The sequence below is a fragment of the Triticum dicoccoides genome, chromosome 4A (assembly GCF_002162155.2).
Source record: "Triticum dicoccoides isolate Atlit2015 ecotype Zavitan chromosome 4A, WEW_v2.0, whole genome shotgun sequence".
NCBI classification, from domain to species: Eukaryota; Viridiplantae; Streptophyta; class Magnoliopsida; order Poales; family Poaceae; genus Triticum; species Triticum dicoccoides.
The window spans coordinates 601,533,680-601,605,768 of NC_041386.1; positions in this window are offsets into that span (position 1 = coordinate 601,533,680).

Sequence of the window (72,089 nt, forward strand, 5' to 3'; positions counted from 1 at the left end):
AGGCATTTAATCTGATGCATTTTTCTACTGTTGTGATCTTGTTATACTGCCTTCTGGCCAATTCAGCAAATTCCCTGGTTGAAGCTACTCAAGCTATGTTTCTTTGGCTGTTATTCCCTGTCGGTGATCCATTCGACTTGAGCATATGTTTGTAATTATTGTAATGGATTTGTACCATTTGTGAACCATGTCAAATTGTTAAGATGGGCGATGGGTATTCCAATTATGCAACATCAACACATGTTGTGTGTTAGCTCAAGTTTTTTTTTTATATGTGATGTATTTGCTTATTGTTAAAATATCACAGCTAACATGTGACCAGATTCTCAATAACCCGATGATGAATGATCATTCATGACATCAAGTTTTAGGGTTTAGGACTTATGAAAATTGTTTGTAAATGATATATATTTCTATACACTCCTGATGAATATGAATAGGTAATTTGTGAGCTATTGGGGTGATCATTTTGTTTTTGCATGCCAACCTGTTAAAATTCTCATTTCTGCGAGCAGTTGATGGAAATTGTAAACAATTTCATATGTTGTGCCTGTGTGTGAGCTTTGATGCATTGGTGACTCTTAGTTAGGTAAGGCGAATCTTAACAGGAAGAATGTGCTTGCGTGTCAATGAGAGCAATAGTCAAGAAGGGAGATGACCCAGAAGTCTAATGATTTATGTAAGAGAGTGTTTGAATCATCTTCGCAAACTATTGTTAGCGACTTTTTCCCAACCATAACCCTTCATTTTTTGTGTACAAATCAATGGTTCAACTAAGGTTTTGGATTGGTCGTTCGATTAAGAGACGGTTCATGGACAAAGAAGTTTGAGTGGTGCCCATGCCTAGCGACAGCTACTGTAGCTACGTGCTAGTGGCCCTGTGCAATGCTAATCAAACTGTGGTGAGGTGACATGAAAACACCGCTTAAAATGCACCGGCCAGCGCAAAGCCGTTCTCGCCGAGCGGGGGTGGTGTGCCCAACGTGCAATGAGCATGGACCTGGCGTTGTTTCGCTTTACATCCAAAATGACGCGATTTAAATCATTGTTTGGCCTCTAACCGGCTTAATTAAGCTCAGCTATGCAACCTGCCATGAAGCTGTTGGTGTGCCAAAGACGACGCTGTATCATGTCAGATTGTCAGTACACATTTTCTTAGCAAATGAAACATCAAAATTCCACACAACCATCTTAATGTGGCATGCTAGAACACGAGATGAAGGACATGACATGCGGGTGCGTTGATGTGAGGGCTTAGTAAATTCTCGGACATGACAGGCGGGGGAAAGTGAACCACCATGCGCGGCGAAAGCTGTTACATCAGAGGGCCATTTCGCATAAAACTGCAATTGCTAGCACAAAATCAGTCATTAGGCATGAACGTGGCGCTCTGGCATGATTAATCGAGAATAATCTGTTTGTTCTATCGCATAATTAAACCATTGACACTAAACATGACGCTAAGCTGTTTCGTGCAGAACAGATAGAACCCCAGTTAGTCGTGATACTTTTCAGAGAAAAAAAACATTGTAGCACTTGCTAATCCCCACATTCAGTCGTGTCCGCAAAAAAAAAAGTAATCAGTGGAAGGTGAGCTAATGGTGAACAAACTGGCGTCTTCACTGGGCGAAAATGTTCCACGTCCACACTTGAGCAATCAGTGGGCTTCGTTGGCCAAAAATCCTCCACGGCATGCATGCAAGGGTACGTACTGGTCTTCAGACCGCGACGGACGCTGTGCGTACATGTCAGACGAGGGTCAGGAGCCTAGCTGCCTTTTTCATGCGTGTGGGGCCTGACGAGTTCAATACGGGCCAAAAACAAATCAAATACATGGCATATACAATGCCAGCACGCATCCTCATGGTCATGCAGGGGCCGAGATTCCAGCCTGCCTGCAGCGCGGCCACCATTGGCATTTTCCGGGTCATGTACCACTATGCATGGCATTGAATGGATGAAATCTGGCTACGAACAGATCCTCCCATGTAATTGGTAGATACGGGGCAGTGTGACCCCATATATACTGGAGCAACTCAAGCTGCCACAACACAATACAAGTCACGGAGGCAAGATAACAATTGAATTAGTTAATCAAGAGCGCTTAAGCAGTGTTTTTTTCGCGGGGAGCGCTTAAGCAGAGTTGATGTTGTGTGTCTCATACCTTGTTAGAATAATTTGATGCAATACATACTAGGAGCCTGGGAATATGAGGCACTGGGAACACGAAAACACCGTAAAAATTCCAGAACTGTAGATTCTTCCTTATCTATTGCAGAGTACGTTTTCACGGACTGGTCCTTCACTGTCTATACTGATATGTAATGCCCAAGATTAAGATGAGCAATGAGAGCAAGTCACCGATGTGTCCTCAAGCCTGGCACGATGTATCCAAAACCCGAAAATTTAGAGTAAGGTCGTTCGACACCAGAACAAGTCATTGCTCTGGTTGGTGAATCTGTCCGCCAACGGCGTGGTGCTACTCGTACGATGCGGCTCAGAGGAGGAACAAGTCAATACAAGGGAAGGCCTCTACCTCAACTATACAATACAATGAGGTGGGCCACAACTTCAATATACACGCAACACAAAATACAACTCAACACAGTATGCGGCAAGGCGTGCTCCTATGAGAATTGGTGACCAGGTTGCATGTGTTCAATCGAACAATATGGACCTTAAATCTACACATGTTGATCTGAAGCTTGTTTGAACTGCAAGATTGAGACGCGGTAGCATCAATCTTTATATTATGTTTTTGCACATAATGAACTATAGTTTTGATCAGTTGCTCTTTTCCTCGATTTCTATGTGATTCCCACCTTTCCATCAATTAGTAATGGAAATCATTCAAGGCCGAGGGAGTACATGTATAGTAATTTTACCATCAGGATGAAATAGATTCAAGGGTTTATTATCCTTTTGCCCTCAGTGGTGACCATGTGCTCAGTTTTGCCATCAGATGCGAATTATACTCAGTTTTTTCCCTAGTCTGAGCACAACAACTATGACGAGGCCAAACGGCTATATTTGAGTCCATTCCGTCCGCCGGCGTTAGTGGTTGTGGGTCCGGAGCTTACACGTGGGACCACGTGCACGTGGGTTCGGAGCTGACATGTAGGCCTGTGCAACTAAATCCCCAAATCATTCTAGCTCACACCCATCCGCCCGGCCGGCTGTCCTACGTCGCCGCCGCCGCCACCTGCGCCGCGGCCAGCACCTGCCCCGCCACCGGCTGCACGGCCTGCTCCGTCGCTACCGCCCTGCGCCTATGCTCCACGGCTACCTGTGACGCCCACCACCTTCCTGCGATGCCACGGGTGGGGCGCCCGCCACCTGCTCGATCCGCGGCGCGGCCTCCTTCCGTGCGCCCGGCCGGAGCGCTCAAAGGTGGGGGGCTGCTGGAGCTATTGGAACAAGGAGGAAGAACCCTAGGGCGAAATGGTGAGCCGCGGCGACCCCAGAGTATTTGGCGAGGCAGGCATCGGGCCGGAGATCCGCCGCGTCCACGACTGGGTTCCCGAGGGGTAAGTCTCGCCTCTTGTTTAGATTGAGCTTAGTTGTGCATTTGAACACTCGATTCGAGTAGGTTTGCCCAATTAGTTTGCTGATTGCGTCTCTGTTTTTCGCCGGTTAGGATGGAGTTGCGGTTTGCTTTCATGGTGCACATTAGAAGGGACCGGTACATGTTCGATGCAAAGGATAAGAAGAAATACCAAGGAGGTTTTGATTATCGGTTGCCAATGGCTAGTAATTGGAGTTTCAGACAATTTGGGGTGGTAATTTGTAGCCAATATCCTTGGGGTTTGCTTGATGAAGTGGTATACAAATACTATGATGGGGAAAAGAATTGGATGACAGTTAGTAATGATGAAGAGCTAGCTACCATGTTTGTTAGGCATAAAGAGAAAGATAATTTTCATGTGAGGCTGCAAGTTGATGTGCTTGAGTAGGCATTTGGACCTAGGATGGCGGGTGCAACATCTCGGGGAGAACCAAGTCGTCGTAATGGCATCTCTAGCCAGAACAGTTCAGTTGGTGCACGATGATGTGGTGGCTCGACAAGTGTGGGCAACAGCAATAGGGTCCCCCTTGAAGTGGAGCCTGATGGCTACAATTCTGGGGTTGATGAAGAGAAGCTATATTCTGATGTTATTCGGAATTTACGACGGGCACCTCGGACTGAAAACCAAGATGAGGCTCACAATGCAGTCCATGTGGATGATGACGCGATGGGTGAGGACGAAGACCTTGCAGCTGTTGACTGGGACCCTTTGAACCCTCATATGGAAGAAGGTACAATTTTTGCATCCATGAATGAGTGTAGAAATGCACTTGTGACATACTGCATCAAGGTAGAACGTACTTTCAAAGTTGACAAGAGCGATCAAGTACGTTACAAAGTGCACTGTCCGACTGAGGGTTGTCCATGGAGGCTGATCGCATCTAAAATGCGGAATAGCACTAATATTCAGCTCAAAGTGAACCCTTTTAAGCACACATGCCAGGAATCAACCCTTAGGAAGGATACAATCAGTAGAGCCAAGTCAAGATGGGTGGCAGAAGAAGTAAAGAAGTGGGTGAAAGAAAACCAGCAAGTGGATCCAAAGGAATTGCAGAAGAACATCAAAGATAAGTTCAAGACAGATTTACCATACATGAGGTTGTTCAATGGTAAACAACATGCTATGGATTCTATTTATGGTAACTGGCAGGAAAGTTTTCAATTGTTGTATTCATTCAAAGGTGAAGTGGAGAGGACAAGGCCAGGTAGTATTGTAGATATTGATCACCACACCGTGGAGTACACATTCAGGGGAGTGACAAAGACCAAGGAATTCTTTAGGAGGGTTTTTGTCTGCTTTGAGGCTTCTCGTCGGGGTTTTTTGGCAGGCTACAGGCCTTATTTGGCTATTGATGCCACTTTTCTCACAGGGAGGTTTAAAGGACAGTTAGTAGCAGCTTGTGCAGTTGATGCACACAGTTTTGTATTTCCAGTTGCCTATGGTGTGCTGGAGACAGAGTCTGAGGAGAGCTGGACTTGGTTTTTGCATAATCTCCACCGGGCTATTGCACATCCCAATGGGTTGGTCATTCATACAGATGCCTGCAAAGGTTTAGAAGTGGTCGTGGACAATGTGTTTCCTGGAGTAGAGCATAGGGAATGCATGCGTCACCTTGCTGCAAATTTCATGAAGAAATTCAAAGGAAAGGTGTATACGGACAATTTATGGCCAACATCTTTGACTTGCAGTGTGAAGAAGCACAACTACCACTTGAGGCAGTTATACATGAATCCCAAAGTGAAAGAATACTTGGAAACACACCACTCCAAGTTCTGGGCCAGAAGCCAATTCAGTGAAGTGAGCAAAGTTGACTATGTGCACAATAATCTAGCAGAGTCTTTCAACTCAACGATCCGGAAACTAAAGGGTCATTATGTGGTGGATTTGCTTGACAAGATAAGGATAGAATACATGCAGAAATTTCATTATCGTGCAGGAATAGCCGAGGCAAATTCATGGGCCATGATACGTCCATTTTGCATCATGCTTTTATATCGATATTTATTGCATTATGGACTGTTATTTCACTTTATGTCACAATACTTATGGCTATACTCTCTTAGTTTACAAGGTTTACATAAAGAGGGAGAATGCCGGCAGCTGGAATTCTGGGCTGGAAAAGGAGCAAATATTAGAGACCTATTCTGCGCAACTCCAAAAGTCCTGAAACTCCACGGAACGTCTTAAAATAAATAAAGAAAAATCCTACCAAATATGAAGGCCAGGGGGCCACACCCTGCTCACGAGGGTGGGCCCCCCCCTAGGGCGCGCCCCCTACCTCGTGGGCCCCCTGGTGGCTCTCTGACGTCCATCTTCTCCTATATGAAGTCTTTCGATGAGAAAAAAATAAGAAGGGACTTTTCAGGACAAGACTCCGCCGCCACGAGGCGGAACCTTGGCAGATCCAATCTAGAGCTCCGGCAGAGCTATCCTGACGGGGAAACATCCCTCCCGGAGGGGGAAATCATCACCATCACCATCACCAATGCTCCTCTCATCGGGAGAGGTCAATCTCCATCAACATCTTCACTAGCACCATCTCATCTCCAAACCCTAGTTCATCTCTTGTAACCAATTCTTGTCTCAAAGTTCGGGATTGGTGCTAGTAGGTTGCTAGTAGTGTTGATTACTCCCGATGAGAAAAAGAGCTTTTAGCAGTTGTATTTGCTTGTGATAAGTTTAGACCTTATATTGTTGATTCTAAAGTAACTATTCGCACTGATCATGCTGCTATTAAATACCTTATGGAAAAGAAAGATGCTAAACCTAGACTTATTAGATGGGTTCTCTTGCTACAAGAATTTGATTTGCATATTGTTGATAGAAAGGGAGCTGAGAACCCCGTTGCAGACAACTTGTCTAGGTTAGAGAATGTTCTTGATGACCCACTACCTATTAATGATAGCTTTCCTGGTGAACAATTAAATGTTATAAGTACTTCTCGTAGTACTCCATGGTATGCTGATTATGCTAATTATATTGTTGCTAAGTTTATACCACCTAGCTTCACATACCAGCAAAAGAAAAAGTTTTTCTATGACTTGAGACATTACTTTTGGGATGACCCACATCTTTATAAAGAAGGAGTAGATGGTGTTATTAGACGTTGTGTACCTGAGCATGAAAAGGAACAGATCCTACGCAAGTGTCATTCCGAGACTTATGGAGGACACCACGCTGGAGATAGAACTGCACATAAGGTATTGCAATCTGGTTTTTATTGGCCTACTCTCTTCAAGAATGCCCGTAAGTTTGTCTTGTCTTGTGATGAATGTCAAAGAATTGGTAATATTAGTTGACGTCAAGAAATGCCTATGAATTATTCTCTTGTTATTGAACCGTTTGATGTTTGGGGCTTTGATTATATGGGACCTTTTCCTGCCTCTAATGGATACACACATATTCTAGTTGCTGTTGATTCCATTACTAATTGGGTAGAAGCCATTCCAACTAGTAGTGCTGATCATAACACTTCTATTAAAATGCTTAAAGAAGTTATTTTTCCGAGGTTTTGGAGTCCCTAGATATTTAATGACTGATGGTGGTTCACACTTTATTCATGATGCTTTCCGTAAAATGCTTGCTATATATGATGTTAATCATAGAATTGCATCTCCTTATCACCCATAGTCTAGTGGTCAAGTAGAATTGAGTAATAGAGAACTGAAATTAATTTTGCAAAGGACTATTAATAGATCTAGAAAGAATTGGTCCAAGAAACTTGATGATGCATTATGGGCATATAGAACTGCATACAAAAATCCTATGGGTATGTCTCCGTATAAAATGGTTTATGGAAAAGCATGTCACTTACCTCTCGAACTAGAACATAAGGCATATTGGGCTATTAAAGAACTCAACTATGATTTTAAACTTGCCGGTGAGAAGAGGTTATTTGATATTAGCTCACTTGATGAATGGAGAACCCAGGCTTATGAAAATGCCAAGTTGTTTAAAGAAAAAGTTAAAAGATGGCATGACAAAAGGATACAAAAGCGTGAGTTTAATGTAGGTGATTATGTATTGCTATACTACTCTCGTTTAAGATTTTTTGCAGGAGAACTTCTCTCTAAATGGGAAGGCCCCTACGTTATCGAGGAGGTCTATCGTTCCGGTGCCATAAAAATCAACAATTTTGAGGGCACAAACCCGAAGGTGGTAAACGGTCAAAGAATCAAACATTATATCTCAGGTAATCCCATAAATGTTGAAACCAATATTATTGAAACCGTAACCCCGGAGGAATACATAAGGGACACTTTCCGGAATGTTTCAAACTCCGAAAAGGAATAGGTATGTGGTACGGTAAGTAAACCGACTCCAAAACAATTTTTAAGGCAATATTTCTCCGTTTTGGAATATTTAGAAAAATAGAAAAATAAGTAGTAGTCCGGGAAGGACACGAGGGCCCCACGAGGGTGGTGGGCGCGCCCTACCCCTCTAGGCGCGCCCCCCTACCTCGTGAGCACCTCGTGTGCCTTCCGGACTCCGTTTTCTTGCACGATACGTATTTTGGTCGTTAAAATTCATTATATATTCTCCCGAAGGTTTTGACTCCCGTATAACGCAAATTTCCTCTGTTTTTGTTTTCGAGCTGTTGCTGCTGTAGAATAGAGCAAGATGTCTTCTCAAGAGTCAATCAGGGAGAGACGGGTATCTAATCCGGCACCGGAACCAAGGGCAAACAGCGACGCTGACCACTTTGGGCCAGCGACGGAGGAAGAGATGGAAGCTGACTTGATGAGAGTAGATGCCATGGAGGATCAAGAAGTCACCTCTCGCCTCCGAGCTGGGTTCACGATGGGGGAACTACAGAGCTCAGCTATTCCAATCTCGGTTATCCCTTCTAATGTTAGAATTTTTTTCTTATGAAAATATGAAGAGGAGTGTCATTTGTTCTCCCGCAGCTATGCAACACCCCTGGGTGCAAGGAGCTTTAACTGTCACAGGAAAGCTTCGTAAGGAAATAAGGGACCTCAAACAGCAAGTCAATAAGCTCGAGGAGGAGAACCGCATCCTGAGGGGAATCATCGCCAAGAATATTACACCGACAACAAAGAAGGAGACATAATCACATGGGTATGGGCACTCCCCTTGGCAACTGCCAAGCTTGGGGGAGGTGCCCCGGTATCGTATCACAATCACAAATCCTATCTTTACCGTTTTTCTTAGTTCGATCCTATTAGTTGTATCTTGATCTAGTAGTATAAAGTTTATGGCATGATCTAGTTTTGAATTTTTCTTTATGATCTCTCTTTGTAATCGAGTCCGTGAGATATATATAATAAAGATTAGTGTTGAGTTAAGGGCTTGATTATTTTGCCATGATCTTGGGTGAATATAAGAAAGAAGAAAAGAACAAAAAGAAAGAAAAAGTTCATATTGATGTTATTCAAAGTAATGAATTCACATAGAAAGAGTATGATGATTAAAAGTTGTTGGGAGTTGGCAGACATAGCTTTGGTCATTGTTGCAATTAATAGGAAGTAATAAGGAAAGAGAGGTTTTCACATATAGATATATTATCATTGACATCTTTTATGATTGGGAGTACTCATTAAAATATGACATGCTAAAGAGTTGATGTTGGACAAGAAAGACAACGTAATGAGTTATGTCTTTCTTATATGTGAGATAAAGTATGTTGTCATGGATCCTCTAACTTGTTGAGCTTGTCTTTCCCCCTCATGCTAGCCAAATTCTCCGCACCAAGTAGAAATACTACTTGTGCTTCCAAAATCCATAAACCAGTTTTGCCATGAGAGTCCACCATATCTACCTATGGATTGAGTAAGATCCTTCAACTAGGTTGTCATCGGTGCAAAGCAATAAAAATTGCTCTAAATATGTATGATTGATTGGTGTGGGAGAAATAAGCTTTATAAGATCTTGTGATGTGGAAGTAATAAAAGCGACGGACTGCATAATAAAGGTTCATATCACAAGGGGCAATATAAAGTGACGTTCTTTCGCATTGAGATTTTATGCATCCAACCATAAAAGCGCATGGCAACCTCTGCTTCCCTCTGCGAAGGGCCTGTCCTTTATTATTATCCTCTACCTTATGCAAGAGTCACGGTGATCTTCACCTTTCCTTTTTCATTTTATCCTTTGGCAAGCTCGGAATGTTGGAAACAACATGATATATATATATCTAATTGGATGTAGGGGAGCATGAACCATTATTGTTGACATTACCCATGAGGTAAAAGGTTGTGGGGGCAAAACTATAAGCCCCTATCTTTCTCTGTGTCTGATTAAAACTCCGTAACAACAAGTATTGCGTGAGTGTTAGCAATTATGAAGGACTAGATGATAGTTGAGTATGTGGACTTGCTTTTTAGCTTTGACATAGACTCTTTCCGATGTTATGATAAATTGCAATTGCTTCAATCACTGAGATTATAGTTTGTCGGATCCCAATAAGGTTTATGATTTATACTTTTGCATTGTGAATAGATCATCACTTGAACATAAGTAATCATATGACAAAATCTATATAGGTTACTGTTAAGAGAATAATCATGATGCCTTCATGTCCGTATTTTATTTTTATCGACGCCTCTACCTCTAAACATGAGGACATATTTATTGTTATCGGCTTTTCGCTTGAGGACAAGCAAGGTCTAAGCTTGGGGGAGTTGATACGTCAATTTTGCATCATGCTTTTATATCGATATTTATTGCATTATGGACTGTTATTTCACTTTATGTCACAATACTTATGGCTATTCTCTCTTATTTTACAAGGTTTACATAAAGAGGGAGAATGCCGGCAGCTGGAATTCTGGGCTGGAAAAGGAGCAAATATTACAGACCTATTATGCGCAACTCCAAAAGTCCTGAAACTCCACGGAACGTCTTAAAATAAATAAAGAAAAATCCTCACCAAAGATGAAGGCCACGGGGCCCACACCCTGCTCACGAGGGTGGGGGGCGCCCCCCCCCCCCTAGGGCGCGCCCCCCTACCTCGTAGGCCCCCTGGTGGCTCTCTGACGTCCATCTTCTCCTATATGAAGTCTTTCGATGAGAAAAAAATAAGAAGGGACTTTTCAGGACAAGACTCCGCCGCCACGAGGCGGAACCTTGGCGGATCCAATCTAGAGCTTCGGCAGAGCTATCCTGCCGGGGAAACTTCCCTCCCGGAGGGGGAAATCATCACCATCATCATCACCAACGCTCCTCTCATCGGGAGAGGTCAATCTCCATCAACATCTTCACTAGCACCATCTCATCTCCAAACCCTAGTTCATCTCTTGTAACCAATTCTTGTCTCAAAGTTCGGGATTGGTGCTAGTAGGTTGCTAGTAGTGTTGATTACTCCTTGTAGTTAATGTTAGGTGGTTTATTTGGTGGAAGATCATATGTTCAGATCCTATATGCATATTATTACCCCTCTGATTATGAACATGAATATGCTTTGTGAGTAGTTACGTTTGTTCCTGAGGACAAGGGAGAAGTCTTGCTATTAGTAGTCATGTGAATTTGGTATTCGTTTGATATTTTGATAAGATGTATGTTGTCTAGCCTCTAGTGGTGTTATGTGAACGTCGACTACATAACACTTCACCATTATTTGGGCCCAGAGGAAGGCATTGGGGAGTAATAAGTAGATGATGGGTTGCTAGAGTGACAGAAGCTTAAACCCTAGTTTATGCGTTGCTTCGTAAGGGGCTGATTTGGATGCATATATTTCATGCTATGGTTAGGTTTACCTTAATACTTTTGTTGTAGTTTCAGATGCTTGCAATAGAGGTTAATCATAAGTGGGATGCTTGTTCAAGTAAGAACAGCACCCAAGCACCGGTCCACCCACATATCAAATTATCAAAGTATCAAACGCGAATCATATGAACGTGATGAAAACTAGCTTGATGATATTCCCATGTGTCCTCAGGAGCGCTTTTCCTATTATAAGAGTTTGTTCCGGCTTGTCCTTTGCTACAAAAAGGATTGGTCCACCTTGCTGCACTTTATTTACTTTATTTACTTGTTGCTCGTTACAATTTATCTTATCACAAAACTATCTGTTACCACTTATTTCAGTACTTGCAGAGAATACCTTGCTGAAAACCGCTTATCATTTCCTTCTGCTCCTCGTTGGGTTCGACACTCTTACTTATCTAAAGGACTAGATAGACCCCCTATACTTGTGGGTCATCAGGCCACATTATCATCCCTGTCGTGATGAATGAACTGAAGCAGAAGACAACAGGCTTGAAAATGAACATGACTCTTTGCTCGGGTACCATAGCAGAGATATCATATTTGGATAAAGAGAAGAGGGAATGAAGATATCCAGTGGATTTAGAAGCTAGAACTTGCAGTTGTAGGCAATGGCAGGTAACAGGGTTGCCATGCATTCATGCCTTGTTTTTCATCACTTCTCTCCCAGGTCCAGCAGGGAACATACAGCAGTATGTGCATGATTACTACTCTGTTGCAAGGTTCAAAGGCACATATGCTTATGCCTTGCCTTGTTTGGAGGGAAAACAACAATGGGACATGGGGGACCCTGGATTCAAGCTTTGCGCTCCAGTTCTGAAGAGAGCAGCAGGTAGACCAAGGAAGAGTCGAATCAGACCTCGCAGCGAAGGAGATGGACTTGGAGCGAGGAAGCGTGAGTGCACACGGTGTGGTGGGTCTGGTCATTTTGGTAAGTATTGTGATAACACAATAGATCCAGTGTTCGGAGAGAGTTTTGATGAAGGCTTCGATGAAAATGTTGGTCAGCAGCCGGTTGCCTCAACAGATGATGAAAATGATGGTCAACAGCCGATTGCATCAGATGAGGATTTTGACGAGGTTCCAAATGATGATGGTCAACAGCCGCATGATTTTGACGATGATCCAAAATATCCTCCAAATAATGATTCAAGTGAGGCTCCAAATGGTGATCCAAGTGAGGCTCCAAATGGTGATCATGGTGATCCAAGTGAGGCTCCAAATGATGATCCAAGTGAGGCTCCAAATGGTGACCAACCTTCTGTTGTTGTGACTTCTGCTAGGTATGTAAATCTTGCAAGGGTCAAATACTATTGTACATCTATCACTTGACATGATCTCATTACCGTTTATGTTTTGCACAGCTCTATGATAGGTTTGAAGAAGACGCGCAAGGTACCGACAACCAAGAGAAGAAGAGAAAAAGCAATGAGCACAAGGTGCATGAGGAGCAAAGTGATGGCAAGAAGCTCAAGGAACAGACAGAAGCCCCAACGCTATCTATGAATAATTATCAAACATTATGAACAAGGGATGATGTTGTATTATGAAACATTTATCACTTGACATGTTGTATTTCTGTTGGATGATGTTGGACCTATGTTAGAAGTATGTTTGACATGAGGTTTAAATATATGTTGGATGATGTTTGAATGAGCACATGGTTTTTCCTTTTTTGATTTTTTGAATTTTGTTTTGCTCATTTAAATTCTGGTCAAACCTAACTTTGACCAAGATTTAAACAAGTCTAAAACATCAAAATGAAAAACTAAGCTTGGATCCTTCTAAGTCAATCCAAAATGAAGTTGTGGTGAGGTTTTTGAAATTTTCATGAAAAATGTGCTAAAAAGAGGGGTCCAAAGGTAGGGAAAACGGCCTCATTTCTAAGCAAGGTTTTTTCGACCTTGTCTAAATCAGCCAAATAACTTTCCTACACATATATTCTATATGTACAGACTATGTGCGCTGGTTTTTCCATTTTTTGATTTTTTTTTTAAATTTGTTTTTCTCATTTGAATTCTGGTCAAACTTAACTTTGACCAAGATTTAAACAAGTGTAAAATATCAAAATGAAAAACTAAGCCTGGATCCTTCTTAGTCACTCCAAAATGAAGCTGTGGTGAGTTTTTTGAAATTTTCATGTTGCCCCAAAACACTTCTCTTCACTTTATACAAGAGAGTTTGAGATACTCGAGATATCATACAATACACACGAACTTATCATTTAAATGTATGTAAAGCTTGTTTATCAACTTAAATCGTTAGTATATGACATAAGAAGACTATGTGCGTAGGTTTTTTATTTTTCTGATTTTTATTTAATTTATTATGCACATTTGAAATCTGGTCAAACATAGCTTTGACTGCTCCAAACCCCTCCCAAACCCCGCTAACCCTAGCGCTGAACAAGGACCGTTCATCTAACCCTAGCGGCGATCAAGGGCCGTCGATATAACCCTTCTAGAAGGAATCTGCTGGGAGGAGGGGGGCGATCCGCGAGATGCAATCTGATTGGTTGGGAGATTTTTTTAAAACAAATACCGGGCGCGCTGGATGGACCGTTGAGCCGTCTCGTTGTCTGGGTCTGAGACCGCAGTAAATAGCCCGTCTCAGCCTTTCCAGGCCTTGCATGCATGGAGGTGGCGACGTGGGTTTGCATGCGCGGGAGGCGGCGACATGCATGCATGCGAGCGAGGCGCGCTAGGCGAGCTAGGCTAGCGAGGCGAGCTAGGTGGTTCAGGGTAGCGATTCACATGCACCACCCGGTCAAAGAGCTATGCAGTGATTCAGATGCACGCACTCACCCCATGCATCATTTTTGTGCAAAAATTTAAGTGTGCAAAACGTAACGGATATACACACGCGTCCGGATACACACACGCGTCCGGATTCACACACGCACCATTCTCATCCTTTCTTTCTTCCTCTCCCACCCACAGGCCTATAAGTGGGGTGCCTCTCTTCCTCTCCCACCCACAAGCTAGATCCGATCCTCTCCAACTTCAAACACCCAAGCGACCGAGCCCTCCCCAAGCGAGACCAAGTGAAGATGTAGTTCAACGGGCCGACCTTCAACCGTCCGCCTGTCGTGCCGGAGCTGCGCTACCCACCGGGCGTGCTCGTGGAGAGGGAGCTCCGTGTGTGGGCTATTTCAAGGTGGAGGGGTTCCGTCGAACTCACCCGCGCCTTCCTCAGAGCCGGATATGCCCACCTCCCACGGGGCTCGCCGAGGATGTTCACCCTCAACGAGGTTCGTGACCGCAATGGCATCCTCCTACTGCTCATGGTCACCTTCACCAACCCGTTTGACGTGCGCGAGCTCCTCGGCCAAGTCTTTTGGTGCGGCTACGAGACCATCTTCTTCACCGTCTACAACATCTACACCAACTACGAGTGCATCTTCCCCACTCCAGGCCAGATGCACTCCCTTCCCTACGACGAGGAGGAGGTGTGAAGATGAGGATGGTGTTGAAGGGGCGCGCGCGGCCAAGGTGGAGAAGAAGGTCAAGATGAAGATGTTCAAGCCCGGAGTCAAGCTCGTCATGTTTCGTTTTTTATTTTGTTGCTTTTCTATGCCGTGTCGTGTCGTGTCGTGTCATGTTTCGTCATGTGTCCGTGAACTTATTATTGTAATGGTACGGTGTGTTGCATCTTATCTAAGTTATTAGGGTTTATATGTGTGTTAAAAAAATGTCCGTGCTCAAACATATCATTTCTTCCCTAAACCAAGTCATGAAGTTCGAGAACTTGTGGTTTTCATTAATGAAAACCCTAATGAAAATCGGAGGGGTGAGAAGCCCTCTGTTTCATTCCAAAAAAAATTCATGAACTAACATGCAAATTTATTCCCTTTAAATCCTAAACCAAGTGCCACTCTAACCCTTAAACCAAGTGCCACTCTAACCAAAATCATGTGGCAGTGCAAACATACGTTTTCAACCTTCCAACCCTCCAAAATTTTCAGTGAAAAACAAAGGAAAACCACTCTCATGCGTGTGCAAACATTCACTGTCTCACTATTTTTTTTGACAAATTTCACAGTCTCACTATGTATACCTTCCTTCCCTACCCATGTCAAAGTCTTGCCATCTGTCCTAGCGGTTACCAGCGCAGCCTTAAACACCACAAACCCATGCGGTTCTAGGTTCGAGTCCCCAGCCGCACCAATTTTTTGTGCATTTTCACCCTTCAATTTTTAGACAAATTATTTTTTTCTCAATGTAATGCCCTTAAAAAATGTTCATTTATTTTGGCACCAGGTGTAAACCTCTACCAGAGCTGAGGCACATTTTCCATGACATTTTGGTCTTTGATTTAAATCACAGTGTATTTGAATTGGATTAATTAATAGCTCCAAAAAAATTCTAACCTTAATTGTTTGGCTCTGGAATAATTCAATTAGCTTTCACAAAAAGTTTCAGCATTATGATTTACTGCCTAAATTAAATCATAAAAGAAAACAGAAAAATACGCAAGAGAACCCCCGAATGGGCCTAATTGGATGAAGTTGGCCCATTAGTGTAGCCTGCACTTGGCTCTACGCTCTGAATTTGGCCCAAGAGCAACCTTTTTTTGACAGAAAGGCAGAGCAGAGAGCTGCATTTCATTGATCAAAAGTTTCTGAATCCCTAATTTCTTCTCTTTTTTCAACATATTTAAATGTTGGTCACTTCTTCTCTTTTTTTCAACATTTAAACAACATTGACCAACATTTAAATTAGGTGAATTTCTCATACAATTTCAAGATTACAAATTCCTCCATAGTTCATGCCTTTCCATACGTTTTCAACATTACAACCACTGCGATTACCATACCTACAAATGCACAAAAGTATTTGCAAATGGGTATTGGTAGTGCTTGATCTTCAAGCTTCCTAACCTTCTTCTTCAACATCCTAAGCTCAACAGCTAGCTCTCTGTCAGTGCGTGCTTCGCCTTCCATCTCTTCTTCCAGAGCTCGTGGTGCGGCCACTGCCGTTCGTGGCAACATGCGCAACCATTCTTCATGCTCTTCTTGCAGTTCGTTCATCAGAGTCTTGGCCAGAGCATCGACCCAAAGAAAGAAGCATGTCACCTGCATGAACACCAAACAGATCAACCCATTGCTCAAAGATCCCGACCACGAAAATGGTGCAATTGCCCCGATTCTTACCCCATTCTCGCTGCACACGTAGAACGGACGATTCTGATTCCCCGATGTCTAAGAAACCCTCCGATCAACGCCTGCCCGGCACCGCGGACAGATGAAGACAGGCACATCCACACGCGCCCGGCTCCGCATCCGCGAGGTGGCGCGGGAGCTTGAGGAAGACATGGAGCTCGGAGCCGAAGAGGATCTCAACGCCGCCGCGCCCTCCACTGCTAGCTTCCCACCGCCGCGCCCTCCACAGCTAGCTTCCCACCGCCGTGCTCTCTCTCTCTCTCGCCGTGGTCACCGCCATGCTCTCTGTCACCGTGGTCACCGCCGCTGTCGCCCGCTTATATAGCACACCCGCCAACGGCTCTCTGCTCAACGGCTCTTTGCTGGGTCCCACAAGCCACGCGTGCAACGGTCTGAATAAAATTGGCCGTCTCTGCCGCCTGGTCCCACCTGTAAGGGCCGAGTCAAAAGGTTGACCTGACAGAGACGGCAGAGTTCACGGAACGAGTCGGTGCGCACGGACTAGGGGCAAAACTGAGCACAATTCGCATCTGAGGGCAAAACTGAGTACATGGACACCACTGAGGGCAAAAGGATAATTAACCCTAGATTCAAATGAGACACTGTTTGTCTCACTCTCCTATACAGTGTTATACCAGAATGGTGAGAATCAGAATCAGCTCATAGAGTACATGATGGTCATTTTTGAGGGAATTTTAGCACCAGGGTTTTAAAAAATTATCTGCATCCTACTTGCAGGAACCTTCACCATGCCAAACAAATATTATGAAAGGTGTTGAAACCATTCTACCAACATTTGTGGTGTTAGCACAATAAGTTGATAAATCATGTTGTGTAGAACATAGAGTTCTCAATTTAAGGCATTTCTTTGTGGAAATGACAACGTTTGCATATATTTTTACAAGAGGGGGTGGTGGTAAGCATGTCACATTCACAAGGATTTTCAGCAATCGTTGTGATGGTTTGAAAGCCGTGATTTCAGAAAAAGTCTGTTGATAGCCTCAAACCCCATGAAACTAAAAATAATATGGCACATGTGAGTTCGTGAAAGATAAGCTTGAATATATAAAGTGTGGTGCAACTAATTTGGTGATGTTACTTGACCCTGAGTTTGTATCTAATTACTCACAAGTTGGTGAAATACTAAAAGGAAATGTCGCAATTTTCCAGTTTTGTAAAACTTTGAGGATACCAGTTCAGTATCTAAGGGAGCATTAATGTTTTGAAGAGATGTTTGACTGATAAGAAAAGCATGTGACATGCATCCTTTGCAGGCTTATTGGTAGGCATCAGTCCAGAAGTGTTTATGAGATGGGAGGTCCACTCCTAGAGGTTGCCAGGATTCATAGTAAATGAATAAAGGAATTACCACAAGTGTTGGTGTCAAATAAAGTCTTAGGTGTTTTTGTTGACAGTTCTTCCTTTGATATAACCATGTTGTCTGGAATCAGTATCACGACGAGGATTTGTAGGGGTCTACAATCTGATTTCCTAATTGTTCTTTGTGCAATACCGTTTCTATATTGTAATTGTATGAATTTTTTTATGTCCATACGTGAAATTAGAAGAAGTATGGAAACTTGATGACCAAGGCAATATTAGGGTTCTATGGTGTAAATTGTAATAAAAAAACAATGATGTTTTTTGTTTGAACTGAAAACCATAAAACTTGTGCAGCATGCTCCTTGCCAGGTGAACTGAAAGTTTAGTCATCACAAACGAGCATGTTACACTCCTTCAGCCGCACAATGTGTCCTTAAATAATTTTAATATTTCATACTTATTTTAATATAAGCTGCTGAAAAAAATAAAACTGTCACTCAGGAACAATATCCAAATGGCGCAGTAAAGCCTGCCTTTTACTTGTATATTCTCCGTCCCAAAATAAGTGTCCCAACTTTATACTAACTTTAGTGCAAAGTTGTATTAAAGTTAAGACACTTATTTATTTTGGGATAGAGAGAGTATTAAATACAGTATGCTCCCTAATTTTGGAGCTCTCGATATTGACCGGGTCAAGGATTTTCGCTGAATGTTATATTGAATTTGATTTATAATTTTCATTCAATTGAGCTTCAATTCTGGTTTGTTCACAGTTTTGACTGGGTCAACGATTTTCATTGAATGTTATTTTGAATTTGGTTCATTGTTTTCATTCAATTGAGGTACAATTTTGACCGGGTCAATGATGATCAGAAAGATGCACCGGTAACGGCATCGTCGAGAAGATCAGGCAGACATGTCCACCGCGGCCCTGTCCGTCAAGGTGGGCGTGGACTAACGTGGAGCCAGGGTCGGAGCGCTTCGTGGAGATGGGCATGCTATCGATGACACAACATGGAGCTTCAAAGGAGAGGACTCGCCAGAGGCCATAATATTTTTCTCAACGTGAGGACCAGAACTCTCTCTCTCTCTCTCTCTCTCTCTCTCTCTCTGCACATCTTCCATGGTGGTGACCGAGTGGAGGCCGGATGGCCGAAGACGAGGCCGGCTGCTAGCATTGTGTCCAGAATCACAACGAAGACGTGCGCTCTCCGCTTGCGAGGAGGATGATGACGTGTTGGGGGCTCTGCACAAGCGACGGATGAATTGACCTTCAGCTATAGTAGAAGGTTATTTCGGCCATCAGTTAAAAAAAAGGTTGTCCACTGTACATAAATTTTTTTAGGGGTAAATAGCCTTTTATTGACTAAATTCCACAGAGTGTGGGATGCAAGCTGGGTCATGTGGCTGGCCAAGCCACATGACGCCCCTCAGCTAAGGTAAGAGCAAACTTAGCTAGTTTATGAGCTTCAAAAATTAACTACAATTAAAAGCAGCCAATCTGGCCTGAATTTCCCTGACAACGGCTCCATATGCACCCTGACTGCCCTTCAAGATATCATTGACCACCTGTTTTGAATCTGATGATATAACCAGATTATGAACTTGAAGATCTTGTGCCAATGAGATAGCTTCCCGGCAGGCTATAGCCTCCATGGTTGCGGGATCATACATCCCGTCTATTACCAAAGCCGCACTTCCAATGTATATACCAGTGCTGTCCCGGCAGACAGCGGCCGCGGATCCCTTTCTCCGTGCCCGGATCCCTGCATCTACGTGTATCTTCATAAAACCCACCGGTGGTGCAGCCGGCCTTCTAGCATGTGTAGCCCCGATTCTTGCCGTCTGAATTTGGGTCGTGGCTGCTTTGTCCCTTACCAATTCCAAGTCCCTGATAAAGCGAGTGATAATTTCCTTTATTGCATGTGGGGTTTGAAAGATCGCTTCATGGATAGCTTTCCTCCTAGCAGTCCATATGGCCCAGAGCGTCACCGCCATCAACACGAACTTGTCATGCAGTATCTTCTCCATTAGTGCAAACAGCCAATTCTTTGCCCCCGGTTCAGACGCGGTTGCCACCTCGAAGCCCAGTTCTTCCTCCATAAGTGCCCAAGTGCATCGGGCAACTGTGCACTCTAAAAGCGAGTGTTTCCATGAATCCGGCGCCCCACACAACCCACATGAGCTTGTATCCGACATATGTCTATGTGCTCGAACATCTTCTGTCGGCAAAGATTGTTTAGATAATCTCCATAGGAACATGCGGATTTTGGCAGGCACTTGAGTCTTCCATAATGCTTTCCACGATCCCTCTTCAGCATTGAGGCTCGATGATCCCGCACGTCCCTCCAGCCAGGCCTCTCTTCGTTGTCTCGTAGAGACTAGCATACGATATGCAGATTTTACGGAAAAGATGCCATTCCTCTCATGCGCTCAGCTCCAAAAATCTGGAATATTCATTGTGCATATAGGAATATTAGCTATGATCTTAGCATAAAAAGGCATGAAAACAGTCTGGAGCATATGTTTGTCCCACGTGGCCGTGGTAGTGTCAATCAGCTCTGAAACTCGTGTTGGAGGGTTCGGGTGTATACACCCATATGGTCTCATCATCTCTTCTCTTGGGATCCAGTTATCCTCCCACATGTGTGTAGTCTGGCCGTCTCCAACTCTCCTTATAAGGCCTTGCTTTAAGATATCCCTTCCCTCGATGATAGCTCTCCACACTTGGCTTGGGTGACCCCCTAGCGTGGCTTGTAATATAGATGAGTTTGGGAAGTAAATTCCTTTAAGCACACGTGCAGCCAGAGAGTCAGGATTTTGAAGTAGCCGCCACGCCTGACGAGCTAGCATAGCCAAGTTAAAAAGATCAAAATCTTTGAAACCTAAGCCACCCATTCCTTTTGGTTGTGTCATAGCTTTCCAAGAGACCCAGTGTGGTTTATGATGTCCGTCTTTGCTCCCCCACCAGAATTTCCGAATCAACATGTTTAGGTGCTCACATAAGCCCCTAGGAAGTTCGAAACATGACATTGAAAAGACTGGCACTGCTTGGGCAACCGATTTCACCAATACTTCCTTACCCGCCGAAGACATTGTCCTATCAATCCAGCCATGTATCTTACTCCACAAACGATCTTTGAGGTATTTAAAAGCACCATTTTTGGAGGTTCTAATGTCTGATGGCATGCCCAAATATTTTTCATTCAGTGTTTCATTTGGTATATTCAACAGGTCCTTTACCTCATTTCTAGTGCTCTCTGGCACTCCCTTGCTGAAGAACACCGAAGACTTGGCTGTATTGACACGTTGCCCTGTGGCTAGGCAATAAGTTTCCAAAACCTGGTTGACCTCAGTAGCTCCCCCACTATTCGCCTTGATAAACAGCAGGCTGTCATCTGCAAACAAGAGGTGGTTTACTTGCGGCGCTGACAGTGCCACTTGTACCCCCCCCCCCAAGTTTGGTGACTCACTTCTGGATTTTAACAGGCACGAAAGGCCCTCTGCTGCTAACAAGAACAAGTATGGAGATATTGGGTCCCCCTGTCGGATTCCTCATGAAGGGTTGAACTCTTGAAGCTTCTTTTCATTAAACATAACTGAGAATTTTACAGAGCTTACCATACCCATGATGATGTTCACCAATGTTTCTGTGAAGCCCAACTTAAGCATTATGGCCCTCAGATATGGCCATTCAACTATGTCATAAGCTTTCATCATATCAAGCTTTAAAGCACAGGTTTGATGTTTCTTTGCCTTATTGCGCTTCATGAAGTATAGGCACTCGCACGCAGTTATGATATTGTTAGTGATAAATCTACCTGGCACAAAGGCTGACTGTTCCTGGGATATGATGTCAGGCAAGATAACCTTTAATCTGTTCGATATAACCTTTGAGGCAATTTTATAGAGAAAATTACACAGGCTAATCGGGTAGAACTGTGATAACAGTGTTGGATTTTTTTACCTTGGGAGTTAGAACTAGAACTGTCTCGTTGATGCATTCAGCAGATTCTGTCCCCTCCACTATTCTCAGTACCACCTTGGTCACGTCCGCACCACACACGTCCCAATGGCGTTGGAAGAAATGTGCCGGAAACCCGTCAGGCCCCGGGGCCTTGATAGGGAACATCTGGAAAAGGGCCTTTTTCACTTCATCCTGGCTATATGGGGCATTGAGCATGTTATTTATTTCAGGTGTAACTTTAACTGGTACCGTGTCAATTACCCGGTCCATGTTCTGCACCCCCTCAGACGTGTATAAGTTTTTGTAGAACTCTGTAGTCATCTCCTCCATCTCTACTACATTTTCTGTCAATTGACCATCTGGTTTCTGCAACATTTTTATTTTATTTTTCCTCCTTCTGTGGCTTGCTCTCAAATGGAAAAAGTATGTGTTTTTATCTCCGTGAACAAGCCAATCCAATCACGCCCGCTGCCGCCAGAGGATCTCCTCGCAATGATAGACTTCAATCAGTCTATCACATACCTTGATTTCCTCCCGACTTGGGCCAGAGCGCCCATTGGCAGAGCGCAGCACCTGAAGTGCGTTGTTTAAATAATGAATCTCTGACCGCACTGATCCAAAGTGTTCTTTGTCCCATCTGGTAAGGTCGCCCGCCAGCTCACCTAGTTTTCCGCGCAGTGAATCCACTGTGTCGCCCGCCTGTTCTGCCCATCTGCCGCTGACCACAGTAAAAAGATTCTCATCCCTCTCCCACATAGTCTCATATTTAAAGGATCTGTCCCCACTGCTGCATGCATGCACGTCACATAGCTGGAGGAGGATAGGCATGTGGTCCGACCCGGCTGCTGTTTTGTGCTCAAGCTTGGTGGCTGGGAAGTTGAGGAGCCATTCATTGTTCGCAACACATCTATCCAGCCTAACCCTTGTATAAGTACCTCCTGCTACTCTTTCCTCAAAGGTCCAATTCAAGCCTGTGTAACCAATATCAGAAAGGTCGCATGTATCCAATGCATATCTGAATGCATCCGTCTGGGCTTGACTCCTATTGCCTATTCCATCATGTTCATGACCATGCAGTACCTCATTAAAATCTCCCACCACGGCCCATGGCCTACTGTGAGAACCTGCAATACCACGGAGCATATCCCAAGTTTTATATCTCTCCGGGACCTGAGCCTCCCCATAGACAAAAGTAACCCTTACTGGAGTTTCAACAAGCTCATCAATCAAAGTGTCAATGTGGTATTTCGAATAGCCAACAACTTCCAACTTTATTTCATCATTCCAAAAAATACCTAGTCCACCACTCCTACCAGAGCTACTAACTGCATAACTTTTATTTAAACCGAGTGTGTCTACTAAGTTTTCTACTCTCGTACCCTCTATTTGAGTTTCTAAGATACAAAGTATAGAGGGGGCAAACCGCCTCGTTAGTTCACGAAGCTCTTTGACTATCGCAGGGTTGCCAGCCCTGCGGCAGTTTCAGGATAAGATACTCATTGCGCTAGGCGCGACCCACTGAGGGGGCCCACCAAAAGCGCGTCATTGATTTTTGAAACTGTGCTCTTAACCAGAGCATTGTCAGGGGTTGCTGGACTCGGCTTGTTCCTCTTGGGTTCCTGCTTCAGTGGTGGGCTCTGTGGGGTCTCGGGTGGCGGTAGAAAGGGTGGCATCACCCCTGAGGTCGAGGATGATGGGATGGTCCCCGAACCTTTCAGCTCAGCAGTAGTCACACCCTTCTTTCTGTTCCTGTCTTCTTCCTCCATTGTAACGTCAAAGGCCCTGTTGTCTCGCCCCTCGTGCTCCTCTTCCACTGAAGGGTCGTGTTGTGAAGAACCATGTCCATGGTCCCTTCCTGATCTGCCTCTTCCGCGGCCACCCCTTTCTCCTGAGCCTTCACCCGGGCCTCTGCCTGGCCCCCTGAACCAAGTTGCTCGGAGATCTTTGAACAAAAGAGCTTTTGGATGGTGCACCCCATCTCCACATTCCTTGAAAGTGTGTCCAAGATTTCCACAGACTGTGCACCAATCTGGCAGCCTTTCATATCTCACACGGAAGATGACCCTCTCCACGGTGTCCTTCTTGCGTATAACCAGCGACACTGCGTTTTTGAGGGGCTTTGTGACATCTAGCATGATCCTGACGCGGACGAAATTTTCTTCAAAATCTTGGGATTTTGGTTCAGCATAGATAAAATCGCCAACTGTAGCCGACAACGCCTTGACCTTAGGGAAAAAACCATCTGGTAGGTCATGGATCTGAAGCCATATATCTATCTTGTTTAGCTCGATCAACGAGGGCTTCATGAATCCATCATATGGAGCCATGATCACAGCTTTCCCTTTGTACTGCCATGGACCTTCCTCCATCACCCGTTCCCAGTCTCCAAGACACGAAAACTGCATTGTATAGATATTGTCCTCAAGCGGCATGATCTTCACCTCCCGGGCCAAGTCCCAAGCCACACGCATGTTTCTATAGAACCAATACTGACTATAGGTGAGGGAGTCCTGGATTAGGGGGTGTCCGGATGGCCGGACTATACCTTCAGCCGGACTCCTGGACTATGAAGACACAAGATTGAAGACTTCGTCCCGTGTCCGGAAGGGACTTTCCTTGGCGTGGAAGGCAAGCTTGGCGATACGGATATGTCGATCTCCTACCATTGTAACCGACTCTATGTAACCCTAACCCTATCCGGTGTCTATATAAACCGGAGGGTTTTTAGTCCGTAGGACAACGTACACATCAACAATCATACCATAGGCTAGCTTCTAGGGTTTAGCCTCCTTGATCTCGTGGTAGATCTACTCTTGTACTACCCATATCATCAATATTAATCAAGCAGGACGTAGGGTTTTACCTCCATCGAGAGGGCCCGAACCTGGGTAAAAGTTCGTGTCCCTCGCCTCCTGTTACCATCCGGCCTAGACGCATAGTTCGGGACCCACTACCCGAGATCCGCCGGTTTTGACACCGACATTGGTGCTTTCATTGAGAGTTCCTCTGTGTCGTCGCCGTCAGGCTCGATGGCTCCTACGATTATCAAAAGCGATGCAGTCCAGGGTGAGACCTTCCTCCCCGGACAGATCTTTGTCTTCGGTGGCTTCGCACTGCAGGCCAATTCGCTTGGCCGTCTGGAGCAGATCGAAAGCTATGCCCCCGGCCGTCAGGTTAGATTTGGAAGTTTAAACTACACGGCTGACATCCGCGGGGACTTGATCTTCGACGGATTCGAGCCACTGCCAAGCGCGGCACTGTCACGACGAGCATGATTTAGCTCTGCCACCGAACAGTGCCCTGGAGGCCGCACCCGCATCAGCCCCGACCCTTAATTCGGAGCCAACTGCGCCGATCGAGGATGGGCGGTTGGACGCCACCTCGGGGGCTGCGACCCCAACGGTGATTGAGCCGAACACTAGCCCCGTACTCTATGAGACTCATGACTCCAAGGAGCCAAACTACTCTCCGGACTCCGAACCCTCCGCGCCCCTGCCGATCGAATCCGATTGGGCACAGATCATGGAGTTCACTGCCGCGGACATCTTTCAGCACTCGCCTCTCGGCGATATCCTGAAGTCACTGAAGTCTCTCTCTTTATCAGGAGAGCCCTGGCCGGATTACGTTCAACAAGGTTGGGGTACGGACGATGAAGAAATTCAAAGCCCACCCACCACCCACTTTGTAGCCACTGTCGATGACTTAACCGACATGCTCGACTTCGACTCCGGAGACATCGACGGTATGGGCGCCGATGAAGGAGATGATGAAGAACCAGCGCCTACTAGGCCCTGGAAAGCCACCTCGTCATATGACATATACATGGTGGACACTCCAAAAGAGGAAGATGGTGATGGAACAGCGGAGGATGACCCCTCCAAGAAACAGCCTAAGCGCAGGCGTCAGCGGAGCCGCTCAAAATCCCGCCAAAACAAACAAGGTGATTCCAGCACGGGAGATAATAATACTCCAGAAAGCGCCAAAGAAAACCCCCTCCAGCAAGATTTAGCACAGGAGGATGGAGAAAACAGCCCTCATGAGAGAGCGGGAGACAGAGAGGTCGAGGACGATAATTATATGCCTCCCTCCGAAGACGAGGCAAGCCTCGACGACAACGAATTCGTCGTGCCAGAGTGTCCCGTCGAGTAAGAGCATTTTCAACGCAGGCTTATGGCCATGGCAAGAAGCCTCAAGAAAAAATAGCAACAGCTTAGAGCTGATCAAGATTTGCTAGTCGACAGATGGACTGAAATCCTTTCGGCCGAAGAGCATAAACTCGAACGCCCCTCCAAGAGCTACCCAAAGCGCAGGTTGCTACCCTGATTAGAGGAGGAAGCACTTGATGCGGCCGACCGACCACCTCGTGGCCGCGACAGAGAGGCCTCTCGGCCCTCCACTCAAGCCGCACCCCGTACCAAGGCACGGGAATATGCGTCGGACTTACGAGACATGTTGGAGGACAAGGCATGGCAAACAAGATCGATCTATGGATCGCGTGGGCGCCCCACGGCTTGAGACGGCAACCATCACGCCGGCCACAAATTCGGCAGGGCCGAACACAGTAGACAAGGCTCACTGGAGCTATGTCGTGATATAGCCCAGTACAGAGGCGCCGCACACCCACTCTGCTTTACAGACGAAATAATGGATCATCAAATCCCCGAGGGTTTCAAACCCGTAAACATCGAGTCATATGATGGCACAACAGATCCTGCGGTATGGATCGAGGATTATCTCCTTCATATCCACATGGCCCGCGGCGATGATTTCCACGCCATCAAATACCTCCCACTCAAGCTTAAAGGACCAGCTCGGCATTGGCTTAACATCTTGCCAACAGGATCAATCAGTTGTTGGGAGGACCTGGAAGCCGCATTCCTCGACAATTTCCAGGGCACTTATGTGCGACCCCCAGACGCCGATGACCTAAGTCACGTAATTCAGCAGCCAGAGGAATCGGCCAGGCAATTCTGGACATGGTTCCTAATAAAGAAAAATCAAATAGTCGACTGTTCGGACGCTGAGGCCCTCGTAGCCTTCAAGCACAATATCCGTGATGAGTGGCTGGCCCGGCACCTTTGTCAGGAAAAGCCGAAATCTATGGCAGCACTCACGACACTCATGACCCGCTTTTGCGCGGGAGAAGACAGCTGGCTTGCCCGTAGCAACAATATGACCAAGAACCCTGGTAATTCAGACACCAGGGACAGTAGTGGCAGGTCGCGTCGCAACAAGCAGAAGCGCCGCATTAACGGCGACAATGCTGAGGATACGGCAGTTAATGCCGGATTCAGAGGCTCTAAATCCGTTCAGCGGAAAAAGCCATTCAAAAGGAATCCTAGGGGCCTGTCCAGTTTGGACCGAATACTCGACCGCTTGTGCCAGATACATGGCACCCCCGAAAAGCCGGCCAATCACACCAACAGGGATTGTTGGGTGTTCAAGTAGGCAGGCAAGTTAAACGCCGAAAATGAAGACAAGGGGCTGCATAGCGATGACGACGAGGAGCCCGGGCCGCCGAACAACAGTGGACAGAAGGGTTTTCCCCCACAAGTGCAGACGGTGAACATGATATACGCAACCCACGTCCCCAAAAGGGAGCGGAAGTGCGCGTTAAGGGACGTATACGCGGTAGAGCCAGTCGCCCCAAAGTTCAACCCATGGTCCTCCTGCCCGATCACCTTTGATAGAAGGGACCATCCCACTAGCATCCGTCATGGCGGATTCACCGCATTGGTCCTAGACCCAACTATTGATGGATTTCATCTCACTAGAGTCCTTATGGACGGCGGCAGCAGCCTGAACCTACTTTACCAGGATACAGTGCGGAAAATGGGCATAGATCCCTCGAGGATTAAGCCCACCAAAATGACCTTTAAAGGCGTAATACCAGGTGTAGAGGCCAACTGTACAGGCTCAGTCACACTTGAAGTGGTCTTCGGATCTCCGGATAATTTCTGAAGCGAGGAATTGATTTTCGACATAGTCCCGTTTCGCAGTGGTTATCATGCACTGCTCGGGCGAACCGCATTCGCTAAGTTCAATGCGGTACCGCACAACGCATACCTTAAGCTCAAGATACCAAGCCCTCGAGGAGTAGTTACGGTCAATGGAAACACCAAACGCTCCCTCTGAATGGAGGAGCACACGGCTGCCCTTGCAGCGGAAGTATAAAGCAGCCTCTTCAGGCAGTTCTCCAGTCCGGCCACTAAACGACCGGACACCATCAAGCGCGCCCGGAGTAACCTACAACAAGACCGCCTGGCACGATCCGAGCAGGCATAGCAATGCGGCCCCAACCCCAACCCTCGTAAAAAGGCGACGCCAGTACTTCGCGTACATAACTACGCTCTAGAGATACCATGGGTATAGGGGGAGGGGCACCATCACGGCACGCCCAAAAATACGGCTTAAACCGTACCAGGGGCTGCCGATTTTTTTAAAAATTTTCTCTTACTTTCAGGACTCCATCCTTCAGAAGGCCTGTTCGGCAGTTCAATTGCCGCACAAACGATGCAAGAACCAGGGAAGTAGACAAGCCACGCCGCAGTACGGAACTCCCAGGTGGTCTCTATCACGAGCAGTATACCTGTTCCGCATACTATTCCGCAGCTTGCCCCTGGAACAGACATGTTAACTAGTCCAACCTTCCACTTATCGCATTATTTGTATCATTCTGCTTTGATCGCATCCCTTTTTAATAAACAATGCATAGCTTTCGTCTATTTTTGCATTACCTTTTTTCTTTATGTTCCTTAACAACATGATGCACCCGTACACGTTGGTACGACCAAAATACGCCAGGGGCTTTAGTACCCCTCAATATGGTGTGAGAAGTCCGAACACTTTAACAAGTGCAGCACCCCGAACTTATAGCATTATATGCATCGGCTCCGAATCATGTCTTGGGTCAATAGTTGGGTTTGCCCGGCTCCTATGTTTTGGTGCCTTACGTTCCGCTATATCGGCTAAGGTAGCACTATAGGAGAACCACTGCGATTGTGCCCCAGTTGAGCTGGGTCGAGCACCTCAGTGGAGAAAGCGAAAACTGACTGTCATGATGAAGCGAGAGCTGGTCGCTGTTCGAGAGGGTTTTTTGAGTCCCTAAAGACTTATGCCTCTTTGGGCGAGGAGCCGGCTCTGTCCGGCCAAGGCGTGGATAGCGCCCCGAACTCGGTCTTCCGAATACCAGGGGCTTCGCCGAAATTTAAAATTATAGAATTCTATGGCTAAGTGAGAGTGTTCACGCATTATAGTCCGATTGCCTTGTTCGTTGGGCTGAGCGCCTCCCTCGAAGGACCCAAACATGGGAAAAAGAGCGCTCAGGTCTATCCCCGAACACCCCAGCACTAGCGGCACGGGGACAGAAGCCGACGACTCGCCATCTCTCAGAATTATTAAACAGCCGCACAGAAGGTAATATTTTAAATTCCAACAGCATTGCTTAGCGCACATAAACAAGTTTTCAGCGCACAGGACAAAACGACAACGTTTCACTCAAAAATTACATCCCTAGAACATTCATCCGCCACAAGGCAGGCACCCTTCAGAACATCCTTATAGTAATTCTCGGGCTTGCGATGCTCTTTCCCCAGCGGTGGCCCGTCCTTCACCAGCTTCTCAGCATCCAGCTTGCCCCAGTGCACCTTAGCACGGGCAAGGGCCCTACGGGCACCTTCAATGCAGACGGAGCGCTTGATGACTTCGAGCCTGGGACAGGCCTCCACCAACCGCCGCACCAGCCCGAAATAGCTCCCAGGCAGAGCCCCTCCAGGCCATAGCCAAACAATGAGGCCCTTCATGGCCTGTTCGGCCGCCTTGTGGAGCTCGACCAGTTGCTTCAGCTGGTCGCTCAGGGGCACGGGGTGTCCGGCCTCAGCATACTGAGACCAGAACACCTTCTCTGTCGAGCTGCCCTCCTCGGCTCGATAGAATGCGGCGGCATCGGACACACTCCAGGGAAGATCTGTGAACGCTCCTGGAGAGCTCTGGATTCGGGTAAGTAACAAGTAACTCACGTTTATGTGTTTGCTTTGCATAAAGAATGCCTTACCCGCCACTATCTTCTTCACCTCATCCAACTCCTGGAGGGTCTTCTGGGATTCGGCCTTGGCAGACTTGGCAATTTCAATAGCCACCGCGATCTCGGACGCTCGCGTCCTTGAGTTAAGCTCCAAACTCTCATGTTTTCCCATGAGATCCTGGAGCTCTTGCCGCACCTTGCCAACCTCGGCCTCACACTTCTCCCGCTCGGTGTGCTCCGTGGCCGCCCTCTTCTCGGCCTCGTCCAGCGCTTGCTTAAGGGTCGCCACCTCAGACGTGGCCCCTACAATAGCCACGATAATCCTGTCATTTTTTGCAATTGCACCTTTTTTATATATATTTAAACAAGGTATTTCTTACCTTCATTGTCCTCGAGCTGCTTCTAGGCACGCCCGAGCTCTTGCTCGGACCGCTCGAGGTTCTGCTTTAGCGTGTCCACTTCCGCAGTCAGTGCGGCGGACGCAAGCAGAGAAGCCTGCATACGCATATTGACTCCTTTTTGTTAGACTCCTGCGAATTTTATTTGATCCTCTATTCGGCTTTTCTTCCCGAACGCCCAACAGAGCATCAGGGGCTACTGTCTATGCGGTAATATTATTTACACATTCTTTACTTACCTCAAGGCCTGTTAAAAGGCTAGTACAAGCTTCAGTCAGTCTGATCTTGGCGGACTGAACCTTCTGGATCACCGCACTCATAATAGTGCGGTACCCCTCGTCGATGAAGGCGCCTTGGAGCGCCTCCAACAGATTGTCCGGCGCCTCCAGTTGGACGGGGGTCACCAGCACAGTGGGATGGCTCTTCTTGGAAGGAGGTCGCTCGCCGGACTCTACAACCTTTGAAGGTTCCGGAGCAGTGTCCGGCCTAGAGCCGGACTTGGAGACCTGGGGGGTTTCATCCCCTTTACTCCTGGAGTCTGGGAGGTCGCCTTGCGGCGCCTCCAGGACCACATCCTCCCGGCATGGAACCTGTTGGGACAACACTTCGATGTCGTCCGTAGGGTGGGGGGAGGAAGCCGTCGGAAGCGAGTTCACATCCGACGAGTCCAGTGAGCCGCTCGACGACGCGTCGAGCCGGTCTTTGGGTGGGTTGCATAAACATATTCGACGTAAGGGAAAGCTGTGCTGTAAACGAATACTATGAATTACTCTGGTATCCAGATACTTACGATTTGGCCAGGGGCTTGGCCCTGGGCGCCCACTCCTCTCCGCCGTCGTCGGCGTCGGTGGAATAGTTGGGAGGAAGGGTTTTCCCCTTCTTGGACCCTTCGGCCTCCCCAGTTGGGGCGGCCTTCCTTTTCTTCCCTTCCCCCGCTGGAGGGGGAGGGGTCTCTTCTTCCTCCTCCTCGTCTTCGCGGGAGGAGTGCGTCTTGGATTCATCGGATCATGAATCCGACACCTCCGGGCGTCGGGCACTCTTTCGAGTCCCCGTGGCCTTCTTCTTGACCTTCTTCTCCGGCACCACATAGGGTGCCAGAACCAGCAGCCTCGCCAAGCGAGCGTCCGCTGGGCCTTCGGGCAAAGGAGCCGGACAGTTTATCTGTCCGGACGTCACCTGCCAATCCTGTCAAAGGAAAGGGAGCTTAGATCCCGCATGGAGTCAAACTATGAAAAACTGATACCCTGTAAAAGAAAAAAAACAGCTTATCGCGAGAGCATGACGCTGCACACTGAATCCGCGATCCTCGATAGCGGATGCGGGAGCCTCGGCGCCCTTGAAAAGCACCTTCCAGGCATCTTCGTACATCGTCTCGAAGAGCCTGCTCAGAGTTTGGTGCCGCACCGGGTCAATCTCCCACAGGTTGAAAGCCCATTGTTGACACGGGAGGATCAAGCAGATGAGCATAACCTGGACTATGTTGACAAGTCTGAGCTTCTTGTCCACCAGGGTTTGGACACATGTTTGGAGTCCGGTCAGCTCTCCCTTCTTACCCCACGATAGGCCTGTCTCCTTCCAGGAGGTGAGCCGCGTAGGGGGTTCGGATCGAAACTCAGGGGGTGCGACCCATTCGGCGTCGCGCGGCTCGGTGATGTAAAACCACCCCGATTGCCACCCCTTCAGGGTCTCCACAAAGGAGCCCTCGAGCCATAGGACGTTGGCCATCTTGCCCACCATGGCGCCTCCGCACTCCGCCTGGTTGCCGCGCACCACCTTCGGCTTGACGTTGAAATGGGGGCGGATGCGGAGGAAAGCCTCGCACACGACGATAAACGCCGAGATGTTGAGGACAAAGTTCGGGGCCAGATCGTGGAAATCTAGGCCGTAGTAGAACATGAGCCCCCAGACAGATGGGTGGAGAGGAAATCCCAGTCCATGAAGGAAATGGGGGAGGAACACCACCCTCTCATGGGGCCTAGGGGTGGGGATGAGCTGCCCCTTTTCGGGAAGTCGGTACGCGATGTCGTTAGACAGGTATCCGGCCTTCCTCAGCTTTTTGATGTGTCCCTCCGTGACGGAGGAGACCATCCACTTGCCTCCCTCAACGGACATGGCTGCAGAAGGTTGAGGTGGGGAGTGCGGACTTGGGCGCTGGAGCTCGAGTGCGCAAGAATGGATAGGTGAAGGTGAAGGAAATATGCCCTAGAGGCAATAATAAAGTTATTATTTATTTCCTTATAATCATGATAAATGTTTATTATTCATGCTAGAATTGTATTAACCGGAAACATAATACATGTGTGAATACATAGACAAACAAAGTGTCACTAGTATGCCTCTACTTGACTAGCTCGTTAATCAAAGATGGTTATGTTTCCTGACCATGAACAATGAGTTGTTATTTGATTAACGAGGTCACATCATTAGTTGAATGATCTGATTGACATGACCCATTCCATTAGCTTAGCACACGATCGTTTTAGTATGTTGCTATTGCTTTCTTCATGACTTATACATGTTCCTATGACTATGAGATTATGCAACTCCCGTTTGCCGGAGGAACACCTTGGGTGCTACCAAACGTCACAACGTAACTGGGTGATTATAAAGGAGCATTACAGGTGTCTCCAAAGGTAGATGTTGGGTTGGCGTATTTCGAGATTAGGATTTGTCACTCCGATTGTCGGAGAGGTATCTCTGGGCCCTCTCAGTAATACACATCACATAAGCCTTGCAAGCATTACAACTAATATGTTAGTTGTGAGATGATGTATTACGGAACGAGTAAAGAGACTTGCCGGTAACGAGATTGAACTAGGTATTGGATACCGACGATCGAATCTCGGGCAAGTAACATACGGATGACAAAGGGAACAACGTATGTTGTTATGCGGTCTGACCGATAAAGATCTTCGTAGAATATGTAGGAACCAATATGGGCATCCAGGTCCCGCTATTGGTTATTGACCGGAAACGTGTCTTGGTCATGTCTACATTGTTCTCGAACCCGTAGGGTCCGCACGCTTAAAGTTTCGATGACAGTTATATTATGAGTTTATGAGTTTTGATGTACCGAAGGAGTTCGGAGTCCCGGATGTGATCATGGACATGACGAGGAGTCTCAAAATGGTCGAGACGTAAAGATTGATATATTGGAAGTCTATGTTTGGACATCGGAAGTGTTCCGGGTGAAATCGGGATTTTACCGGGTTACCGGGAGGTTACCGGAACCCCCCGGGAACCATATGGGCCTTCATGGGCCTTAGTGGAAAGGTGAAAGGGCTGCCCACCAGGGCTGCGCGCCTCCCCCCTTCCCCTAGTCCTATTAGGACTAGGAGAGGTGGCCGGCCACCCTTCTCCCTCTTTCCCCCTTGGGAATCCTAGTTGGAATAGGATTGGGGGGGGGGAGTCCTACTCCCGGTAGGAGTAGGACTCCTCCTGCGCCTCTCCCTCTTGGCCGGCGCACCCTCCCCCCTTGGCTCCTTTATATACGGAGGCAGGGGCACCTCTAAACACACAAGTTGACACAAGTTGATCCACGTGATCGATTCCTTAGCCGTGTGCGGTGCCCCCTGCCACCATATTCCTCGATAATACTGTAGCGGAGTTTAGGCGAAGCCCTGCTGCTGTAGTTCATCAAGATCGTCACCATGCCGTCGTGCTGACGAAACTCTTCCCCGACACTTTGCTGGATCGGAGTCCGGGGATCGTCATCGAGCTGAACGTGTGCTCGAACTCGGAGGTGCTGTAGTTTCGGTGCTTGATCGGTTGGATCGTGAAGACGTACGACTACTTCCTCTACGTCGTGTCATCGCTTCCGCAGTCGGTCTGCGTTGGGTACATAGACAACACTCTCCCCTCGTTGCTATGCATCACATGATCTTGCGTGTGCGTAGGAAAATTTTTGAAATTACTACGAAACCCAACAGTGGCATCTGAGCCTAGGTTAATGATGTTGATGTTATATGCACGAGTAGAACACAAGTGAGTTGTGGACGATACAAGTCATACTGCCTACCAGCATGTCATATTTTGGTTCAGCGGTATTGTTGGACGAGACGACCCGGACCAACCTTACGCGTACGCTTACGCGAGACCGGTTCCCTCGACGTGCTTTGCACAGAGATGGCTTGTGGGCGACTGCCTCTCCAACTTTAGTTGAACCAAGTATGGCTACGCCCGGTCCTTGCGAAGGTTAAAACGGAGTCTATTTGACAAACTATCGTTGTGGTTTTGATGCGTAGGTGAGATTGGTTCTTACTTAAGCCCGTAGCAGCCACGTAAAACATGCAACAACAAAGTAGAGGACGTCTAACTTGTTTTTGCAGGGCATGTTGTGATGTGATATGGTCAAGGCATGATGCTGAAATTTATTGTATGAGATGATCATGTTTTGTAACCAAGTTATCGGCAACTGGCAGGAGCCATATGGTTGTCGCTTTATTGTATGCAATGCAATCGCGATGTAATGCTTTACTTTATTACTAAACGGTAGTGATAGTCGTGGAAACATAAGATTGGCGAGACGACAACGATGCTACGATGGAGATCAAGGTGTCGCGCCGGTGACGATGGTGATCATGACGGTGCTTCGGAGATGGAGATCACAAGCACAAGATAATGATGGCCATATCATATCACTTATATTGATTGCATGTGATGTTTATCTTTTTATGCATCTTATCTTGCTTTGATTGATGGTAGCATTATAAGATGATCTCTCACTAAATTATCAAGAAGTGTTCTCCCTGAGTATGCACCGTTGCAAAAGTTCTTCGTGCTGAGACACCACGTGATGATCGGGTGTGATAGGCTCTACGTTCAAATACAACGGGTGCAAAACAGTTGCGCACGCAGAATACTCAGGTTAAACTTGACGAGCCTAGCATATGCAGATATGGCCTCGGAACACGGAGACCGAAAGGTCGAGCGTGAATCATATAGTAGATATGATCAACATAATGATGTTCACCGATGAAACTACTCCATCTCACGTGATGATCGGACATGGTTTAGTTGATTTGGATCACGTGATCACTTAGAGGATTAGAGGGATGTCTATCTAAGTGGGAGTTCTTAAGTAATATGATTAAATTGAACTTAAATTTATCATGAACTTAGTCCTGGTAGTATTTTGCAAATCATGTTGTAGATCAATAGCTCGTGTTGTTGCTTCCCTGTGTTTATTTTGATATGTTCCTAGAGAAAATTGTGTTGAAAAATGTTAGTAGCAATGTTGCGGATTTGATCCGTGATCTGAGGTTAAATCCTCATTGCTGCACAGAAGAATTATGTCCTTAATGCACCGCTAGGTGACAGACCTATTGCAGGAGCAGATGCAGAAGTTATGAACGTCTGGCTAGCTCAATATGATGACTACTTGATAGTTTAGTGCACCATGCTTAACGGCTTAGAATCGGGACTTCAAAGACGTTTTGAACGTCATGGACCATATGAGATGTTCCAGGAATTGAAGTTAATATTTCAAGAAAATACCCGAGTTGAGAGATATGAAGTCTCCAACAAGTTCTATAGCTAAAAGATGGAGGAGAATCGCTCAACTAGTGAGCATGTGCTCAGATTGTCTGGGTACTTCAATCGCTTGAATCAAGTGGGAGTTAATCTTCCAGATAAGATAGTGATTGACAGAATTCTCTAGTCACCATCACCAAGTTAGTAGAACTTCGTGATGAACTATAGTATGCAAGGGGTGATGAAAATGATTCCCGAGCTCTTCGTGATGTTGAAATCAACGAAGGTAGAAATCAAGAAAGAGCATCAAGTGTTGATGGTTGACAAGATCACTAGTTTCAAGAAAAGGGCAAAGGGAAAGAAAGGGGAACTTCAAGTAGATTGACAAGCAAGTTGTCACTCCCACGAAGAAGCCCAAAGCTGAACCAAAGCCTGAAACTGAGTGCTTACACTGCAAAGGAAATGGTCACTGGAAGCGGAACTACCCTAAATATTTGGTGGATAAGAAGGATGGCAAAGTGAAAAAGGGTATATTTGATATACAGGTGTTTGATGTGTTCTTTACTAGTGTTTATAGCAACCCCTCGGTATTTGGTACTGGTTCAGTTGCTAAGAGTAGTAACTCGAAACGGGAGTTGCAGAATAAACAGAAACTAGTTAAGGGTGAAGTGATGATGTGTGTTGAAAGTAGTTTCAAGATTGAAATGATCATCATCGCACACTCCCTATTCTTTCAGGATTAGTGTTGAACCTAAATAAATGTTATTTGGTGTTTGCGTTGAGCATGAATATGATTTGATCGTATTTATTGCAATACGGTTATTCATTTAAGTAAGAGAATAAACTGTTGTTCTATTTACATGAATAAAACCTTATATGGTTACACACCCAATGAAAATGGTTCATTGGATCTCGATCGTAGTGATACACATATTCATAATATTGATGCCAAAAGATGCAAAGTTAATAATGATAGTGCAACTTATTTGTGGCACTGCCGTTTGGGTCATATCGGTATAAAGCGCATGAAGAAACTCCATAAAGATGGATTTTCGGAGTCACTTGGTTATGAATCATTTGATGCTTGCGAACCGTGCCTTTTGGGCAAGATGACTAAAACTCCGTTCTTCGGAACAATGGAACGAGTTACTGACTTGTTGGAAATAATACATACTGATGTATGCAGACCAATGAGTATGAAGGCTCGTGGCAAGTATCATTATTTTCTGACCTTCACAAGATGATTTGAGCAGATATGGGTATATCTACTTGATGAAATATAAGTCTGAAATAGTTGAAAGGTTCAAAGAATTTCAGAGTGAAGTTGAAAATCATCGTAACAAGAAAATAAAGTTTCTGCGATCTGATCATAGAGATGAATATTTGAGTTACGAGTTTGGTCTTCAATTAAAACAATGTGGAATAGTTTCACAGCTCACGCCACCTGGAACACCACAACGTTATGGTGTGTCCGAACGTCGTAACCGCACTTTATTGGATATGGTGCAATCTATGATGTCTCTTACTGATTTACCAATATTGTTTTGGGGTTATGCATTAGAGACAGCTGCATTCACATTAAAAGGGCACCATCTAAATCCGTTGAGATGACACCGTATGAACTATGGTTTAGCAGTAAACCTAAGCTGTCATTTCTTAAAGTTTGGAGTTGTGATGCTTATAAGAAGAAAAAAAGGTTTTTCAACTTGATAAGCTCGAACCCAAATCAGAGAAGTGCGTCTTCATAGAATACCCAAAGGAAATTGTTGAGTACACCTTCTATCACAGATCCGAAGGCAAATTTGTTGCTGATAATAGATCCTTTCTAGAGAAGGAGTTTCTCTCGAAAGAAGTGAGTGGGAGGAAAGTAGAACTTGATAAGGTAACTGTACCTACTCCCTTATTGGAAAGTAGTTCATCACAGAAATCAGTTCCTGTGACAAATACACCAATTAGTGAGGAAGCTAATGATATTGATCATGAAACTTCAGATCAAATTACTACAGAACCTCGTAGGTCTTCCAGAGTAAGATCCGCACCAAAGTGGTGTAGTAATCATGTTCTGGAAGTCATGTTACTAGACCATGATGAACCTACGAACTATGAGGAAGCGATGATGAGCCCAGATTCCGCGAAATGGCTCGAGGCCATAAAATCTGAGATATGATCCATGTATGAGAACAAAGTATGGACTTTGATTGACTTGCTCGATGATCAGCAAGCTATCTTAAATGAATGGATCTTCAAGAGGAAGACGGACACTGATAGTAGTGTTACTATCTACAAAGCTAGACTTGTCGAAAAAAGGTTTTTGACAAAGTTCAAGATGTTGAATACAATGAGATTTTCTCACTCGTATTGATGCTTAAGTCCGTCCAAATCATGTTAGCAATTGCCGCATTTTATGATTATGAAATTTGGCAGATGGATGTCAAAACTGCATTCCTGAATGGATTTCTGGAAGAAGAGTTGTATATGATGCAACCGGAAGGTTTTGTCAATCCTAAAGGTGCTAAAAAAATGTGCAAGTTCCAGTGATCCATCTATGGACTGGTACAAGCATCTCGGAGTTGGAATATACGCTTTGATAAGTTGATCAAAGCATATAGTTTTATATAGACTTGCGGTGAAGCCTGTATTTATGAGAAAGTGAGTGGGAGCACTACAACATTTCTGACAAGTATATGTGAATGACATATTGTTGATCGGAAATAATGTAGAATTATTCTGTAAAGCATAAAGGAGTGTTTGAAAGGAGTTTTTCAAAGAAAGGCTTCAGTGAAGCTGCTTACATATTGAGCTTCAAGATCTATAGAGATAGATCAAGACGCTTGATAAGTTTTTTCAATGAGTACATACCTTGACAAGATTTTGAAGTAGTTCAAAATGGAGCAGTCAAAGAAAGAGTTCTTGCCTGTATTACAAGGTGTGAAGTTGAGTAAGACTCAAAGCCCGACCACGGCAGAAGATAGAAAGAGAATGAAAGTCATTCCCTATGCCTTGGCCATAGATTCTATAAAGTATGTCATGCTGTGTACCAGATCTATTGTACACCCTGCACTGATTTGGCAAGGGAGTACAATAGTGATCTAGGAGTAGATCACTGGACAGCGGTCAGAATTATCCTTAGTGAAATAAGGATATGTTTCTCGATTATGGACGTGACAAAAGGTTCGTCGTAAAAGGATTACGTCGATGCAAGTTTTTGACACTGATCCAGATGATTCTAAGTCTCAATCTGGATACATATTGAAAGTGGGAGCAATTAGCTAGAGTAGCTCCGTACAGAGCATTGCAGACATAGAATTTTGCAAAATACATACGGATCTGAATTTGGCAGGCCCGTTGACTAAATTTTTCTCACAAGCAAAACATGATCACTCTTTGGGTGTCAATCACATAGTGATGTGAACTAGATTACTGAATCTAGTAAACCCTTTTGGGTGTTGGTCACATGATGATGTGAACTATCGATGTTAATCACATGGTGATGTGATCTAGATTATTGACTCTAGTGCAAGTGGGAGACTGAAGGAAATATGCCCTAGAGGCAATAATAAAGTTATTATTTATTTCCTTATAATCATGATAAATGTTTATTATTCATGCTAGAATTGTATTAACCGGAAACATAATACATGTGTGAATACATAGACAAACAAAGTGTCACTAGCATGCCTCTACTTGACTAGCTCGTTAATCAAAGATGGTTATGTTTCCTGACCATGAACAATGAGTTGTTATTTGATTAACGAGGTCACATCATTAGTTGAATGATCTGATTGACATGACCCATTCCATTAGCTTAGCACACGATCGTTTTAGTATGTTGCTATTGCTTTCTTCATGACTTATACATGTTCCTATGACTATGAGATTATGCAACTCCCGTTTGCCGGAGGAACACCTTGGGTGCTACCAAACGTCACAACGTAACTGGGTGATTATAAAGGAGCATTACAGGTGTCTCCAAAGGTAGATGTTGGGTTGGCGTATTTCGAGATTAGGATTTGTCACTCCGATTGTCGGAGAGGTATCTCTGGGCCCTCTCGGTAATACACATCACATAAGCCTTGCAAGCATTACAACTAATATGTTAGTTGTGAGATGATGTATTACGGAACGAGTAAAGAGACTTGCCGGTAACAAGATTGAACTAGGTATTGGATACCGACGATCGAATCTCGGGCAAGTAACATACCGATGACAAAGGGAACAACGTATGTTGTTATGCGGTCTGACCGATAAAGATCTTCGTAGAATATGTAGGAACCAATATGGGCATCCAGGTCCCGCTATTGGTTATTGACCGGAAACGTGTCTTGGTCATGTCTACATTGTTCTCGAACCCGTAGGGTCCGCACGCTTAAGGTTTCGATGACAGTTATATTATGAGTTTATGAGTTTTGATGTACCGAAGGAGTTCGGAGTCCCGGATGTGATCACGGACATGATGAGGAGTCTCGAAATGGTCGAGACGTAAAGATTGATATATTGGAAGTCTATGTTTGGACATCGAAAGTGTTCCGGGTGAAATCGGGATTTTACCGGGTTACCGGGAGGTTACCGGAACCCCCCGGGAACCATATGGGCCTTCATGGGCCTTAGTGGAAAGGTGAAAGGGCTGCCCACCAGGGCTGCGCGCCTCCCCCCTTCCCCTAGTCCTATTAGGACTAGGAGAGGTGGCCGGCCACCCTTCTCCCTCTTTCCCCCTTGGGAATCCTAGTTGGAATAGGATTGGGGGGGGGAGTCCTACTCCCGGTAGGAGTAGGACTCCTCCTGCGCCTCTCTCTCTTGGCCGGCGCACCCTCCCCCCTTGGCTCCTTTATATACTGAGGTAGAGGCACCCCAAAGACACACAAGTTGACACAAGTTGATCCACGTGATCGATTCCTTAGCCGTGTGCGGTGCCCCCTGCCACCATATTCCTCGATAATACTGTAGCGGAGTTTAGGCGAAGCCCTGCTGATGTAGTTCATCAAGATCGTCACCACGCCGTCGTGCTGACGGAACTCTTCCCCGACACTTTGCTGGATCGGAGTCCGGGGATCGTCATCGAGCTGAACGTGTGCTCGAACTCGGAGGTGCCGTAGTTTCGGTGCTTGATCGGTTGGATCGTGAAGACGTACGACTACTTCCTCTACGTCGTGTCATCGCTTCCACAGTCGGTCTGCGTAGGGTACGTAGACAATACTCTCCCCCTCGTTGCTATGCATCACATGATCTTGCGTGTGCGTAGGAAATTTTTTGAAATTACTACGAAACCCAACAGAAGGAAGAAGAAGGCGTAGGTGAAAAGATGGATCCTTATCCCCTTATATGGGTGGACGCGACTACGCATCCCCACCAGCCTAGTAAAACTCGCTTATCTCCCAAGCGTTGTAATCAATTGCGCGGTTGGGTTACCCACGCCCGTATTGATGAGAATCCCGGAATAAGGGGACACGATCTCTGCTTTAACAAGACATGCCAAGGAAACCGCCTCGCATAACACGCTGAGATGGGACAGTAAAACGGTTCGAATAAAAGCTTGGCCGTGGTGTGATGTCACACTACGGAATACGTCAGCAGATTAGATTTGTGTAAATATTACTATCTCTATGGCAATATGTGGAAACTTATTTTGCAGAGCCGGACACTATCTTTGTGTTCAAAATCTTCTATGAAGTACTTGGAGGAGGAACCCGCCTTGCAATGCCGAAGACAATATGCGCGCCGGACTCATCGTCATTGAAGCCTGCTTCAGGGGATACTGAGGGAGTCCTGGATTAGGGGGTGTCCGGATGGCCGGACTATACCTTCAGCCGGACTCCTGGACTATGAAGACACAAGATTGAAGACTTCATCCCGTGTCTGGAAGGGACTTTCCTTGGCGTGGAAGGCAAGCTTGGCGATACGGATATGTAGATCTCCTACCATTGTAACCGACTCTATGTAACCCTAACCCTATCCGGTGTCTATATAAACCGGAGGGTTTTTAGTCCGTAGGACAACGTACACATCAACAATCATACCATAGGCTAGCTTCTAGGGTTTAGCCTCCTCGATCTCGTGGTAGATCTACTCTTGTACTACCCATATCATCAATATTAATCAAGCAGGATGTAGGGTTTTACCTCCATCGAGAGGGCCCGAACCTGGGTAAAACTCCGTGTCCCTCACCTCCTGTTACCATCCGGCCTAGACGCACAGTTCAGGACCCCCTACCCGAGATCCGCCGGTTTTGACACCGACAATAGGGTTTATCTGTGTGAACCCTAGCCAGCGCCATCCACCGGGTTGCCTCCCGTGGCAGTTCATCCTCTTCGATGACAACATCCTGCAGATCATCCTCTTTCAGCCCCAATTCCGCCATCGGTTCTTCGAGATCGGAAGTTGCCACCGATCCCGTTGGAGTCGTCGCCATTGATTCCTCTTGCCCGTGGGTTTCTGTCCGCGGGCGGTATAGACCCTAGCAAAACCCCACCCGCGTCGCGCCCCGAGACACTTAACGCTAATAAAAAAAGCATGTGTTCCCCACCTGATTTTCTTTGGTTTAGCCCTTGTTATTTGTTTCTTATTTATTTTTCATTTTCCTTATTTCTTTCTATTTTTCTTTTGTTTTCTTAATTCACATTTTTTTTAAAAAATTCTTTAACTTTTTAAAATTTATGATTTGTTCTTTAATGAACTTTTTTCAAATTCATGATATTTTTCAAGTCTGCACTTTTATTTCAAATTCATGAACTTTTTTGAGTGTGTGATTTTATCTCAAATTTGACATTTTCTTAGAAAAAAATCATGAGCATATGGAACTTTTTCAGTGGTTTCATGCTTGTAACCAAACACGTAGTCTACAATCTGGTACGTTAGGGTAGATCGGAAGGGCAAGTCTCGAACCACTTTTCTTTTCACCTCCTTCGAACGTGGCCAAATTGTTTCCACACATTGGAATCACCATGGCCAGCATGCATGCCAAGTTTTGTTGGTTTATGACAATCTATGCTTTTTCCAGGGTTTTCTGGTGAAAAATCTCTAAAACACAGGCCGAACGAGACGCAATGTTTGTTCGGTGTCCGAATCCGTTCAAATTTTGCATTGGGGGAAACCTTGGGCATGCCGATCCACTAGCTAAATTTGGTGTCATACCATGCTTGCAACCTAACACACCGTATGCAATCTTGTACATTTGGGTAGGCCGGAAGGGCAAGTATCGAACCATTTTTTAAGTTCCTCTTGTATGTTTGGGTAGGCCGGTAGGCCTCAAGGAACTGTGTCGTGGAAGAATGGTCGGTACTAACAAAAAATGATGGATCATTTGAGGATCGTGGTGTGAGCTCGAGAGGGGATATGATTCCGAGTGAATTAATTTGACTGGTCATCATTAACTATAGAATTATCAATTCTAATGGCCAAGAGGTGGCAATTTCATTTTTGAAGGGAAAATACATTGAGATGGCATGATATCGGGGCAAACTTACTACACACTCTGTTGGAAATATGAGCAATTTACCAAATGATTTTATTAACAGAAATACTAGATAAAGCATAACTAATATAATAGAGATAAAACAAGTCATGCGTTCTGACAGAGAGAAGGAAATAAATAATAACTTTATTATTGCCTCTAGGGCATATTTCCTTCAGTGGCGTCATAGCAACTCATGCTTTGAAACCATAAGACTGCTCTCACGCGCCACCTCTCATGGAAGCAGCAAAACCACTCGGGGTAAATTGCCTATAATAAGGTTTTTGGATTGTTGGAAATATGAGCAATTTACCAAATGATTTTATTAACAGAAATACTAGATAAAGCATGACTAATATAATAGAGATAAAACAAGTCATGCGTTCTGGCAGAGAGAAGGTAAATAGCTTCTGCATATATGAACCGTAGCCTATCATATCTATAGCAGACAGTAGAACTAGTTGCATATATGAGGTAGAACCTAACATATTTAGGGCAATTACTAGTACGAGAAACTGTGGCGGGATATCTAACAGAAACAAGAACACATACGGGACAGCAGCAGGAGTATCACTGGACTTGGGGTTGTTGGGGAACGTAGTAATTTCAAAATTTTCCTACGCACACGCAAGATCAGGGTGGTGCATAGCAACGAGAGGGGAGACTGTTGTCTACGTACCCTCGTAGACCGAGAGCGGAAGCGTTATGACAACGCGGTTGATGTAGTCGTACGTCTTCACGGCCCGACCGATCAAGCACCGAAACTACGGCACCTCCGAGTTCTAGCACACGTTCAGCTCGATGACGATCCCCGGACTTCGATCCAGCAAAGTGTCGGGGAAGAGTTCCGTCAGCACGACGGTGTGGTGATGATCTTGATGTTCTACCGTCACAGGGCTTCGCCTAAGCACTGCTACAATATTATCGAGGATTATGGTGGAGGGGGACACCGCACACGGCTAAGAGAACGATCACGAAGATCAACTTGTGTGTCTAGGGGTGCCCCCTGCCCCCGTATATAAAGGAGTAAGGGGAGGAGGCCGGCCGGCCCTAGGGCGCGCCAAGGAGGAGGAGTTCTCCTCCTAGTAGGAGTAGGACTCCCCTCTTTCCTACTCCTACTAGGAGGGGAAAGGAAGGGGGAGAGGGAGAAGGAAAGGGGGGCGCCGCCTCCCCTCTCCTAGTCCAATTCGGACCAGAGGGGGAGGGGGGCGCGGCCCACCCTGGCCCCCCTCTCTCTCCACTAGGGCCCATAAGGCCCATTACTTCTCCCGGGGAGGTTCCGGTAACCCTCCGGCACTCCGGTTTTCTCCGAAATCACCCGGAACACTTCCGGTGTCCGAATATAGCCGTCCAATATATCAATCTTTATGTCTCGGCCATTTCGAGACTCCTCGTCATGTCCGTGATCACATCCGAGACTCCGAACTAACTTCGATACATCAAAACTCATAAACTCATAATATAACTGTCATCGAAACCTTAAGCGTGCGGACCCTACGAGTTCGAGAACAATGTAGACATGACCGAGACATGTCTCCGGTCAATAACCAATAGCGAAACTTGGATGCTCGTATTGGCTCCCACATATTCTATGAAGATCTTTATCGGTCAGACCGCATAACAACATACGTTGTTCCCTTTGTCATTGGTATGTTACTTGCCCGAGTTCGATCTTCGGTATCTCAATACCTAGTTCAATCTTGTTACCGGCAAGTCTCTTTACTCTTTTCGTAATACATCATCTCGCAACTAACTCATTAGTTGCAATGCTTGCAAGGCTTATGTGATGTGCATTACCGAGAGGTCCCAGAGATACCTCTCCGACAATCGAAGTGACAAATCCTAATCTCGAAATACGCCAACCCAACATGTACCTTTGGAGACACCTGTAGAGCTCCTTTATAATCACCCAGTTACGTTGTGACGTTTGGTAGCACACAAAGTGTTCCTCTGGCAAACGGGAGTTGCATAATCTCATAGTCATAGGAACATGTATAAGTCATGAAGAAAGCAATAGCAACATACTAAACGATCAAGTGCTAAGCTAATGGAATGGGTCAAGTCAATCACAATACTCTCCTAATCATGATATAAGGAAATAAATAATAACTTTATTATTTCCTCTAGGGCATATTTCCTTTAGTCTCCCACTTGCACTAGAGTCAATAATCTAGTTCATATCGCCATGTGATTCAACACTAATAGTTCAGATCACCATGTGATTAACACCCATAGTTCACATCGTTATGTGACCTATACCCAAAGGGTTTACTAGAGTCAATAATCTAGTTCACATCATTTATGTGATTAACACCCAAAGAGTACTAAGGTGTGATCATGTTTTGCTTGTGAGATAATTTTAGTCAACGGGTCTGTCACATATAGATCCGTAAGTATTTTTGCGAATTCTATGTCTACAATGCTCTGCACGGAGCTACTCTAGCTAATTGCTCCCACTTTCAATATGTATCTAGATCGATACTTAGAGTCATCCAGATCTGTGTCAAAACTTGCATCGACATAACTTTTTACGACAAACCTTTTGTCACCTCCATAATTGAGAAATATTTCCTTATTCCACTAAGGATAATTTTGACCGCTGTCCAGTGATCTACTCTTAGATCACTATTGTACTCCCTTGCTTAACACAGTGTAGAGTATACAATAGATCTAGTACACAGCATGGCATACTTTATAGAACCTATGGCTGAGGCATAGGTAATGACTTTCATTCTCTTTCTATCTTCTGTCGTGGTCGGGCTTTGAGTCTTGCTCAATTTCACACCTTGTAACACAGCCAAGAACTCTTTCTTTGACTGTTCCATTTTTGAACTACTTCAAAATATTGTCAAGGTATGTACTCATTGAAAAAACTTATCAAGCGTCTTGATCTATCTCTATAGATCTTGATGCTTAATATGTAAGCAGCTTCACCGAGGTCTTTCTTTGAAAAACTTCTTTCAAAACACTCCTTTATGCTTTGCAGAATAATTCTACATTATTTTCGATCAACAATATGTTTTTCACATATACTTATCAGAAATGTTGTAGTGCTCCCACTCACTTTCTTGTAAATACAGGCTTCACCGCAAGTCTGTATAAAACTATATGCTTTGATCATCTCATCAAAGCGCATATTCCAACTCCGAGATGCTTGCACCAGTCCATAGATGGATCGCTGGAGCTTGCACATTTTGTTAGCACCTTTAGGATTGACAAAAACCTTCTGGTTGTATCATATACAATTCTTCTTTAATAAATCCATTAAGGAATGCAGTTTTGTTTATCCATTTGCCGGATTTCATAAAATGCGGTAATTGCTAACATGATTCGGACAGACTTAAGCATAGATATGAGTGAGAAACTCTCATCGTAGTCAACACCTTGAACTTGTCGAAAACCTTTTTGCGACAATTCTAGCTTTGTAAATAGTAACACGACTATCAGTGTTCGTCTTCCTCTTGAAGATCCATTTAATCTTAATGGCTTGCCGATCATTGGGTAAGTCAATCAAAGTCCATACTTTGTTCTCATACATGGATCTCATCTCAGATTTCATGGCCTCAAGCCATTTTGCGGAATCAGGGCTCATCATCGCTTCCTCATAGTTCGTAGGCTCGTCATGGGCAAGTAACATGACCTCCAGAACTGGATTACCGTACCACTCTGGTGCGGATCTCACTCTGGTTTACCTACGAGGTTCGGTAGTAACTTGATCTTAAGTTACATGATCATCATCATTAGCTTCCTCACTAATTGGTGTAGTAGTCACAGGAACAGATTTCCGTGATGAACTAATTTCCAATAAGAGAGCAGGTACAGTTACCTCATCAAGTTCTACTTTCCTCCCACTCACTTCTTTCGAGAGAAACTCCTTCTCTAGAAAGGATCCATTCTCAGCAATGAATAACTTACCTTCGGATCTGTGATAGAAGGTGTACCCAATAGTCTCCTTTTGGTATCCTATGAAGACATATTTCTCCGATTTGGGTTTGAGCTTATCAGGATGAAACTTTTTCATATAAGCATCACAACCCCAAACTTTAAGAAATGACAACTTTGGTTTCTTGCCAAACCACAGTTCAGATTGTGTCGTCTCAACGGACTTAGATGGTGACTTAGATGGTGCCCTTTTAAACATGAATGCAACTGTCTTTAATGCATAACCCCAAAACGATGTTTGTAAATCTGTAAGAAACATCATAGATTGCACTATATCCAATAAAGTATGGTTATGACGTTCGGACACACCATTATGCTGTGGTGTTCCAGGTGGTGTGAGTAGTGAAACTATTTCACATTGTTTTTAACTGAAGGCCAAACTCGTAACTCAAATACTCTTCTCTACGATCAGATCATAGAAACTTTATTTTCTTGTTACGATGATTTTCCACTTCACTCTGAAATTCTTTGAACTTTTCAAATGTTTTAGACTTATGTTTCATCAAGTAGATATACTCATATCTGCTCAAATCATCTGTGAAGATCAGAAAATAATGATACCTATCGCGAGCCTCAATATTCATCGGACCACATACATCAGTATGTATGATTTCCAACAAATCTGTTGCTCGCTCCATTGTTCCGAAGAACGGAGTCTTAGTCATCTTGCCCATGAGGCATGGTTCGCAAGCATCAACTGATTCATAATCAAGTGATTCCAAAAGCCCATCAGCATGGAGTTTCTTCATGTGCTTTACAACAATATGACCTAAACGGTAGTGCCACAAATAAGTTGCACTATCATTATTAACTTCGCATCTTTTGGTTTCAATATTATGAATATGTGTATCACTATGATCGAGATCCAATGAACTATTTTCATTGGGTGTGTAACCATATAAGGTTTTATTCATGTAAACAGAACAACAATTTATTCTCTTACTTAAATGAATAACCGTATTACAATAAACATGATCAAATCATATTCATGCTCAACGCAAACACCAAATAACACTTATTTAGGTTCAACATTAATCCCGAAAGTATAGGGAGTGTGCGATGATGATCATATCAATCTTGGAACCACTTCCAACACACATCGTCACTTCACCCTTAACTAGTCTCTGTTTATTCTGCAACTGTCGTTTCGAGTTACTAATCTTAGCAACTGAACTAGTATCAAATACTGAGGGTTTGCTATAAACACTAGTAAAGTACACATCAATAACATGTATATCAAATATACTTATGTTCACTTTGCCATCCTTCTTATCCGCCAATCACTTGGGGTAGTTCCGCTTCCAGTGACCAGTCCCTTTGCAGTAGAAGCACTTAGTCTGAGGCTTAGGTCCAGACTTGGGCTTCTTCACTTGAGCAACAACTCGCTTGTCGTTCTTCTTGAAGTTCCCTTTCTTCCCTTTGCCCTTTTCTTGAAACTAGTGGTCTTGTCAACCATCAACACTTGATGTTTTTCTTGATTTCTACCTTCGTCGATTTCAGCATTACGAAGAGCTTGGGAATCGTTTCCGTTATCCCTTGCATATCATAGTTCATAACGAAGTTCTACTAACTTGGTGATGGTGACTAGAGAATTCTGTCAATCACTATTTTATCTGGAAGATTAACTCCCACTTGATTCAAGTGATTGTAGTACCCAGACAATCATGCTCACTAGTTGAGCGATTCTCCTCCATCTTTTAGCTATAGAACTTTTTGGAGACTTCATATCTCTCAACTCGGGTATTTGCTTGAAATATTAACTTCAACTCCTGGAACATCTCATATGGTCCATGACGTTCAAAACGTCTTTGAAGTCCCGATTCTAAGCCGTTAAGCATGGTGCACTAAACTATCAAGTAGTCATCATATTGAGCTAGCCAAACGTTCATAACGTCTGCATCTGCTCCTGCAATAGGTCTGTCACCTAGCGGTGCATCAAGGACATAATTCTTCTGTGCAGCAATGAGGATAAACCTCAGATCACGGATCCAATCCGCATCATTGCTACTAACATCTTTCAACACAATTTTCTCTAGGAACATATCAAAAATAAAGGGAAGCAACAACGCGAGCTATTGATCTACAACATAGATATGATAATACTACCAAGACTAAGTTCATGATAAATCAAAGTTCAATTAATCATATTAATTAAGCACTCCCACTTAGATAGACATCCCTCTAATCCTCTAAGTGATCACGTGATCCAAATCAACTAAACCATGTCCGATCATCACGTGAGATGGAGTAGTTTCAATGGTGAACATCACTATGTTTGATCATATCTACTATATGATTCACGCTCGACCTTTCGGTCTCCATGTTCCGAGGCCATATCTGTATATGCTTGGCTTGTCAAGTATAACCTGAGTATTCTGCGTGTGCAACTGTTTTGCACCCGTTGTATTTGAACGTAGAGCCTATCACACCCGATCATCACGTGGTGTCTCAGCACGAAGAACTTTCGCAACGGTGCATACTCAGGGAGAACACTTCTTGATAATTAGTGAGAGATCATCTTAAAATGCTACCGTCAAACAAAGCAAGAATAAGATGTATAAAAGATAAACATCACATGTAATCATAATATGTGACATGATATGGCCATCATCATCTTGTGCCTTTGATCTCCATCTCCAAAGTACTGTCATGATCTCTATCGTCACCGGCATGACACCATGATCTCCATCATCTTGATCTATATCAACGTGTCGTTACATGGTCGTCTCGCCAACAATTGCTCTTGCAACTATTGCTATCGCATAGCGATAAAGTAAAGCAATTATTTGGCGCTTGCATCTTATGCAATAGAGAGACAACCATAAGGATTTTGCCAGTTGCCGATAACTTCAACAAAACATGATCATCTCATACAACACCTTATATCTCATCACGTCTTGACCATATCACATCACAACATGCCCTGCAAAAACAAGTTAGACGTCCTCTACTTTGTTGTTGCAAGTTTTACGTGGCTGCTACGGGCTTTGCAAGAACCAATCTTACCTACGCATCAAAACCACAACGATAGTTTGTCAAGTTGGTGCTGTTTTAACCTTCGCAAGGACCGGGCGTAGCCACACTCGATTCAACTAAAGTTGGAGAAACTAACACCCGCCAGCCACCCGTGTGCAAAGCACGTCGGTAGAACCAGTCTCGCGTAAGCGTACGCGTAATGTCGGTCCGGGCCGCTTCATCCAACAATACCGCCGAACCAAAGTATGACATGCTGGTAAGCAGTATGACTTATATCTCCCACAACTCACTTGTGTTCTACTCATGCACAACATCAACACATAAAACCTAGGCTCGGATGCCACTGTTGGGGAACGTAGTAATTTCAAAAATTTCCTACGCACACGCAAGATCATGGTGATGCATAGCAACGAGAGGGAGAGTGTTGTCTATGTACCCTCATATACCGACAGCGGAAGCGCTATGACAACGCGGTTGATGTAGTCGTACGTCTTCACGGCCCGACCGATCAAGCACCGAAACTACGACACCTCCGAGTTCTAGCACACGTTCAGCTCGATGACGATCCCCGGACTCCGATCCAGCAAAGTGTCGGGGAAGAGTTCCGTCAGCACGACGGCATGGTGACGATCTTGATGTTCTACCGTCGCAGGGCTTCCCTTAGCACTGCTACAATATTATCGAGGATTATGGTGGAGGGGGGCACCGCACACGGCTAAGAGGACAATCACGAAGATCAACTTGTGTGTCTAGGGGTGCCCCCTGCCCCCGTATATAAAGGAGTAAGGGGAGGAGGCCGGCCGGCCCTAGGGCGCGCCAAGGAGGAGGAGTCCTCTTCCTAGTAGGAGTAGGACTCCCTCTTTCCTACTCCTACTAGGAGGGGAAAGGAAGGGGAGAGGGACAAGGAAAGGGGGCGCCGCCGCCCCTCTCCTAGTCCAATTTGGACCAGAGGGGGAGGGGGCGTGGGCCCACCCTGGTCGCCCCTCTCTCTCTCCACTAGGTCCCATAAGGCCCATTACTTCTCCCCGGGGGGGTTCCGGTAACCCTCCGGCACTCCGGTTTTCTCCGAAATCACCCGGAACACTTCCGGTGTCCAAATATAGTCGTCCAATATATCAATCTTTATGTCTCGACCATTTCGAGACTCCTCGTCATGTCCGTGATCACATCCGGGACTACGAACTAACTTCGGTACATCAAAACTCATAAACTCATAATATAACAGTCATCGAAACCTTAAGCGTGCGGACCCTACGGGTTCGAGAACAATGTAGACATGACCGAGACATGTCTCCGGTCAATAACCAATAGCGGAACCTGGATGCTCATATTGGCTCCCACATATTCTACGAAGATCTTTATCGGTCAGACCGCATAACAACATACGTTGTTCCCTTTGTCATCGGTATGTTACTTGCCCGAGATTCGATCGTCCGTATCTCAATACCTAGTTCAATCTTGTTACCGGCAAGTCTCTTTACTCGTTTCGTAATACATCATCTCGCAACTAACTCATTAGTTGCAATGATTGCAAGGCTTATGTGATGTGCATTACCGAGAGGGCCCAGAGATACCTCTCCGACAATCGGAGTGACAAATCCTAATCTTGAAATACGCCAACCCAACATGTACCTTTGGAGACACCTGTAGAGCTCCTTTATAATCACCCAGTTACGTTGTGACGTTTGGTAGCACACAAAGTGTTCCTCCGGCAAACGGGAATTGCATAATCTCATAGTCATAGGAACATGTATAAGTCATGAAGAAAGCAATAGCAACATACTAAACGATCAAGTGCTAAGCTAACGGAATGGGTCAAGTCAATCACATCATTATCCTAATGATATGATCCCGTTAATCAAATAACAACTCTTTGTCTATGGTTAGGAAACATAACCATCTTTGATTAACGAGCTAGTCAAGTAGACGCATACTAGTGACACTCTGATAATATATGTATTCACACATGTATTATGTTTCCGGTTAATACAATTCTAGCATGAATAATAAACATTTATCATGATATAAGGAAATAAATAATAACTTTATTATTGCCTCCAGGGCATATTTCCTTCAGGGGTCGGTGTCCTCGCCAGCCATGTCGTCGAGGAGGTTGTCGACGTCGGGGAAGAAGTCGTCGGAGTCCGGGGCGTCCGTGACGAAGGAGTCAGTGAGTAGTCGCGCAGATCGCTCCCCAAAAACCTTATCACCCTTCTCCCGTACAGGATTCAAAGAGGTGCGGTTTCGGAGGCCTACTGTCCTGACCTGCGGTGCACGCCGCAAGCCGAGATGAGGAAGACAGCAGCAGCTCAGAGATTGGAACCGGTGGCGAGAGGAAGGAGAAGTTCTAGTGCGTCTCTCTGGGAGGAGCGACCTCCCTTTTATAGGCGCAAGGGAAGGAGGCGAGAGGGCTGCACCGTTCACATTCAAACTCCAGTTTCGCAAAATCTTTTCAGCTTCCGTGTGACCTTTCGTATACCCGTAGTGCGTGGCAAAAGTTTAGATATCGGCTCGGCTCATTCCCGCAACCCGTGGCGCGGCGCGGTGTGTCGTGACGAGGCGAGGCGTGGTGTGGTGAGGCGGGCGGCGGAGGAGGAGCGCGCGTGGATATCCATCTTGTTCTCATGCTCGTACAAGTGGGGAAAGAACCTCCTTATAAGGAGGTCCAACTCCCACTAAACTAGCAATGTGGGACTAAACTTTAGTAGTATCCCTTGCCTTGCACAAATGGGCTAAGTGGGCATCTAGGATTTATTAGGAATTTCTGAAATAGTTATTGGGCTGCCCAAAATAGACTAAATTCCAGCAATCCCCCACCAGATCCCAGAGGCACACAGAAATTTGCCTTTGGTTCCAAAACACTATTTTATATACCGGTACTGCAGTGGAGACTATTAAGTTGACCTTCCACCTAGAACTCTATGCTACACTAGTAAGCAACTTGAACAGTGGACTGGGCCTTGAACTGCAAGTTTTCTGCGAATCTAGCTTCACATAAAGCCTTGACAGATACGTGGCTACCGTGGGTGTTCCCCTCGGGTGGAGCTTATGCGTCATACTCTGTGACCTTTCATGAGTTTACTAGAGAGAACCCTACTCTCATAGATTGCGACGTTTGACAATCAGACTCATATAGGTGTGTTCTTCAAAAGATGTTATGCAGGATAACATCTCTGCTTAAATAAGCCACTTAGAACACATTAAGATATACATCAACTTGCCATGCAGATTAGGAGAGTATTGCATCTTCATGGAGTGGTATTGTGAATAGCAAGGATACTCTCCTCTCAGTTGACCAACAGCTTCTCTTCCACATTTAATTCACGGGATCGCCGATCACAAAGAATAGGTTACCACTATGAACAACTCATATTGTGGGTCTCAAACCCATCTCCCTCAATGCATTATCTATCACATTACGTGATAGACCCTTAGTAAAAGGATATGCCAGATTTTTATACGTTTGGATATAATCCAATGCAATAACTCCGGAGTTTTTCATTTTCCTGACAGACTTTAACCTTCTCTGAACGTGCCTTGATGAATTCATCTTATCCTTTGAGCTGCTCACTTTCGTGATCACAGTTTGATTGTCGCAGTTCATAAGGATTCCCGGTATAGGTTTCTTAACAACCGGTAAGTCATTCAAGAGCCGGCGAAGCCAATCTACTTCAACCGTAGATGTATCTAGTGCTGTGAGTCCTGCTTCCATTGTTGACCTCGTTAAGATGGTCTGCTTGCAAGACTTCCAAGAAACAGCGCCACCTCCGTGAGTGAATACATAACCGCTCGTGGCCTTTATCTCATCAGCATCTGAGATCCAGTTTGAGTCACTATACCCTTCAAGCACGTTTGGATGCCCGGTGTAGTGAATTCCATAATTTGCAGTGCCTTTCAAATAACGCAAAACTCTCTCTAGAGATTTCCAATGCACATCTCCTGGTTTTGAGACAAACCGACTCAGTTTGCTAACAGCAAAAGAGATGTCAGGTCTTGTAGCACTTGCTAAGTACATAAGCGAGCCAATAATCTGAGAATATTTCAATTGATCTCTAGCAATTCTTCGATTCTTTCGAAGTAACACACTCGCATCATATGGTGTTGGAGAGGGCTTGCAGTCACTATAGCCAAAGCAACTAAAGATCTTTTCCACATAGTGAGATTGAAGCAATGTAATCCCACCATCATCGTCTCTCAACAACTTGATGTTCAGAATGACATCAGCCACTCCTAAATCCTTCATCTCTAAACAACGAGATAGGAAATCCTTGATCTCCTTAATAACATTCAGATTTGTTCTGAAAATCAGTATGTCATCAACATACAAGCACAGGATAACTCCCTCGCCCCCACCATGGCGATAGTACACACATTTGTCAGCTTCTTTCACAACAAAGCCTGCAGCTGTTAAAGTTCTTTCAAACTTCTCATGCCACTGTTTGGGTACTTGCTTAAGTCCGTACAAAGACTTCAGCAACTTGCACACTTTCCCTTCCTGACCATCTAGTACAAACCCATCTGGTTGTTCCATATAAATTTCCTCGTCCAACTCTCCATTTAGGAAAGCAGTCTTAACATCCATTTGATGAACGAGCAGACCATGCGAGGCAGCTAGTGAAAGTAGAACTCGAATAGTGGTCAGTCGAGCCACAGGTGAGTAAGTATCAAAGAAGTCTTCACCTTCCTTTTGAGTAAACCCTTAGCCACGAGCCGAGCCTTGTACTTCTCAATAGTACCATCAGGCCTAAGCTTCTTCTTGAATACCCATTTGCATCCTATAGGTTTGCACCCATAAGGACGATCTGTTATCTCCCAGGTTTCATTCGCCAAGATGGAATCCATCTCGCTACGAACTGCTTCCTTCCAGTAGTCAGCATCTTCAGATGCATAGGCCTCTGAAATAGAGCTGGGAGTGTCATCTATGAGATACACAAGAAAATCATCACCAAAGGACTTTGCAATCCTTTGTCTCTTGCTCCTAGTAGGAACTTCATTGTTCTCCTCCACAGAACTTTCAAAGTGTTCTATCGAAATGGCAGGTTTGGTAATTGTAACGGGTTCCTGATTCTATGAACTAGGCATCTCCTGATTAGATGAGGTAGCCATATCCTTCATGGGAAAGATATCTTCAAAGAAAGTCGCATCATTCGACTCCATGATCGTACCGACATGCATGTCAGGTACCTCAGATTTTACAACCAAGAATCTATAGCCAATGCTATGAAAAGCATATCCCAGGAAAACACAATCCACAGTCTTTGGTCCAAGCTTCCGCTTCTTTGAAATTGGAGCATTGACTTTCGCCAAACAACACCATGTTCGCAGATAAGAGAGTTTTAACCTTCTCTTCTCCCATTCCTCGAATGGAGTTATCTCTTTGTTCTTTGTGGGGACTCGGTTCAGGACATGACATGCTGTCAATATCGCCTCCCCCCACCATGCCTTGGAGAGACCCGATGTATCTAACATGGCGTTAACCAAATCAGTTAGAATACAGTTCTTTCTTTCGGCCACCCCATTTGACAGAGGTGAGTAGAGAGGAGTCCTCTCATGGATTATACCATGTTCCGCACAAAAAGCATCAAACTCATTGGAATAATACTCTCCACCACGGTCGGACCTAAGCCTCTTGATTTTTCGATCAAGTTGGTTTTCCACTTCAGCTTTATAGATCTTGAAAAAGTTCAAGGCCTCCTCCTTAAATTTCAGAAGATACACACGGCAGTATCTAGTGGAGTCGTTAATTAACGTCATGAAATATTTCTTTCCACCTTTTGTCAAAACACCATTCATTTCACATAGATCTGAATGTATGAGCTCTAGTGGTGCAAGATTTCTCGTTTCCGCAGTCGTGTGAGACTTACGAGGTTGCTTAGCTTGTACACACACTTGACACTTAGATCCCTTGACGGTGGTGAAACTAGGGATTAAGTTCAACTTCGCTAGTCGCGACATGCAACCAAAGTTAACATGACAAAGACGTGAATGCCACACGTTGGATTCACTATTGTTGCAAATATGATTAACAACTTTATTGCAAACGTCTAATAAGGATAAACGAAACAAGCCTCCTGACTCATAGCCTTTACAAACAAAGGTTCCATACTTGGATATTACAAATTTATTCGACTCAAAGACAAGCTTGTAGCCATCTCTACACAGAAGAGATCCGCTAACAAGATTTTTATTGACGGAGGGGACATAATGCACGTTCTTCAGCCGCACGATCTTCCCCAAAGTAAACTTCAGATCGACCGTGCCAACACCACGAACAGAAGCACTTGAACCATTGCCCATCAGGATGGTTGAAGTCCCTGCGGTCTGAGAAGACGAAAACATGGAAATATCACCGCATACATGCACATTGGCACCCGTGTCAATCAAACAGTCAGGAGAATGACATACTGAAAGAATAGTGGGAAATATACCATACCCAGCATCCTTCATGTCAGTGTCTCCAATGACAACATTAGCGGTCTTGCCGCCTTTCCCAGGATGACGCTTGTCATAGCGATTAGGGCAACTAGGAGCCCAATGATCAGGATCCCCACACACATGACAAGCACCTTTCTTCTTGCCATTCTTCTACTTGAAGTTCGTGTGTTGCACAGCCTTGTTCTTCCCATCAAACTTTGCTTTTCCATCAAACTTGCCCTTGTTCTTGAACTTGTGGGACTGGAAGTTCTGCTTCTGTACCACATTGGCACTAGATCCTCCCTCAATACCTTGAGCACGTGTGTCCTTTGCTCTCGCCTTTTCTTCCACATCAAGAGTGCCAATGAGATCCGGGACGGAAAACTCCTGCCTCTTATGCTTCAGCAAGGTAGCAAAGTTCCTCCATGAAGGAGGAAGCTTAGTGATGATACCTCCGGCAACAAACTTGTCCGGTAGCATACAACTGAAGTGCTCAAGTTCTCTAGCAAATGACTGTATCTCATGAGCTTGCTCAACCACGGAGCGCTCTTCAGTCATCATGTAATCATAGAATTGCTCCATGATGTACAGCTCAGTGCCAGCATCCGAGACCCCAAACTTGGCCTCGAGTGCATCCCACATATCTTTTCCATTATCAATTGACGCATAAGCATCAACTATGTTCTCACCAAGAACACTCAAGAGAGCAGCCTTAAACAGAGTATGCATTTTCTGAAAAGCTTGTGCCTGTTGAGCATCAAGCTCTCCTTCAGGTTTGCGGAGAGTGGCTGTTGGGGAACGTAGTAATTTCAAAATATTTCCTACGCACACGCAAGATCATGGTGATGCATAGCAATGAGGGGAGAGTGTGATCTACGTACCTTGTAGATCGACAACGGAAGCATTTGGTTGATGTAGTCGTACGTCTTCACGGCCCGACCGATCAAGCACCGAAACTACGGCACCTCCGAGTTCTAGCACACGTTCAGCTCGATGACGATCCCCGGACTCCGATCCAGCAAAGTGTCGGGGAAGAGTTCCGTCAGCACGACGGCGTGGTGACGATCTTGATGTACTACTGCCGCAGGGCTTCGCCTAAGCACCGCTACAATATTATCGAGGACTATGGTGGCTGGGGGCGCCGTACACGGCTAAGGATAAGATCACGTGGATCAACTTGTATCTTTGGGGTGCCCCTTGCCTCAGTATATAAAGGATGGAGGAGGAGGAGGCCGGCCAAGGCAATTGGTGCGGCCAGGATGTGGAGTCCTACTAGGACTCCAAGTCCTAGTAGGAGTCCACCAAGAGGGGAGGAAGGGAGAAGGAAGTGGAGGAGAAGGAAAGGTGGCCGGCCCCCTTTTCCCGAGTCCAATTCGGACCAGAGGGGAGGGGGGGCGCAGCAGCCCCTTGGCCCTTTCTCCTCTTCCCACTAAAGCCCATCAAGGCCCATTGCTTCTCCCGTAACTACCCGGTACTCCGGAAAATACCCGAATCACTCGGAACATTTCCGATGTCCGAATATAGTCGTCCAATATATCGATCTTTATGTCTTGACCATTTCGAGACTCCTCGTCATGTCCCCGATCTCATCCGGGACTCCGAACTCCTTCGGTACATCAAAACTCATAAACTCATAATATAACTGTCATCGAAACCTTAAGCGTGCGGACCCTACGGGTTCGAGAACAATGTAGACATGACCGAGACATGTCTCCGATCAATAACCAATAGCGGAACCTGGATGCTCATATTGGCTCCTACATATTCTACGAAGATCTTTATCGGTCAGACCGCATAACAACATACGTTGTTCCCTTTGTCATCGGTATGTTACTTGCCTGAGATTCGATCGTCGGTATCCAATACCTAGTTCAATCTTGTTACCGGCAAGTCTCTTTACTCGTTCCGTAATACATCATCCCGCAACTAACTCATTAGTTGCAATGCTTGCAAGGCTTAAGTGATGTGCATTACCGAGAGGGCCCAGAGATACCTCTCCGACATTCGGAGTGACAAATCCTAATCTCGAAATACGCCAACCCAACATGTACCTTTGGAGACACCTGTAGAGCTCCTTTATAATCACCCAGTTACGTTGTGACGTTTGGTAGCGCACAAAGTGTTCCTCCGACAAACAGGAGTTGCATAATCTCATAGTCATAGGAACATGTATAAGTCATGAAGAGAGCAATAGCAACATACTAAACGATCGGGTGCTAAGCTAATGGAATGGGTCATGTCAATCAGATCATTCAACTAATGATGTGATCCCATTAATCAAATAACAACTCTTTGTCCATGGTTAGGAAACATAACCATCTTTGATTAATGAGCTAGTGAAGTAGAGGCATACTAGTGGCACACTGTTTGTTTATGTATTCACACATGTATTACGTTTCCGGTTAATACAATTCTAGCATGAATAATAAATATTATCATGATATAAGGAAATAAATAATAACTTTATTATTGCCTCTATGGCATATTTCCTTCAGTCTCCCACTTGCACTAGAGTCAATAATCTAGATCACATCGCCATGTGATTTAACATCAATAGTTCACATCTTTATGTGATTGGTTCACATCTCCATGTGACTAACACCCAAAGGGTTTACTAGATTCAATAATCTAGTTCACATCGCTATGTGATTAAGACCCAAAAAGTGATCATGTTTTGCTTGTGAGAGAAGTTTAGTCAACGGGTCTGCCGCATTCAGATCCGCATGTATTTTGCAAATTTCTATGTCAACAATGCTCTGCATGGAGCTACTCTAGCTAATTGCTCCCACTTTCAATATGTATCCAGATTGAGACTTAGAGTCATCTGGATCAATGTCAAAGCTTGCATCGACGTAACCCTTTACGACGAACCTTTTGTCACCTCCGTAATCGAGAAACATATCCTTATTCCAGTAAGGATAATTTTGACTGCTGTCCATTGATCTACTCTTAGATCACTATTGTGCTCCCTCTCTTAACACAGTGTATGGTATACAATAGATCTAGTACACAGCATGGCATACTTTAGAGAACCTATGGCTGAGGCATAGGGAATGACTTTCATTCTCTTTCTATCTTCTGCCGTGGTCGGGCTTTGAGTCTTACTCAATTTCACACCTTGTAACACAGGCAAAAACTCTTTCTTTGACTGTTCTATTTTGAACTACTTCAAAATCTTGTCAAGGTATGTACTCATTGAAAAACTTATCAAGCGTCTTGATCTATCTCTATAGATCTTGATACTCAATATGTAAGCAGCTTTACCGAGGTCTTTCTTTGAAAAACTCCTTTCAAACACTCATTTATGCTTTGCAGAATAATTCTACATTATTTCCGATCAACAATATGTCATACACATATACTTATCAGAAATGATGTAGTGCTCCCACTCACTTTCTTGTAAATACAGGCTTCACCGCAAGTCTGTATAAAACTATATGCTTTGATCAACTTATCAAAGCGTACATTCCAACTCCGAGATTCTTGCACCAGTACATAGATGGATCGCTGGAGCTTGCATATTTAGTTAACACCTTTAGGATCAACAAAACCTTCTAGTTGCATAGTATACAACTCTTCTTTAGTAAATCCATTAAGGAATGCAGTTTTGTTTATCCATTTGCCAGATTTCATAAAATGCTGCAATTGCTAACATGATTCGGACAGACTTAAGCATAGATAGGAGTGAGGAAATCTCATCATAGTCAACACCTTGAACTTGTCGAAAACCTTTTGCGACAATTCTAGCTTTGTAGATAGTAACACTACTATCAGCGTCCGTCTTCCTCTTGAAGATCCATTTATTTTCTATGGCTTGCCGATCATCGGGCAAATCCATCAAAGTCCATACTTTGTTCTCATACATGGATCATATCTCAGATTTCATGGCCTCAAACCATTTCACGGAATCTGGGCTCATCATCGCTTCCTCATAGTTCGCAAGTTCGTCATGGTCTAGTAACATGACTTCCAGAACAGGATTACCGTACCACTCTGGTGCGGATCTCACTCTGGTTTACCTATGAGATTTGGTAGTAACTTGATCTGAAGTTACATGATCATCATCATTAGCTTCCTCACTAATTGCTGTAGTAGTCACAGGAACAGATTTCTGTGATGAACTACTTTCCAATAAGGGAGCAGGTATAGTTACCTCATCAAGTTCTACTTTCCTCCCACTCACTTCTTTCGAGAGAAACTCCTTCTCTAGAAAAACTCTGAATTTAGCAACAAAAGTCTTGCCTTCGGATTTGTGATAGAAGGTGTACCCAACAGTCTCCTTTGGGTATCCTATGAAGACACATTTCTCCGATTTGGGTTTGAGCTTATTAGGATGAAACTTTTTCATATAAGCATCACAACCCCAAACTTTAAGAAACGACAACTTTGGTTTCTTGCCAAACCACAGTTCAGATTGTGTCATCTCAACGGACTTAGATGGTGCCCTATTTAACGTGAATGCAGCTGTCTCTAATGCATAACTCCAAAACGATAGTGGTAGATCGGTAAGAGACATCATAGATCGCACCATATCTAATAACGTACGATTATGACATTCGGACACACCATTATGCTGTGGTGTTCCAGGTAGCATGAGTTTGTGAAACTATTCCACATTGTTTTAATTGAAGACCAAACTCGTAACTCAAATATTTTACTTCTGCGATCATATCGTAGAAACTTTCATTTTTGTTACGATGATTCTCCACTTCACTCTGAAATTCTTTGAACCTTTCAAATGTTTCAGACCTTTGTTTCATCAACTAGATATACTCATATCTGCTCAAATCATCTGTGAAGATCAGAAAATAATGATATCTATCGCGAGCCTCAATATTCATCGGACCACATACATCAGTATGTATGATTTCCAACAAATCTGTTGCTTGCTCCATTGTTCCGAAGAACAGAGTCTTAGTCATCTTGCCCATGAGGCATGGTTCACAAGCATCAACTGATTCATAATCAAGTGATTCCAAAAGCCCATCAACATGGAGTTTCTTCATGCGCTTTACACCAATATGACCTAAACGGCAGTGCTACAAATAAGTTGCACTATCATTATTAACTTTGCATCTTTTGGTTTCAATATCATGATTATGTGTATCACTACGATCGAGATCCAACGAACTATTTTCATTGGGTGTGTAACCATATAAGGTTTTATTCATGTAAACAGAACAACAATTTATTCTCTTACTTAAATGAATAATCGTATTACAATAAACATGATCAAATCATATTCATGCTTAACGCAAACACCAAATAACACTTATTCAGGTTCAACACTAATCCTGAAAGTATAGGGAGTGTGCGATGATGATCATATCAATCTTAGAACCACTTCCAACACACATCATCACTTCACCCTTAACTAGTCTCTGTTTATTCTGCAACTCCCGTTTCGAGTTACTAATCTTAGCAACTGAACTAGTATCAAATACTGAGGGGTTGCTATAAACACTAGTAAAGTACACATCAATAACATGTATATCAAATATACTTATGTTCACTTTGCCATCCTTCTTATCTGCCAATCACTTGGGGTAGTTCCGCTTCCAGTGACCAGTCCCTTTGCAGTAGAAACACTTAGTCTCAGGCTTAGGACCAGACTTGGGCTTCTTCACTTGAGCAGCAACTTGCTTGCCGTTCTTCTTGAAGTTCCCCTTCTTCCCTCTGCCCTTTTCTTGAAACTAGTGGTCTTGTCTACCATCAACACTTGATGTTTTTCTCGATTTCTACCTTCGTCAATTTCCGCATTACGAAGAGCTTGGGAATCGTTTCCGTTATCCCTTGCATATCATAGTTCATCATGAAGTTCTACTAACTTGGTGATGGTGACTAGAGAATTCTGTCAATCACTATCTTATCTGGAAGATTAACTCCCACTTGATTCAAGCGATTGTAGTACTCAGACAATCTGGGCACATGCTCACTAGTTGAGCGATTCTCCTCCATCTTTTATCTATAGAACTTGTTGGAGACTTCATATCTCTCAACTCGGGTATTTGCTTGAAATATTAACTTCAATTCTTGGAACATCTCATATGGTCCATGATGTTCAAAACGTCTTTGAAGTCCCGATTCTAAGCTGTTAAGCATGGTGCACTAAACTATCAAGTAGTCATCATATTTAGCTAGGCAAACGTTCATAACGTCAGCATCTGCTCCTGCAATAGGTCTGTCACCTAGCGGTGCATCAAGGACATAATTCCTCTGTGCAGCAATGAGGATAAACCTCAGATCACGGATCCAATCCGCATCATTGCTACTAACATCTTTCAACACAATTTTCTCTAGGAACATATCAAAATAAACACAGGGAAGCAACAACGTGAGCTATTGATCTACAACATGATTTGCAAAATACTACCAGGACTAAGTTCATGATAAATTTAAGTTCAATTTAATCATATTACTTAAGAACTCCCACTTAGATAGACATCCCTCTAATCCTCTAAGTGATCACGTGATCCAAATCAACTAAACCATGTCCAATCATCACGTGAGATGGAGTAGTTTCATTGGTGAACATTACTATGTTGATCATATCTACTATACGATTCACGCTCGACCTTTCGGTCTCCGTGTTCCGAGGCCATATCTGTATATGCTTGGCTCGTCAAGTATAACCTGAGTATTCTGCGTGTGCAACTGTTTTGCACCCGTTGTATTTGAACGTAGAGCCTATCACACCCGATCATCACGTGGTGTCTCAGCACGAAGAACTTTCGCAACGGTGCATACTCAGGGAGAACACTTCTTGATAATTAGTGAGAGATCATCTTATAATGCTACCGTCAATCAAAGCAAGATAAGATGCATAAAAGATAAACATCACATGATATCAATATAAGTGATATGATATGGCCACCATCATCTTGTGCTTGTGATCTCCATCTTCGAAGCACCGTCATGATCACCATCATCACCGGCGCGACACCTTGATCTCCATCGTAGCATCGTTGTCGTCTCGCCAATCTTATGCTTCCACGACTATCGCTACCGCTTAGTGATAAAGTAAAGCATCACAGCGCGATTGCATTGCATACAATAAAGCGACAACCATATGGCTCCTGCCAGTTGCCGATAACTTGGTTACAAAACATGATCATGTCATACAATAAAATTTAGCATCATGTCTTAACCATATCACATCACAACATGCCCTGCAAAAACAAGTTAGACGTCCTCTACTTTGTTGTTGCAAGTTTTACGTGGCTGCTACGTGCTTAAGCAAGAACCAATCTTACCTACGCATCAAAACCACAACGATAGTTTGTCAAGTTGGTGTTGTTTTCACCTTCGCAAGGACCGGGCGTAGCCACACTCAGTTCAACTAAAGTTGGAGAAACTGTCACCCGCTAGCCACCTTTGTGCAAAGCACGTCGGTAGAACCGGTCTCGCGTAAGCGTACGCGTAATGTCGGTCCGGGCCGCTTCGTCCAACAATACCGCCGAACCAAAGTATGACATGCTGGTAAGCAGTATGACTTATATCGCCCACAACTCACTTGTGTTCTACTCGTGCATATAACATCAACATATAAAACCTAGGCTCGGATGCCACTGTTGGGGAACTTAGTAATTTCAAAAAATTTCCTACGCACACGCAAGATCATGGTGATGCATAGCAACGAGGGGAGAGTGTGATCTCCGTACCTTGTAGATCGACAACGGAAGCGTTTGGTTGATGTAGTCGTACGTCTCCACGGCCCGACCGATCAAGCACCGAAACTACGGCACCTCCGATTTCTAGCACACGTTCAGCTCGATGAAGATCCCCGGACTCCGATCCAGCAAAGTGTCGGGGAAGAGTTCCGCCAGCACGACGGCGTGGTGACGATCTTGATGTACTACTGCCGCAGGGCTTCGCCTAAGCACCGCTACAATATTATCGAGGACTATGGTGGTTGGGGGCGCCGCACACGGCTAAGGATAAGATCACGTGGATCAACTTGTATCTTTGGGGTGCCCCTTGCCTCAGTATATAAAGGATGGAGGAGGAGGAGGCCGGCCAAGGCAATTGGTGCGGCCAGGATGTGGAGTCCTACTAGGACTCCAAGTCCTAGTAGGAGTCCACCAAGAGGGGAGGAAGGGAGAAGGAAGTGGAGGAGAAGGAAAGGTGGCCGGCCCCCTTTTCCCTAGTCCAATTCGGACCAGAAGGGAGGGGAGCGCAGCAGCCCCTTCGCCCTTTCTCCTCTTCCCACTAAAGCCCATCAAGGCCCATTGCTTCTCCCGTAACTACCCGGTACTCCGAAATATACCCGAATCACTCGGAAGCTTTCCGATGTCCGAATATAGTCGTCCAATATATCGATCTTTACGTCTCGACCATTTCGAGACTCCTCGTCATGTCCCCGATCTCATCCGGGACTCCGAACTCCTTCGGTACATCAAAACTCATAAACTCATAATATAACTGTCATCGAAACCTTAAGCGTGCGGACCCTACGGTTCGAGAACAATGTAGACATGACCGAGACATGTCTCCGATCAATAACCAATAGCGGAACCTGGATGCTCATATTGGCTCTTACATATTCTACGAAGATCTTTATCGGTCAGACCGCATAACAACATACGTTGTTCCCTTTGTCATCGGTATGTTACTTGCCTGAGATTCGATCGTCGATATCCAATACCTAGTTCAATCTTGTTACCGGCAAGTCTCTTTACTCGTTCTGTAATACATCATCCCGCAACTAACTCATTAGTTGCAATGCTTGCAAGGCTTAAGTGATGTGCATTACCGAGAGGGCCCAGAGATACCTCTCCGACATTCGGAGTGACAAATCCTAATCTCGAAATATGCCAACCCAACATGTACCTTTCGAGACACCTGTAGAGCTCCTTTATAATCACCCAGTTACGTTGTGACGTTTGGTAGCGCACAAAGTGTTCCTCCGACAAACAGGAGTTGCATAATCTCATAGTCATAGGAACATGTATAAGTCATGAAGAGAGCAATAGCAACATACTAAACGATCGGGTGCTAAGCTAATGGAATGGGTCATGTCAATCAGATCATTCAACTAATGATGTGATCCCATTAATCAAATAACAACTCTTTGTCCATGGTTAGGAAACATAACCATTTTTGATTAACAAGCTAGTCAAGTAGAGGCATACTAGTGACACTCTGTTTGTTTATGTATTCACACATGTATTATGTTTCTGGTTAATACAATTCTAGCATGAATAATAAACATTATGATGATATAAGGAAATAAATAATAACTTTATTATTGCCTCTAGGGCATATTTCCTTCAGTGGCGTCATAGCAACTCATGCTTTGAAACCATAAGACTGCTCTCACGCGCCACCTCTCATTGAAGCAGCAAAACCACTCGGGGTAAATTGCCTTGGATGGGGGAGAAAACTAATCGAAGCAGCCGGTGCCAGATAATTAGAAGTTGTATGTCCTCACACCATCATCCACCCTGAAACCACTACCGATCCATCCGGCGAGGTTTTTTTAATTAGGGACAGCCGACCAGTCATGCAAGTACCTTCCCCAAATCCCTGCCTTCATGTGGTCTCTTCTCCCCTTTTATTTTTTTGAGGTACTCTTCTCCCCTTTTAAGTTGGACTCAATGGGTCTCTTTTGACTTGTGTATATAAATTGGTGGGATTTGATTTAAAGGAGCGAGGTGGGACTAATAGATAAACCGAATTGCTAAGCATTAAAAAGGAGCTACTCACGCCCCTACACAGCGATTTGAACTCGTCAGCCGTTGGATCCTTATACGTACGCTCCAGATCTACAGAACGCTTAACCTCTCCCATGCATTGCGTTTTTTTTTACCACGTCACAGGCGCAACCAGCTCAGCCCACCGTAACTGGGCCGCTGCTCTGCAGGCTGACCTGGACGGTTGCTCGTTAATCGGGCCAAATGGGAAAAGGCGTAAACAGGCCCAGAAAAGTGGGTAAACGAGGCCATTTATTTATATTTCCTGGTTTCCTCAGTCTAGGATAGGAAAACTTCTTGGCCGGGATCCAGTTGGGATGGCAGCGGCATTCTTTCTTGTTACTGGATAGTTTTTTTTAGCTCAGTTTCATTGATGGAAAGTGAGTTTAGTTTTAAATCCCGTGTGAGACGATCTTTATGAATATGCATAGCTATGTGACTTTAGAATTCATGTTTGGATACATGATAATATTATGTGATTTTTCTAATCTCCTGTTTGCATGAAATTGTCCGAGTGATCATGGATTTGATTCCAGTTGTGCAAAATTTATGCCTCATTTGGACCATCTTGGAATTAATTTTTGCGTTGATCAAGTGATGCCGATGTTTTATCCTTTACGATACTCTCATAGATGTGAACCAAGGTTTGTTTCCATCGCTGTTTTTTAAAGTATCTACATATTACTCCTGAAAGTATTTATACACAATTGATTCGTGCAAGTGTTTGTCCCTTTGTTGAGAGTATATATGCACAACTAATTCCTGAGAATACCCCCGCAAAAAAAATAAATATCCCCGCAAAAAAAAATTCCTGAGAATAGATGTTTGTGTTGCTGAGCCAAGTATTCCTGAAAGTACTATATTACGTGGAGTTACAGGTTGAGTTCCTATGTCTTGGCAATCTTCTTCTTTTTTTGCAAGATTTAGGGTTTAATTTTGTTAAGAAAGCAGTTTGAACTCAAGGTTTATTTCTTTAAATTATTAAATTATTTAGAAATAAACCGGATGCGGCAAAGATGATTGTTCTCTGTCCGGTTTATTTCTAAATAATTTAATTATTTGCCGTCAATGTTGGGCGGGCGCGGCAAAGCGCGCTATCATGTTCTAGTCCGTTTCCACGACAAGCCTAATAGGGCAGCTGGCTACAGCCCGATGTACAAAAGTTGGCACTTCAATACATATCAGAATGAACCTCGCAGGGAGGCGGGGAGGCAGGATGAAAAAGAGGACAATGCAATGACCACAGAAGTGTCGGGGCCAAGCGAGCCCAAGGGTATGATCGAGGAACCGACTGCTGCAACGCTGGGGGTAGTGGTGGCAAGTAACAAGAGGCAATCTTCGGACAAGAACCATCCAGAGACAGTTCAGTCGAGCGATGATGGAGAAGGGGACGTGGTCCCAGTGAGCTCTACAGCTCTTGTAATCTCTGGAAAGCCGGCCGGGGTTCCACCGATGCCGCCTGTATATGTGTCTCCAAGGAAAGAGGTGAAGCGACAGAAGAAAGATGTTGGCAATAAAGTAACCCTGTTTAAGGAGCTGCCTGATGCAGGGACACCGAGTATGGTGACAGATGGAGTGGAATGTGGCAAGGACCAGTATGATGGATCGGCGGGCTCCTCCAAGGAGTGCCGCCGGACGCAATGAGTTCATTCTGTTGGAACTGTCGCGGCGCGGGTAAAGCCGCGACAGTTCATGAGCTTCGCGACTTTGCGAAGAAATTTACCCCTACCGTGATGTGTATTGTTGAAACTCAAATAAAGGGTGCACGTGTAGAAGCTTTAGCTAACACTTTGGGCTATGATAATGCCTATGCGATAGATAGTCAAGGAAGAAGTGGAGGAATAGGGATTTTTTGGAATAATACAATATAGGTTGAGATCTTGGGTGATTCTGTTTATCATATTGATGCAAAGGTGGTAGAGGAAGGGAAAGACCCATGGAGGTTGACATGCGTGTATGGCGAGGCCCAGACACAACTGAGACACCAAACATGGGATCTCCTAAAGGGGTTGGCGTCTTTCAGCAACCTCCCTTGGCTGTGTTTGGACGATTTTAACGAAGTTTTACGTCCGGATGAACATGAGGGAGCTGCTAATCGGAGTAATGCACAAATACAAGGTTTCCGGGATGCGGTTGACGTTTGCATGTTGATGGACTTGGGCTATCATGGCAGATTTTGGACCTTTGAGAAAAAAGTGACCGGGGGATCCTACACCCGCGTGAGGCTTGACAGAGGGATGGCCACAGCTGATTAGGCGGCTCTTTTCCCTATGGCCAAGGTTACAAACTTAACTTCGGCGTCCTCGGATCATGGACCAATACTCGTGCAGTTTGAAGAGGTTTTACCACGCCCTAAACCGAGCTTCCGGTACTAAGTGATGTGGGAGTCACATGAATCATGGCGTGACACTATCAGCTCAGGATGGAGCAAACTGCAAGCGGATCAAGGAGTTGAGGGGATTCGCAGAAAATTGGAGCTTCTGTCAAAGAACCTCTCGGCATGGGAGGATGCAACTTTTGGAAGTGTTAGGAAGGAGATCAAGAAGGCAAAAGCGGAGCTAGAGAGGCTTCGGAGTGTTCCGTCTAGGACTGCTCCAAATCACCTTGAGCAAAAGTTGAATGAACGACTGGTTGAGCTCTATCATAGGGAGGAGTTAATGTGGAGACAAAGATCGCGCATACAGTGGCTGACTGTAGGTGATCGCAACACAAAATTTTTTCACATGAGAGCAAATATGCGGCGTAGGAAGAATATGATTCGAGCCCTACACAATGTGTTGGGTATAAGAGTAGAGGACAAGGCTGAGATGAAACAACTTGTGACAGATTTCTATAAAACCTTGTACACGACGGAAGGTGTACAGGGGGTAGATGATGTATTACAACATGTGCCTCGGAAAGTGACACCAGAGATGAATGCTTCGCTTTGCGCTCCTTACACAAATGAGGAAGTAAAGCAGGCCCTGTTTCAGATGTTTCCTACGAAGGCACCGGGGCCAGATGGTTTTCCTGCACACTTCTATCAGCGCCACTGGGACATTTGTGGGGATGAAGTAACTAAAGTGGTGCTTCGGATCGTCCGTGGAGAGGAGACTGCTGCAAGCATTAATGATACGGTACTCGTGTTGATACCCAAGGTACAAAATCCCACTCTCCTTACCCAGTTTAGGCCTATCAGCCTTTGCAATGTGATTTATAAAATAGCTTCTAAAGTGGTGTCGAATAGATTGAAGTTGATATTGCCAGATATTATCTCAAAGGAGCAATCAGCCTTTGTTCCCGGGAGGTTGATCACGGATAATATTACTTGTGCATATGAATGTTTGCACTTCATGAAGAGAAACAGATCTAAGACAAACAGTTTTTGTGCACTTAAGCTTGATATGATGAAGGCATATGACAGACTAGAGTGGCCTTATCTAAAGGCAATTATGGTTAAGCTTGGCTTTGCACCAGATTGGATCCATACAGTTATGAGCATGATCACTTCTGTTTCATTCTCGGTCTTGTTTAATGGAGAAAGATTAGAGAGCTTCTCACCTTCCAGGGGTATCAGGCAGGGAGATCCTATTTCCCCTTACTTATTCTTGATTGCAGCGGAGGGCCTTTCGTGCCTTTTAAAACACAGTTCTCAGTCATTAGTGCTCGGTGGCATAAAGGTGGCGCCCACGGCTCCGGTAGTGAACCACCTTTTGTTTGCAGATGACAGCCTGCTGCTTTTCAAGTCTAGTGTCCAGGGGGCAAATGAGGTTTCAAACCTACTTGATGCATATTGCTTGGCTTCGGGCCAAAGGGTAAACTATGATAAATCGTCCATATTTTTCAGTAAGGGATGCCCGGAGACCCTTAGGGTGGAGATAAAGAATATACTTAATGTGCAGAATGAGTCTTTGAGTGAAAAGTATTTGGGTCTGCCGACCGATGTTGGACAGTCCAAAAATGGCACCTTCAAATATTTACGAGACAGAGTTTGGGAAAGGATAAAGGGATGGATGGAGAAACTTTTATCAGTGGCAGGAAAGGAGGTTCTCATAAAATCTGTGGCTCAAGCTTTACCAGTGTTTTCGATGTCTTGCTTCAGATTACCTCGAGGCCTTTGTGGAAGCATTACGTCATTCATTCGTCAGTTTTGGTGGGGGAGCAAGAGAGGCAAGAGGAAACCATGTTGGGTAGCTTGGGATTTGATGACCCGACCGAAAAGTTTGGGAGGACTTGGCTTTCGGGATATAGAAATCTTCAACTTGGCACTTTTGTCTCGGCAAATTTGGAGATTATTGAATGATCCCTCCTCTCTTAGTGCACAAATCCTTAAAGCATCATATTTTCCACAATGTACAGTCCTTGAAGCTCAACTAGGTCCACATCCTTCTCAGGTGTGGCGATCTATACTTGATGGGAGAGATATTATCACCCAAGGAGCTATCCGGCGTATTGGTGATGGAACTACCACGAACATATGGCAACATAGTTGGATCCCAAGGGACGGAATGATGAAGCCGGTAGCCTCCTTAGTTGCTGACCCACCGCAACTGGTTTCTGATCTGATCGACCACACTAGAGCTGCGTGGCGAGAGGACTTGCTTAGACAGGTGTTCATACCCATTGATGTGGAGGCGATCTTGCAAATACCGCTCTGTACACGGCTTGTGGACGATTTCTGGGCGTGGAATGATGATCCAAGGGGGCGTTTTTCTGTACGGTCAGCTTATAAGATGATTGTCAAGATCAAGATTGGGCGCGAGGCATGGCTGGAGGAAAGGGAGGATCCTTCCAACTCTGAACATGAAATGAGGGGGTGGAACTCGCTATGGAACATGTCAGTGCCACCGAAACTGCGCTTTTTCACTTGGCGATTGGCGCAACACTCACTCCCTACGGGAGATGTCCTAAACCATCGTCATATGGCCACTACGAGTGCTTGCTCCCTATGCGGAGGGCAGGATAGCTGGCGGCATTCTTTGCTGGAGTGTAATGTGTCTAGGTGTGTGTGGGCACTTTCAGAAGCCGAGATGGTCAAGCACATGTGGGCAACCTCAGAACCTGACGCACGGCTGTGGCTCTTTGCCATGAATGACTCTCTTCCACCGGAGCAATTTCAGTTGATGATTGTTACTTTATGGGCGATTTGGAGTGCAAGACGGAAAGCTATACATGAGGATATATACCAGACTCCGTTTGCCACTGACAACTTCATCAAAGCTTACTTATCAGACATAGAGTTTTTGAAGAAGGAAGAAGCACATGGGATAGCAGTAGCACGACCCCGTACGTGGATTCCACCACCAACAGATTACTACAAACTCAATGTGGACGCGGCCGTGTCACGCCCAGGTACGTTTGGCGCAGTTGGTGTGGTTTGCAGGGATGAGAGAGGTTTGTTCATGGGAGCGTCAGCTCTCGTTTTCAGAGGACTGCACAACCCCCAGGTGCTAGAAGCACTAGCTGTTCGGGAGGCATTAGCACTTTCAGAAGATCTCTATATCAACCATTTACTTGTTGCCTCTGATTGCAAGGTGGTGGTAGATGCAATCAGACAGGGAAGCTCAGCGGAATTTGGAGCCATTGTCGAGGAAATCAAGGCTAGAGCAACTACCTTTATTTCATGTTCGTTTACTCATGAGTATAGGACCTCCAATACGGAGGCCCATAATCTCCAATACGGGAGGCGTTATCTTTAGGGTTTGGCCGACACACTTGGCTAGGACAACCCGGCGATCTTCTTTTTGTACTATGAACATTATGATTCAGTAATAAAGCTTTGTGAGATTCTCAAAAAAAAAAAAAAGTTGTGGTCGCGTGTTCGATACTCATCTGTAGCACATATTTTTCACTGATACGAGCTGTTTTTATCTTTCTTTTTTGTCTAAGGTGGCAGGAACAGGCCCATTAGAGGAAGGACGCGGCTCGAAGGTGACGCATCGCTTTAGGTCGAGGCCCAGCCGGTTGAGCCTTCTTGTGACCAAAAAAATCACATGAATAGTAC